Raw genomic sequence first — 72,089 nt, 5'->3', positions numbered from 1 at the left:
TTTGGGACTTGTTCTATTAGTCCATCTATACTGACCTCCATCAGGTTGCAAACTGAATATAATTTTTTTCTGCATCTAGCTCTGAAAAAATATTTGGCCTTCTAGCAGTGTGTGGGACTTGTTCTATTAGTCCACCTATACTGACCTCCATCAGGTTGCAAATTCAAAATAATTTTTTGTCTGCATCTAGCTCTGAAAAAATATTTGGCCTTCTAGCAGTGTGTGGGACTTTCTCTATTAGTCCATCTATACTGACCTCCATCAGGTTGCAATTTGGATATAATTTTTTTCTGCATCTAGCTCTGAAAAAATATTTGGCCTTCTAGCAGTGTGTGGGACTTGTTCTATTAGTCCATCTATACTGACCTCCATCAGGTTGCAAACTGAATATAATTTTTTTCTGCATCTAGCTCTGAAAAAATATTTGGCCTTCTAGCAGTGTGTGGGACTTGTTCTATTAGTCCACCTATACTGACCTCCATCACGTTGCAAATGAAAAACAATTTTTTGTCTGCATCTAGCTCTGAAAAAATATTTGGCTTTCTAGCAGTGTGTGGGACTTTCTCTATTAGTCCATCTATACTGACCTCCATCAGGTTGCAAACTGAAAATATTTTTTTTCTGCATCTACCTCTGAAAAAATATTTGGGCTTCTAGCTGTGTGTGGGACTTGTTCTATTAGTCCATCTATACTGACTTCCATCAGGTTGCAAACTGAATATAATTTTTTTCTGCATCTACCTCTGAAAAAATATTTGGGCTTCTAGCTGTGTGTGGGACTTGTTCTATTAGTCCATCTATACTGACCTCCATCAGGTTGCAAACTGAATATAATTTTTTTCTGCATCTAGCTCTGAAAAAATATTTGGCCTTCTAGCAGTGTGTGGGACTTGTTCTATTAGTCCACCTATACTGAGCTCCATCAGGTTGCAAATTCAAAATAATTTTTTGTCTGCATCTAGCTCTGAAAAAATATTTGTCCTTCTAGCAGTGTGTGGGACTTTCTCTATTAGTCCATCTATACTGACCTCCATCAGGTTGCAAATTGAATATAATTTTTTTCTGCATCTAGCTCTGAAAAAATATTTGTGCTTCAAGCAGTGTATGGGACTTGTTCTATTAGTCCATCTATACTGACCTCCATCAGGTTGCAAACTGAATATAATTTTTTTCTGCATCTAGCTCTGAAAAAATATTTGGGCTTCTAGCAGTGTGTGGGACTTGTTCTATTAGTACATCTATACTGACCTCCATCAGGTTGCAAACTGAATATAATTTTTTTCTGCATCTAGCTCTGAAAAAATATTTGGCCTTCTAGCAGTGTGTGGGACTTGTTCTATTAGTCCATCTATACTGACCTCCATCAGGTTGCAAACTGAATATAATTTTTTTCTGCATCTAGCTCTGAAAAAATATTTGGCCTTCTAGCAGTGTGTGGGACATGTTCTATTAGTCCATCTATACTGACCTCCATCACGTTGCAAATTCAAAATAATTTTTTGTCGACATCTAGCTCTGAAAAAATATTTGGCCTTCTAGCAGTGTGTGGGACTTTCTCTATTAGTCCATCTATACTGACCTCCATCAGGTTGCAAACTGAATATATTTTTTTTCTGCATCTACCTCTGAAAAAATATTTGGGCTTCTAGCTGTGTGTGGGACTTGTTCTATTAGTCCATCTATACTGACCTCCATCAGGTTGCAAACTGAATATAATTTTTTTCTGCATCTAACCCAGCCAATAGTTTTGGCCTAATACCACAGTTTGGCCACTCAGCTCTGCTCGGTTCCCATCCATTGTTTTTTTGTGCAAACAACTCCAGAGTTGTGAATTAGTTAACCACCAAAATGAGTGGAAAAAGGCCTGCTGCTGTTGGAAAGGGGAATAGGCATGTTGGGAAGGGGAAAAGGTTGTGTTCGTGGGGTAGGTGTTAAAGCAACAGTAACATCTGCAGAAGAAAGACCATCTTCCTGCCAAACTAAAATGTCTACTTCTTTTAGCGGACAATGTGATAAGATCCCTTTCTTACGGCCACGCCAATCGCTACAAATTCCAGATGACGCACAAAAACAGCAGGTGCTTCTACGGTTATCAAGTGTTCCTTTAAGTGGACTCTCCTCCACATCAACTTCAACATCACAAATACTCCAGTCCTCAAAGGTGTCACCCCAATCGCACTTGCTTCCTCACAGCTCCCAAATCTCCAGCTGCCCGTCTGAGTATGAGGTAGAACAGATTGTTGAGTCTGCAGAGCTGTTTACTCATACTATAGCCTGGGAATCAGAGGTCGACTTCAGCGCTTCTGTGAATCCAGACGAGGAAATGATCTGCACTGATGCCCAGAATCTTTATGAGTCGGATCCAGGACCAGACGCAGAAGGTTCTGACCATAATGTAGACCCTCATTCCCAAACTGTAACTCCTGTTGGTGGAGACAATGAGGAAGACGATGATGAGACTCAAATACCTGATTGGAGCGACAACTTTAGTTTTTTGTCAGGGCAGGAACAGGTTGGCTCTGAGGACGACGGGTGTGATAACGCACAGGGTGATGATGCTGAGGTTGGAGATCCCACTTACTGTCAACCCACAGTCAGCCAAGAGATAAGGTCAGCAGAGGAGGTGGAGGAGGATGCTAGTGACAACGAGGTCAGGTTGCGCCTTCCTTGGCAGAGACGTAGTACTGGAAGCACGTCAACAACTGCATCCTCAAACACAACTCTGCCTCTCACCACAAGTCGTGGTGGCTCTTCAGGTCGCATGGGTGCTAAGCCTTGCATAGCCTGGGCATTTTTTCAGATCGATAAAGATGACCCAACTCGTGTTATCTGTAACATTTGTCAGCAAAAGCTAAGTAGAGGCCAAAAAATACATAGTTTGAGTACTTCATGCATGAACCGGCACATGGACATGAAGCATAAGTTGCAGTGGGAAGCTCAGTGTGCTACAATGCGGCCTAGCCGGCCGGGCCAACCGCCGTCTGCCATATCTTGTGCATCCGCGGCCTCTTCATCCTCTGTGACTGGGGGGACAGCAGTCACACCTGTTTTGGGGCGCAGACCTGCCACCTCTTTACCCGCAACAGCCAGCGTGATTGGCAGGTCATCATTTTCTTTGGAGGTGGTAACACCAGCTGGTGTTGAGCGCTGTCCGACATCGATAGCACCACCTTTAGATCAAGGCAACCTAACATGTCCGCCTGCATCTTCCTCACAGACCGGCAGTTTGCCGGGGACACCCTTATCAACCCCGTCTAAGCACAATAGCCAGCCCTCGGTCCCTCAGATGTGGATAAGTAAAAGACCATTTGCTCCTAGCCATGAGAAAGCTAAGAGGTTGAATTTCACCATCTGCAAGCTCTTGGCTACAGAAATGCTGCCTTTCCGACTGGTGGACACAGAGGATTTTCTAGACCTTATGTCCGTCGCAGTGCCCCAGTACCAGATGCCCAGTCGGCACTACTTCTCAAAGAAAGGTGTGCCTGCACTCCACCAGCATGTCGCACACAACATCACCGCTTTGAGAAACTCTGTGTGTGACAGGGTGCATTTCACCACAGACACTTGGACGAGTAGGCATGGACAGGGGCGTTACATGTCGCTGACTGGGCACTGGGTAACTATGGTGACAGCAGGACAAGGGGCTGCTGTCCAAGTCTTGCCGTCCCCACGAGTTGTGCATCAATCCTCTTTATCTCAAAGTTCCTCCACTGCTTCTGCCTCCTCACCCTCCTCTCGGTCCTCCACCTGCACCCAAAGCCTGTCTGGTCATGCCACAAGCTTTCTAACTGCGCAGAAGGGATCCTGCACACCTCCTTACTATGCTGGCAGTAGGGCTCAACGTCATCAGGCGGTTTTTACTTTGAAATGTCTGGGAAATGTGAGTCACACAGCTGAGGAGTTGTGGTCAGCTCTGGAGAACCAATTTCATGAATGGTTGTCTCCACTGGACCTGAAACCAGGGAAGGCCGTGTGCGACAATGCTGCAAACCTGGGTGCGGCCCTTCGCCGGAGCAATGTCACACACGTGCCTTGTATGGCTCACGTGTTGAACCTGGTTGTCCAGCAATTTTTAGCCCACTATCCCGGACTAGATGGCCTTCTGCAGAGGGCATGGTCGCTGTGTGCTCACTTCCGCCGTTCGCATCCCGCAGCTCAGCGACTTACATCTCTACAGAAGTCGTTGGGCCTGCCACTTCACCGGCTAAAATGCAATGTGCCTACCCGGTGGAATTCAACTCTGCACATGTTGCAGCGACTGTGGCAGCACCGACAAGCCCTGGTGCAATACGTTCTGACGTACAGCCTGGGCCAAAGAGATCCAGAGGTGAGGCAAATCACGCTGAAAGAGTGGTCTCAGATCAGGGACCTATGCACCCTTCTGCACAGTTTTGTAATGGCGACGAAGATGTTTAGTGCTGACGATGGCATTATCAGCATGACTATTCCGGTGAATTACATGCTGGAGCACATGTTAAACAGAATTCGGAGTCAGGTGGTGGCACAAGAGGAGGTGGAGGAAGTAGAGGAGGAGGAGTTGTATGCGGAAGGGCTAACATCTGCAAGGTCCAGACGGTCGGCAGCACCAAGGCGGCAGGCATGTGAGGGTGGGGGAGATGGTTTTACCAGGGCGCATGGTAGCAGCCAAACTAGTGAGGAAGGTGCAGGAGCCCAGGAAGTAGTGCAGGACGAACTGATGGAAGACTCATCAGATGAGGGAGACCTTGATCACATTTCTGTTGTGCGAGGTTGGGGGGAGAGGACAGAGGAAGGAAGCATGATTGTTACCTCGCCACCAACACAACAGGGACTTGGTGCTCCTGGATGCGCAACACACATGAGTGCCTTCTTGCTGCACTACCTGCAACATGACCCTCGAATTGGGAGAATTAGAAATAATCCTGACTACTGGGTTGCCACACTGTTAGATCCCCGGTACAAAAGTAAATTTGCAGAAATTATTCCTGCCATAGAAAGGGATGCACGCATGCAGGAGTATCAGCAGAGACTGTTGCAGAATCTTACATGTGCTTTTCCACAAAACACCAGTGGTGCACGTAGTGAATCTCACAGTTCCAACTTGCCAACCGTGGGACCGTCGAGTGTTCAGCACTCAAACCGTAACAGAACCACATTATCTGCTGGTAACATCAATTTTGCGGAATCATTTCACCACTTTTTTAGCCCATCCTTTGCAAGGCCACAGGAGACAAGAAGTCTGACACATAGTCAACGCCTAGAGACGATGGTACAGGAGTATCTCCAAGTAAACATTGAAGCCATGACTGTGTCACTGGACCCTTGCTCTTTTTGGGCTTCCAATCTGGATAAATGGCCGGAGCTAGCCACTTACGCCTTGGAGATCTTGTCATGCCCCGCAGCCAGCGTTCTGTCTGAACGTGTGTTCAGCGCTGCTGGTGGTGTGCTGACAGATAAGCGAACGCGGCTCTCCACTGATAATGTAGACAGACTCACGTTCATAAAGATGAACAAATCATGGATCCAAAACGACTTTTCTACCCCTGTGTCATCCTGGGGAGAGTAAAAGCTTGATGATTGGTTAAAATCACCTCACCAACCATTTTAAGCTTTCAAATTACTAATCATGTTTATCTGTATCTTGGCTGGAAACTAATTTGTGCTTTGTAGCAGTGTGCAGCACTGATTCTATTAGGCCATCTATAATAAGCTCCACCAGATTTAAAATTACTAATCATGTTTATCTGTATCTTGGCTGGAAAATAATTTGGGCTTTGAAGCAGTGTGTAGTACTGATTCTATTAGGCCATCTATACTAAGCTCCACCAGATTTAAAGTTACTAATCATGTTTATCTGTACCTTGGCTGGAAAATAATTTGGGCTTTGTAGCAGTGTGCAGCACTGATTCTATTAGGCCATCTATACTAAGCTCCACCAGATTTAAAATTAATAATAATTTTTAGCTGCATCTAGCCCGGAACATAATTTTGGGGCTCCGAGATGCGCAAGACACATAAGTGCCTTCTTGCTGCACTACCTGCAACATGACCCTCATATTGTCAGAATTCGAAGTAATCATGACTACTGGGTTGCCACACTCTTAGATCCCCCAAACTTTTCGTTCAACCTTTTCATTTTAATAAAGACCAAAAAAATGGTCATTTTTGAAATTATAAGCATTAGCAGGTTATTAGAAACTGAAATCAAACAGTTTTCAACTCAAAACTTTATTCTAGGTGATGTTACATTTTCACATAGGACCCCTTGTTCGAAAGGAGCTTCTGAACTCTCTCGTCCTTTGAATTTGTCAGGTTTTGGATAGTTTCTGCTTCAATTGTTTTGCATGAGGACAGAATACCCTCCCAGAGCTGTTGCTTAGATGTGAACTGCCTCCCACCATCATAGACACTCCTTTTGATGATGCTCCAGAGGTTCTGAATGGGGTAGAGGTCAGGGGAGCATGGGGGTCACACCGTAAGTTTGTCCCCTTTTATGCCCATATCAGCCAGAGATGCAGATGTCTTATGTGCAGCATGAGATGGTGCATTATCATGCATAAAAATGATCTTGCTGTGGAATACACAGTTCTTCTTCTTGAACCATGGCAGGAAGTGCTGTTTGAGAAACTCCACATACATTATGGAGTTCATCTTTACCCCTTCAGGGATCCTAAAGGGGCCGACAATCTCTCTCCCCATGATTCCAGCCCAAAACATTACTCCACCTCCTCCTTGTTGGCGCTGTAGCCATGTTTGCGTGGGGTGTCCATCAACCAGCCATCCTACACTCCATCCATCTGGACCATCGAGCGTTGCACGGCACTCATCCGTGAACAAAACAGTTTTGAAATCAGTCTTCATGTAATGTTTGGCCCACTGGAGCCGTTTCTGCTTGTGTGAAGTGGATAGAGGAGGACGACAGGATGGCGTATGCACAGCTGCAAACCTCTGAAGGACCCTGCATCTTGTTGTTCGGGGGACGTTGGAGGCACCAGTAGCTTCAAAAACTTGTCTGCTGCTATGACAAGGCTTTTTTGCCGCTGCTCTTTTAACCTGACGTAATTGCCTGTAGGAAAGAGTCCTCAATTTGCCCTTATCAGCACTAGAGATGAGCGTTGTTCTACTCGAACTGTTCGCCAATCTCAAATTCGAGCTGTTTTGGGCGGTGTTCGAGCCGTTCGGCGAACACGAACGATTTGAGAAAAATTCGGCTGTTCGAGGTTATGTTCGATAACTGTTCGTGCACCAAAATCATAACTGGATTTTTTCTCAGTAATGATGAAAATTAATGTTAATACGCAGTTTGAGTGTACAGCGTGGTGGGGGGAGGGGCAGGGGATGGATCTCTGCAGGAATAATGAAGATCTCCATTTTTTTTTCTCTTTCCCGCATTTACAGTGGGGAGGTGCAATCTGTCAGCCTATCAGCAGCGCACACACGGAGCGAAGTGCTTTTTTTCACACAAGCAAGGGCATGTGTCTTTGGCAGTGTATGTCACATGTCCTTGCCCTATAAGACCAAGCCATTTTCCCCGTCGCCACCATTTTCTCACTGCTGCAGCTGCGTGTTAGACGGCACCGCTGTTGCTGTGTGTGCTATACCTTGTTAATTTCAAGCCAATTTTCGCACAAATCTACAGATAGCTTGGGAGTAGGGAATAGTTGTGATTGCAGTCCTTTTAAGGACTAGGTTACAGCATTTCCTACGACTTTTATCAGGCAGGTCTGTGCTCTTAAATAGATAGGTTGTGGGAGTAAAGACTAATTGTAATTGTAGTCCTTTTCAGGACTAGGTTACATCAGTTCCTATCAGTTTTTGCAAGGCAGGTCTGTGCCAGTGCTGTGCAAGTTTTTTTCACAGCATTTGGCTGAATCTAGGAAAGCTAATCCTTTTTGGCCTATTGCAGAGTGTGTTAGTCAGTGGAGTAGCCTATCTGTGTTGCAAGATATACCACCTGTGTATAGAATACCAATTTTTTTACTGCACCTAGTGAAGTAAAATCTTTTGGGCATAGCATCATTCTATTAGTCCATCTATACTGACCTCCATCAGGTTGCAAATTGAATATAATTTTTTTCTGCATCTAGTTCTGAAAAAATATTTGGCCTTCTAGCAGTGTGAGGGACTTTCTCTATTAGTCCATCTATACTGACCTCCATCAGGTTGCAAATTAAAAATAATTTTTTGTCTGCATCTAGCTCTGAAAAAATATTTGGCCTTCTAGCAGTGTGTGGGACTTTCTCTATTAGTCCATCTATACTGACCTCCATCAGGTTGCAAACTGAATATAATTTTTTTCTGCATCTAGCTCTGAAAAAATATTTGGCCTTCTAGCTGTGTGTGGGACTTTCTCTATTAGTCCATCTATACTGACCTCCATCAGGCTGCAAATTAAAAATAATTTTTATCTGCATCTAGCTCTGAAAAAATATTTGGGCTTCTAGCTGTGTGTGGGACTTGTTCTATTACTCCATCTATACTGACCTCCATCAGGTTGCAAATTGAATATAATTTTTTTCTGCATCTAGCTCTGAAAAAATATTGGGCTCCTAGCTGTGTGTGGGACTTGTTGTATTAGTCCATCTATACTGACCTCCATCAGGTTGCAAACTGAATATATTTTTTTCTGCATCTACCTCTGAAAAAATATTGTGCTTCTAGCTGTGTGTGGGACTTGTTCTATTAATCCATCTATACAGACCTCCATCAGGTTGCAAACTGAATATAATTTTTTTCTCCATCTAGCTCTGAAAAAATATTTGGCCTTCTAGCAGTGTGTGGGACTTTCTCTATTAGTCCATCTATACAGACCTCCATCAGGTTGCAAACTGAATATAATTTTTTTCTGCATCTAGCTCTGAAAAAATATTTGGCTTTCTAGCAGTGTGTGGGACTTTCTCTATTAGTCCATCTATACTGACCTCCATCAGGTTACAAACTGAATATAATTTTTTGTCTGCATCTAGCTCTGAAAAAATATTTGGCCTTCTAGCAGTGTGTGGGACTTTCTCTATTAGTCCATCTATACTGACCTCCATCAGGTTGCAAATTGAATATAATTTTTTTCTGCATCTAACCCAGCCAATAGTTTTGGCCTAATACCACAGTTTGGCCACTCAGCTCTGCTCCGTTCCCATCCATTGTTTTTTTGTGCAAACAACTCCAGAGTTGTGAATTAGTTAACCACCAAAATGAGTGGAAAAAGGCCTGCTGCTGGTGGAAAGGGGAATAGGCGTGTTGGGATGGGGAAAAAAGGTTGTGTCCGTGGGGTAGGTGTTAAAGCAACAGTAACATCTGCAGAAGAAAGACCATCTTCCAGCCAAACTAAAATGTCTACTTCTTTTAGCGGACAATGTGATAAGATCCCTTTTTTTACGGCCACGCCAATCGCTACAAATTCCAGATGAGGCACAAAAACAGCAGGTGCTTCAACGGATATCAAGTGCTCCTTTAAGTGGGCTCTCCTCCACATCAACTTCAACATCACAAATACTCCAGTCCTCAAAGGTGTCACCCCAATCGCCCTTGCTTCCTCACAGCTCCCAAATCTCCAGCTGCCCGTCTGAGTATGAGGTAGAACAGATGGTTGAGTCTGCAGAGCTGTTTACTCATACTATAGCCTGGGAATCAGAGGTCGACTCCAGCTCTTCTGTGAATCCAGACGAGGAAATGATCTGCACTGATGCCCAGAATCTTTATGAGTCGGATCCAGGACCAGACGCAGAAGGTTCTGACCATAATGTAGACCCTCATTCCCAAACTGTAACTCCTGTTGGTGGAGACAATGAGGAAGATGATGATGAGACTCAAATACCTGATTGGAGCGACAACTTTAGTTTTTTGTCAGGGCAGGAACAGGTTAGCTCTGAGGATGACGGGTGTGATAACGCACAGGGTGATGATGATGAGGTTGGAGATCCCACTTACTGTCAACCCACAGTCAGCCAAGAGATGAGGTCAGCAGAGGAGGTGGAGAAAGATGCTAGTGACGATGAGGTCAGGTTGCGCCTTCCTGGACCGAGACGTAGTACTGGAAGCACGTCAACAACTGCATCCTCAAACACAACTCTGCCTCTCACCACAAGTCGTGGTGGCTCTTCAGGTCGCATGGGTGCTAAGCCTTGCATAGCCTGGGCATTTTTTCAGATCGATAAAGATGACCCAACTCGTGTTATCTGTAACATTTGTCAGCAAAAGCTAAGTAGAGGCCAAAAAATACATAGTTTGAGTACTTCATGCATGAACCGGCACATGGACATGAAGCATAAGTTGCAGTGGGAAGCTCAGTGTGCTACAATGCGGCCTAGCCGGCCGGGCCAACCACCGTCTGCCATATCTTGTGCATCCGCAGCCTCTTCATCCTCTGTGACTGGGGGGACAGCAGTCACACCTGTTTTGGGGCGCAGACCTGCCACCTCTTTACCCGCAACAGCCAGCGTATTTGGCAGGTCATCATTTTCTTTGGAGGTGGTAACACCAGCTGGTGTTGAGCGCTGTCCGACATCGATAGCACCACCTTTGGATCAAGGCAACCTAACATGTCCGCCTGCATCTTCCTCACAGACCGGCAGTTTGCCGAGGACACCCTTATCAACCCCGTCTAAGCACAATAGCTAGCCCTCGGTCCTTCAGATGTGGACAAGTAAAAGACCATTTCCTCCTAGCCATGAGAAAGCTAAGAGGTTGAATTTCACCATTTGCAAGCTCTTGGCTACAGAAATGCTGCCTTTCCGCCTGGTGGACACAGAGGATTTTCGAGACCTTATGTCCGTCGCAGTGCCCCAGTACCAGATGCCCAGTCGGCACTACTTCTCAAAGAAAGGTGTGCCTGCGCTCCACCAGCATGTCGCACACAACATCACCGCTTCTTTGAGAAACTCTGTGTGTGACAGGGTGCATTTCACCACAGACACTTGGACTAGTAGGCATAGACAGGGGCGTTACATGTCGCTGACTGGGCACTGGGTAACTATGGTGACAGCAGGACAAGGGGCTGCTGTCCAAGTCTTGCCGTCCCCACGAGTTGTGCGTCAATCCTCTTTATGTCAAGAGTTCCTCCACTGCTTCTGCCTCCTCAACCTCCTCTCGGTCTTCCACCTGCACCCAAAGCCTGTCTGGTCATGCCACAAGCTTTCTAACTGCGCAGAAGGGATCCTGCACACCTCCTTACTATGCTGGCAGTAGGGCTCAACGTCATCAGGCGGTTTTTACTTTGAAATGTCTGGAAATGTGAGTCACACAGCTGAGGAGTTGTGGTCAGCTCTGGAGAACCAATTTCATGAATGGTTGTCTCCACTGGACCTGAAACCAGGGAAGGCCGTGTGTGACAATGCTGCAAACCTGGGTGCGGCCCTTCGCCGGGGCAATGTCACACACGTGCCTTGTATGGCTCACGTGTTGAACCTGGTTGTCCAGCAATTTTTAGCCCACTATCCCAGACTAGATGGCCTTCTGCAGAGGGCACGGTCGCTGTGTGCTCACTTCCGCCATTTGCATCCCGCAGCTCAGCGACTTACATCTCTACAGAAGGCGTTGGGCCTGCCACTTCACCGGCTAAAATGCGATGTGCCTACCCGGTGGAATTCAACTCTGCACATGTTGCAGCGACTGTGGCAGCACCGACAAGCCCTGGTGCAATACGTTCTGACGTATAGCCTGGGCCAACGAGATCCAGACGTGGGGCAAATCACGCTGGAGGAGTGGTCTCAGATCAGGGACCTATGCACCCTTCTGCACAGTTTTGAAATGGCGACGAAGATGTTTAGTGCTGACGATGCCATTATCAGCATGACTATTCCGGTGATTTACATGCTGGAGCACATGTTAAACAGAATTCGGAGTCAGGTGGTGGCACAAGAGGAGGTGGAGGAAGTAGAGGAGGAGGAGTTGTATGCGGAAGGGCTAACATCTGCAAGGTCCAGACGGTCAGCAGCACCAAGGCGGCAGGCATGTGAGGGTGGGGGAGATGGTTTTACCAGGGCGCATGGTAGCAGCCAAACTAGTGAGGAAGGTGCAGGAGCCCAGGAAGAAGTGGAGGACGAACTGATGGAAGACTCATCAGATGAGGGAGACCTTGATTACATTTCTGTTGTGCGAGGTTGGGGGGAGAGGACAGAGGAAGGAAGCATGATTGTTACCTCGCCACCAACACAACAGGGACTTGGTGCTCCTGGATGCTCAACACACATGGGTGCCTTCTTGCTGCACTACCTGCAACATGACCCTCGAATTGGGAGAATTAGAAATAATCCTGACTACTGGGTTGCCACACTGTTAGATCCCCGGTACAAGAGTAAATTTGCAGAAATTATTCCTGCCATAGAAAGGGATGCACGCATGCAGGAGTATCAGCAGAGACTGTTGCAGAATCTTACATGTGCTTTTCCACAAAACACCAGTGGTGCACGTAGTGAATCTCACAGTTCCAACTTGCCAACCGTGGGACCGTCAAGTGTTCAGCACTCAAACCATAACAGAACCACAGTATCTGCTGGTAACATCAATTTTGCGCAATCATTTCACCACTTTTTTAGCCCATCCTTTACAAGGCCACAGGAGACAAGCAGTCTGACACATAGTCAACGCCTAGAGACGATGGTACAGGAGTATCTCCAAGTAAACATTGAAGCCATGACTGTGTCACTGGACCCTTGCTCTTTTTGGGCTTCCAATCTGGATAAATGGCCGGAGCTAGCCACTTACGCCTTGGAGATCTTGTCATGCCCCGCAGCCAGCGTTCTGTCTGAACGTGTGTTCAGCGCTGCTGGTGGTGTGCTGACAGATAAGCGAACGCGGCTCTCTACTGATAATGTAGACAGACTCACGTTCATAAAGATGAACAAATCATGGATCCGAAACGACTTTTCTACCCCTGTGTCATCCTGGGGAGAGTAAAAGATGGATGATTGGTTAAAATCACCCTACCAACCGTTTTAAGCTTTCAAATTACTAATCATGTTTATCTGTATCTTGGCTGGAAAATAATTTGGGCTTTGTAGCAGTGTGCAGCACTGATTCTATTAGGCTATCTATATTAAGCTCCACCAGATTTAAAATTACTAATCATGTTTATCTGTATCTTGGCTGGAAAATAATTTGGGCTTTGTAGCAGTGTGCAGCACTGATCCTATTAGGCCATCTATACTAAGCTCCACCAGATTTAAAATTAATAATAATTTTTAGCTGCATCTAGCCCGGAAAATAATTTTGGGGCTCCGAGATGCGCAAGACACATAAGTGCGTTCTTGCTGCACTACCTGCAACATGACCCTCATATTGTCAGAATTCGAAGTAATCATGACTACTGGGTTGCCACACTCTTAGATCCCCCAAACTTTTCGATCAACCTTTTCATTTTAATAAAGACCAAAAAAATGGTCATTTTTGAAATTATAAGCATTAGCAGGTTATTAGAAACTGAAATCAAACAGTTTTCAACTCAAAACTTTATTCTAGGTGATGTTACATTTTCACATAGGACCCCTTGTTCGAAAGGAGCTTCTGAACTCTCTCGTCCATTGAATTTGTCAGGTTTTGGATGGTTTCTGCTTCAATTGTTTTGCATGAGGACAGAATACCCTCCCAGAGCTGTTGCTTAGATGTGAACTGCCTCCCGCCATCATAGACACTCCTTTTGATGATGCTCCAGAGGTTCTGAATGGGGTAGAGGTCAGGGGAGCATGGGGGTCACACCATAAGTTTGTCCCCTTTTATGCCCATATCAGCCAGAGATGCAGATGTTTTATGTGCAGCATGAGATGGTGCATTATCATGCAAAAAAATGATCTTGCTGTGAAATACACGGTTCTTCTTCTTGAACCATGGCAGGAAGTGCTGTTTGAGAAAATCCACATACATTATGGAGTTCATCTTTAGCGCCTTCAGGGATCCTAAAGGGGCCGACAATCTCTCTCCCCATGATTCCAGCCCAAAACATTACTCCACCTCCTCCTTGTTGGCGCTGTAGCCGTGTTTGCGTGGGGTGTCCATCAACCAGCCATCCTCCACTCCATCCATCTGGACCATCGAGCGCTGCACGGCACTCATCCGTGAACAAAACAGTTTTGAAATCAGTCTTCATGTAATGTTTGGCCCACTGGAGCCGTTTCTGCTTGTGTGAAGTGGATAGAGGAGGTCGACAGGATGGCGTATGCACAGCTGCAAACCTCTGAAGGACCCTGCATCTTGTTGTTCGGGGGACGTTGGAGGCACCAGCAGCTTCAAAAACTTGTCTGCTGCTATGACAAGGCTTTTTTGCTGCTGCTCTTTTAACCTGTCGTAATTGCCTGTAGGAAAGAGTCCTCAATTTGCCCTTATCAGCACACACACGTGTGTACTGTGAATCAGCTACATACTTCTTGATTGCCAAGACACTTCATCCTGATCATCACACAATTTTGATTGCAGTCATGCCTTGACCTAAACACTCCACAATTTGTTGCTTCTCAGCAGCCGACACATCCTTTTTCTTTCCCATTTTGGCAGAAAATGTAGGCTGCTTAATAATGTGAGACAGCCTTCTTAAGTAGTCTTGCCTTTCATTGAACACACCTGCCAAACTAATTAGCAAAGGTGTCTGCAATTGCTTACAGTGATATAAAGAGCCCTGACACACATCACCATCAATGAGTTTAACTGACAAACAAACAAATTCTTCCCTTATCACTCCTAAACACTTTTTGCATAATAATTTGGAACACAGTGTACATGTGCTTTTCCACAAAACACCAGTGGTTCACGTAGTGAATCTTACAGTTCTAACTTGCCAACCGTGGTCTGTATGGAGTTGTTCAATAAAGGGCCCAAAATTAAGATAACATAGATGGGAGAGGTCTCTATGAATAGGAATTCCTAAGTATTTGATACCCTGTGAGGGCCAGGCAAAGGGAAAGTTGGACTGCATGGAATCCTATATGGATTTGGGGAGGGAGACATCGAGGGCCTCAGACTTCGCTGCATTGATTTTAAAATTTGACCATGTAACAAAGTGATCTATTTCAGCCATAACAGCATGGATGGATATATGTGATTGAGTGATGTATACTAGGACATCATCAGCAAATAGAGAGCACTTGTACTCGGTGCCTCCCACCTCAATCCACCTAATATTGGGGTTATGGCGAATTGATGAGAGCAGGTGCTCCATCACTAGGATGTATAAGAGAGGGGACAGAGAACATCCCTGCCTTGTCCAATTGGTGATTGTGAAAGGTGATGAAAATGTTCTGACGCGCCCCCTGGGCCTTGGGACACCCGGAGCCGGACCCTTTTTGGTGGATGCTGGTGGTTGTAGTCTCCGTGGCGGCGACCCGGTTCCGTGGCTCAGGGCGGTCAAACCAGTGGCGGAACTATTTATGTGGTTTTGATGTTTAAATGTCCGACTACGCCACCCGTGGATTGCGGTCAGAGTGAACCGCCGCTCCAGGGCAGACCGCTGAGGCTGGTGTTGTGGGTGCAGCAGAGCGTAGCATAACTCCCCACGGGAGGAGTATAGCCTCAGGGCAGTGTATGCGGAGGATGGGGGTGATGGTGCAGGGCAGCAGCAGTAACGACACGGAGTCAGTGATGCAGTCCAGGGCCTTTACTCACAGTTCTTATTATCCAGACCACGTCTGCAGGTAATGGCTGCCCACGTTTTACTGTGCTCACCAGGTGAGGGGCTCAGACAACTCCCAGATAACTTTGGAGCGCTTCACAGGACCCCCTTTGTGTGTCCTTTGTCTGGCCTTTCTTACCAACCCTTCTGTCCGGCTGCCTCGGGCCTCCTCTTGGTAAACTTGGCGCCAGTTTCCCTGACCCTATGTGGTGCCTTCCTAGCGGGTGTAGCGAGGGGCTGCGCCACATAAAATGTCACAGCCTCCGGTTTCTAGCTGAGGGTCGTTTCCCGCCTCCACTAGTTTCGGGGACCGGTCTCCCCCTTTGGCCTGACCCCTCCACGCAGGTGGATTCGGGCGTGCGGTAGCGACTCGCCCGTCCGCACCCCTGGGATCCCTTCGTTCCTCATTCCTGGAGTCTTCTCCGCTCCTCTTCCTTCCTTCTCCCTCTTCCAGGCCTGGGCCTCTGTTACTAGGCCCGCCTCCGGAGCAGAGCTCATGCAGAGCCCCTGCTCCCTGTCACTTCTGCTCAGACTTCTCTGCACTGAACTAAGATGGTGCCCACCTTTTATACTCCCTTCTCAATGCACCCAGGAACTGCTTCCTCCCTGCTCCTGCACTACAGGGTTCCCCTTCCTCAGTGTTCCCTACCCCCACTCCAGCCAGGGACAGGGACTGTCGTGCCCATCTCAGGGGCATATTGGTCGCCCTGCCCCATGGCAATGTGGTGTAATGCATGCAGGTGTCGGGTCCTGATCCACACTCCATCCTTACCTGAGAGTGAGATATCACACCTCCGGGTGAGGTGCAATACCTCTGTAGCAACCGAGCCCTCAGGGTGCTACAGTTCCATTTATCTTCAGCCTAGGTGACGTATTGCGATACAGGGCCATGATTTTGGCTATAAAAGGGTCCCCTAGACCCCTACCCCAAGCTTTTTAAGACAATCATATATGGCGTGCCAGGAGACTCTGTGGAATGCTTTCTCAGCATCCAACGAGAGTATCTAATTACAAATTTTTAACTGCATCTAGCTCAGGAAATACTTTGTGCCTAGTAGTAGTGTCTGCTAGTCAGCGGATTATCACGGCTGTTAAGCAAGCTACACCACCTGTAGTTTGGACACTTAATTTTTTCAAAGGAAATGCTTCGGGACCACGGGATACTCAGTGAGGAGCATCAGGAGGCACCCCAAGGCATAGGGGCTGGGACTGGCAGTATGATGCCTTGCGGTGGACAGCCGAGCTCGATCCTTATAAAAGCTTTTTAACTGCAGCAGCTTTAGTGGACGCTACTGGAGCTGGAATTACGCGGCTGCTGGCATGAGACTTGCCCTCCAATAGATCCTTGTAAATGGATTTAAAGTGTATTCATTCAAATTAGAGAGACAATTTAAATTAAAAAGCTTAGAGCTGCCTCCACCACAGGGGGGCTCGCTCGACCCACCAGCGGACAGGCACCAGTATTGGGAGAGGGGGGCTGGCCGTCAGGGTTCACCGCGGCTCTGGCACAAACCCGGCGACACGGAGGTGGCACGGGCAGGAGCGGACTGGCCGTGTCGGCTTTTCACTTTTTGGATTTTAGAAGGGCATGACATGCCTATATCTGTGTCTCCCCCTCCTTTTACTCCTCCACCTCTTTTCTTTTCGCATGACTATATGTACTTGTCACTTTTCCATGTGTTAGTTGTGTCTTCTGAGCAGTTTGTCAGCTTTTGGACACCTTTGAAGGTGTTTTCTATGTGTTTCTATGTGTTTTTGTTTGCCTGCCATTGGTTTTAACAGTGTTCGAAGGTGTTCGACGAACAGTTCGACGAACAGTTCGGCGATCACACGGGTGTTCAACGAACCGAACCGAACTCGAACACTACGGGGGTGGCTCAACACTACAGATGAGGTCTGACCAAAGAGGAGTAAAGTCCGATAATGACTTCACGTGATCTAGACTGTATGCTTCTGTTAATACATCCCAGAATTGTATTTGCCTTTTTTGCTGCTGCATCACACTGTTGACTCATGTTCAGTCTATGATCTATTAGTATACCTAAGTCTTTTTCACATGTACTGTTGCTTAGCTCCATTCCTCCCATTTTGTATATGCTTTTTTCATTTTTATTGCCCAGATGTAGTACTTTGCATTTTTCCCTGTTAAAAACAATTCTGTTAGTTACTGCCCACTGCCCCAGTTTATTTAGGTATTTTTGAATCCTCTCTCTCTCTTCTCTAGTATTAGCTATCCCTCCTAGCTTTGTATCATCAGCAAATGTAATCACTTTACCCTCAATTCCTTCATCTAAATCATTGATAAAGATGTTGAACAATACAGGTCCCAGGACAGAGCCCTGTGGTATCCCACTTGAGATATTCATCCAACTGGATGTGAAGCCATTTACGACCACTGTTTGAGTCCGATCACTAAGCCAGTTATGAATCCACCTAACAGTTGCCTTGTCCATTTCATACTTTGTAATTGTTTCAATAAGGATGGTGTGAGATACTTTGTCAAATGCTTTGCTGAAGTCAAGATATACTATATCTACAGCATTTCCCTGATCCACCCAGTCAGTGATTCTGTCATAGAAGGAAATTAAGTTAGTCTGACATGACTTGTTAGTTATAAACCCATGCTGACTCTGGTTAATCACTTCATTCTTATCCAGGTACTTACATACATGTTGCTTAATAATTTGTTCAAAGATTTTTCCTGGTATAGAAGTCAGACTCACCGGCCTATAGTTCCCTGGGTCTACCTTCTTCCCCTTTTTGAAGATGGGAACAACATTTGCTCTTCTCCAGTCTTCTGGGACGTGTCCTGTTCTCCAAGAATTTTCAAAGATTATGGAGAGTGGTTCTAAAATATCTTCTACGATCTCCTTCATTACTCTGGGGTGTAATTCATCTGGACCTGGAGACTTGAACTCATTTATGTTAGCTAAATATTCCCTCATAATCTCTCTGTTTACAGATAACTTGGATTCTTCTATTCCTTTAATAGGACAGGGAAGATCAGTTGATGTTACATTTTCTTTCTGAGAGAAAACAGATGCAAAATAAGAATTAAAACTTCAGCCTTCTCAAAATCCTTTCTTACCATTTCACCATTTTCATCCTGTAAAAATCCTATAGCATCTTTGACCAGAGATGACACTGGAGAAGGAACGAGGGCAGCGGATGAACGGGTGACCTAGATCACCACACAGGTGACACCTAATGTCACCACAGGATGCAGCGAGATGGCCTACCCTGCCACACAAGACACATTTCTGTACCGTGCATCCCACGCTGAAGTGGCAGAGGTCTCCGCACATGTGGCAGACCTTTGGTTGCCCCTCGTAGAAGACCAGGATCCTGTCCCTCCCTAGGAATGCCGAGTAAGGGATGTGGGTGATAGTACCTCCTGAACATTTCAACCTCATCATGAAGGTCCAGCTCCCCTAACCAGCTGCCGAACATCTTTTCTGGGACTGCCGTAACCTCCCCAAAATGGCTTAGCCACATCATAATGTCAACTCCAGAAAGTGACTCTTTACTTGTGAGCACAGTCACTTTCTTTATGTAGTTTTGGCGAGACACTACCTGCATGGCAAAGCTTCGCCAGCTGGGCTCTTCATTCACCAGCTCATAATTTGACCAGAAAAGTTCTAGCATCTCTGCTCGAATAAAACTGATGTCAAAGATAGAGGTCCCAAAAGAATGTATCAGGGCAAAGATGTCAGTTGACCTGAAATCCACCTTCAAGAGAAGCTCCACTACTTTAGCCTTTGGTGGACACGCTTCATCGCCTCTCTAACAAAGATGGACCACATTTCTCCTGGTGACCACTGGCCGAATTGTTGGGATGGATCATACAATTTCCCCCCTCTTTTATCTTGGAAGGCAGCTAGCCCATGCCTCTGTATCCAGAAAGACAAGTACATCTCTCTTCCTCTGACTGTCCGCTCTCACTTTTTGAGAGCCTCCAGGAAACAGTGGTGCAAAACGCCATCCCCAGAGTCAAGACATGAGGAAGCCCCCCAAGGCACCCTTGGAACTCCAGCTGCAGCACTTGTATAACTGTGAGGACTCACCGCTGAGAGTGCAAATGGACCAGCCCCCACTACTACTGACCCCGACACTGGTTCCACACATTCACCTGCCACCACCTCTCTCACTCCACCATTCACACTATCTATTACAGCAGCAGAATCCACATTCTCGGCCACACCCATGCCATCCACACCAGATCCACCATTCATACTAAGACCACCACCAACTACTTTCCCCATACCACTTGCATCATTACCACCATTAACACCACTCACACCCGTGACAGGCATTTTAACCTCACCATCACTTTTACCATTTTTTTCTCCACCATTATCATTTACACTTTTGGCTTTATTAGTATGGCTGCCATTCTACAAATATTTGTCCTTCACTTTTTCTGTGGTTTTAACTGAAGTGAGCACTGCCTCAGCTGTGGCCCCTTTAAGAACAATACTGCAAGGTTTAAGCAGCGTGCTCTGAGCAGGGCAGAGGTAAATACTCGCAGCTGAAGCAGACTTCACTCTGGCACTCTCCATGGACTTCTTTACTACCTGGGAACCTGCTGCCCTGACCACCACAGGTGTTATCACAAGTAATGTCATTGGTACAGGGGACCCCAACACAGCAGCACACGGTGGCGGAGATGTGGCCCCAGCTGCTTTCACGGTGACCATGACAGACGTTGCTGGCCTCTCAGCTGTCACTGTGCTTCTGACTTTTAATGGTGCAGGGGTCCCTGACTTTAATCCTGTAGTGGATCAGCATGTGGGAGACCCCGACACCTCAGCACACACCACTAGAGATATGGCCCCGGCTGTCAGCACACTGCTGACATTGTGGGAGATGCCTAAGGCATTTGCTCCTGCTCCCTGCTGCTTGATGGATGCAGGAGCTATACTGCATGCCTCCCCTTTTACTGGAGTCCAGACCTGAGCACCATCAATACCTTGGGCAATGCCCTACACCAGTCCACTCTCCACATTGTGTACATTGTCCTGCTTTGCAGCCGTAAGCCCAATGCTGACTCCCTGCTACTGTCAGTAAGGACTGAATCCCACACCAGGTGGACTGTACTTTCCCTGCTCCATTGCTGTGGACCCACAATAGTGTCGGGGTGTTTAGCGAGTTCCACACAGCGGGACCAGGGTAACCCAGACAGGGGGACATACTTAAACGTCGACATTTTTCTTTGCTTTTTTCTGGCCCCCTTCTTTCCCCTCTGGGTCACCTCATCACCCCAGACCTCGTCCCCAAAAGCAAAGTTAAAGCTTATTGGGGACTCCAGCTTATGGATCTGCTGTATGATGCGGCAACCCTCCCTCACTGCTACTGCCGCCTTCCTCACTGTCATCACTCCCTTCATCCTCCGATGAACTGGAGTCCTATGGGAGCGCGACTTGTTCAGGAGCTATTCCGCTGTGCGTTGCTTGGATCACTTACCAAGCCCCCAGGTGGATTCAGCTCCTCCTCCACATCTTCCTCCTTTTCCTCCACCTGGGGTGGACAATAAGACCCCCCGGTTCCTGGATGGCCGCCATTTTGTGGAACCCTCACCATTCTCCAAATTTTTTCGAAACCTCCCGCTATTAGCCAGGATATCCAACCTTCTCCCATCCAGGATGCTGATGTCTGCTTTCAGACCAATTATCGCGGCAGGCAATTCTGGTCTCTTGTTGTGGGAGGCTCTGTTGGCCTTGAGAGTCACCGCCGGCAACTCCTCCCGGAGTCTCTTCAGCATCTTCCCTGCCTCCTCGTACTCACTGAGGTAGGCATGGATACGGGAGCCATAGATAGTCACAGGCTCCAGCTTCACCCTACTGCCCCACTACCTGTGCTGGGCCACCATACTTCCACTGGTACTTCGCTCACTTCCGGAAGTAAGATGAAAAACACATCATGCTTACTCTCCGGTGTCATCAGCTCAGATATGGCAGAAACCAGTGGTACTCAGCTACACCTATTTAATGCTTGAAGAAGGCTGAGGAAAAGTATTCTTCATGTACATCGAAGAGACCGAACTAAGCACAAAAACATTAGAAACGGGGTGGAGAACAACGGCAGCAAGTGCCCTGGACTGATGAGTCAAAATTTTTATATTTGGCTATAACAGAATGCAATTTGTTTGCTGAAGGGCTAGAGAGTGGTACAGTAATGAGTGTCTGCAGGCAACAGTGAAGAATGGTGGAGGTTCCTGGCAAGTTTGTTGGTGTATTTTAGCAAATAAAGTTGGGGACTTTGTCAGGATTATTGGTGTTAATTGGTGTTCCATCATGGAGGCATGTAATTGGCTACAAATGCATTCTGTAGCAGAACAACAACCCAAAATATATAGCAATGTCATTAAGAACTATCTTCGGTGTAAAAAAGAAAGCAGAGTCCAGAATTTATACAGCTTGGATTTGGAAAATATACATAAAAATTGATGATATGGTCAAAATACTCACTTCCCTAGCAATTATGCACACAGCATATACTATATATATATATATATATATATATATATATATACAGTACAGACCAAAAGTTTGGACACACCTTCTCATTTAAAGATTTTTCTGTATTTTCATGACTGTGAAAATTGTACATTCACACTGAAGGCATCAAAACTATGAATTAACACATGTGGAATTATATACTTAACAAAAAAGTGTGAAACAACTGAAAATATGTCTTATATTCTAGGTTCTTCAAAGTAGCCACATTTTGCTTTGATGACTGCTTTGCACACTCTTGGCATTCTCTTGATGAGCTTCAAGAGATAGTCACCGGAAATGGTTTTCACTTCACAGGTGTGCCTTGTCAGGTTTGATAAGTGGGATTTCTTGCCTTATAAATGGGGTTGGGACCATCAGTTATGTTGTGCAGAAGTCAGGTGGATACACAGCTGATAGTCCTAATGAATAGACTGTTAGAATTTGTATTATGGCAAGAAAAAAAGCAGCTAAGTAAAGAAAAATGAGTGGCCATCATTACTTTAAGAAATGAAGGTCAGTCAGTGCGAAAAATTGGGCAAACTTTGAAAGTGTCCCCAAGTGCAGTTTCAAAAACCATCAAGCGCTACAAAGAAACTGGCTCACATGAGGACCGCCCCAGGAAAGGAAGACCAAGAGTCACCTCTGCTTCCGAGGATAAGTTTATCTGAGTCACCAGCCTCAGAAATCACAGGTGAACAGCAGCTCAGATTAGAGACCAGTTCAATGCCACACAGAGCTCTAGCAGCAGACACATCTCTACAACAACTGTTAAGAGGAGACTTTGTGCAGCAGGCTTTCATGGTAAAATAGCTGCTAGGAAACCACTGCTAAGGACAGGCAACAAACAGAAAAGACTTGTTTGGGCTAAAGAACACAAGGAATGGACATTAGACAAGTGGAAATCAGTGCTTTGGTCTGATGAGTCCAAATTTGAGATCTTTGGTTCCAAACACCGTGTCTTTGTGTGACGCAGAAAAGGTGAACGGATGGACTCTACATGCCTGGTTCCCACCGTGAAGCATGGAGGAGGAGGTGTGATGGTGTGGGGGTGCTTTGCTGGTGACACTGTTGAGGATTTATTCAAAATTGAAGGCATACTGAACCAGCATGGCTACCACAGCATCTTGCAGCGGCATGCTATTCCATCCGGTTTGCGTTTAGTTGGACCATCATTTATTTTTCAACAGGACAATGACCCCAAGCACACCTCCAGGCTGTGTAAGGGCTACTTGACCAAAAAGTAGAGTGATGGGGTGCTAAGCCAGATGACCTGGCCTCCACAGTCACCAGACCTGAACCCAATCGAGATGGTTTGGGGTGAGCTGGACCACAGAGTGAAGGCAAAAGGGCCAACAAGTGCTAAGCATCTCAGGGAACTCCTTCAAGATTGTTGGAAGACCATTTCCGGTGACTACCTCTTGAAGCTCATCAAGAGAATGCCAAGAGTGTGCAAAGCAGTCATCAAAGCAAAGGGTACTGAATCACAAAATATAATCGCTGCACTGCTGGAAAAGAAAGGTGCTCGAGTAGGGTCCGAACCCGTTTAACATATCTAAATAACCTCGGGATTCAAATTCTCGTCAGAAAGTGAAAATTGTAATAGTCCATTCATTTACAAAATAAACGTTTCGGTCTCAAAGACCTTCGTCAGTAAACAGACTATCTATGGTACTTATAATGGGGCAGCAATGGGCTGTGTGAGAGCCTGGTATAAGGTCCCCTGTGGGTATAGAAAAGAAGAGCTGATCCGTAGAATGAGTGTGTGCGGCGCTTGCACGCGGTATCCACAAGCGTATAGTCAAGAAAATACAGAAAAATCTTTAGAGATATATACTGTATGTATAGTTTACTATATATACAGTGGAGGAAATAAGTATTTGATTCCTTGCTGTTTTTGTAAGTTTGCCCACTGACAAAGACTTGAACAGTGTATAATTTTAAGGGTAGGTTAATTTTAACATTGAGAGATAGAACATAAAAAAATCAAGAAAATCACATTGTATAAATTAGATACATTTTTTTGCATTTTACAGTGAGAAGTAAGTATTTGATCCCTCTGGCAAAGAACGCTTAATACTTGGTGGCAAAACTCTTGTTGGCAAGCACAGAAGTCAGAGGTCTTTTGTAATTGATGATGAGGTTTGCACACATGTCGGGACAAAATTTGGTCCACTCCTCTTTGCAGATCATCTCTAAATCATTAAGATTTTGAGGCTGTCGCTTGGCAACTTGGAGCTTCAACTCCCTTCATAAGTTTTCTATGAGATTAAGGTCTGGAGACTGGCTAGGCCACTCCATGACCTTACTGTGCTTCTTTTTGAGTCACTCCTTTGTTGCCTTGGCTGTATGTTTTGGGTCATTGTCTTGCTGGAAGACCGAGCCATGACCCATCTTTAATGCTCTTACTGAGGGAAGGAGGTTGTTGGCCAAAATCTCGCTATGTATGACCCCATCCATATTCCCTTAAGTACGGTGCAGTCATCATGTTCCCTTTGCAGAAATGCACCCCCAAGGTATAATGTTTCCCCCACCATGGTTCACGGTTGGGACGATGTTCTTAGGGTTGTATTCATCCTTATTCTTCCTCCAAACCCAGAGAGTTGAGTTAATGCCAAAGTGCTCAATTTTTGTTTCATCTGACTACAGCACCTTCTCCAAATAACTCACAGAATCATCCAGGTGTTCATTCGCAAACTTCAGACCTGCCTACACATGAGCCTTCTTGAGCAGGGGAACCTTGCGGCCACTGCAGGATTTTAAACGTTTAATGCGTAATGTGTTACCTATGGTTGTCTTGGTGACTGTGGTTCCAGCTGGTTTGAGGTTATTAACAAGTTCCCCCCGTGCAGTTTTAGGCTGATCTCTCACCTTCCTCATGATCAAGGATACCCCACGAGGTGGGATTTTGCATGGTGCCCCTGATCGACGTCGATTGACAGTTATTTTGTATTTCTTCCACTTTCTTACTATTGAACCAACAGTTGTCTCCTTCTCACCCAGCATCTTACTTATGGTTTTGTAGCCCATTCCAGCTTTGTGCAGGTCTATGAACTTGTCTCTGACATCCTTAGAAAGCTCTTTGGTCATGCCCATGTTGTAGAGGTTAGAGTCTGACTGAATGAGTCTGTGGACAGGAGTCTTTTATACAGGTGACTGCGTAAAACAGCTGTCTTTAATGAAGGTAACGAGTCTAACTGGTCTACAGGAGCCAGAACTCATAATGGTTTGTAGGGGATAAAATACTTATATCTCACTGCAAAATGCAAAACAATTTATACAAAGTGATTTTCTTGATTTTTTTTTTATATCCTATCTCTCAAATTATAGATTGATAATGTCTTTACTTACAAAAACAACAAGGGATCAAATACTTATTTCCCCCACTGTACATACATATATACATACTATATATACAGTATATATATTTATATATATATTTATATATATATATATATATATATATATATATATATATATATTGTAAGGCAGCGCTAGTCATCATACTGGGGGTTACTCGCTTCGCTGCGTCAATCAATGCACACGTGCAATGTCTTTACGCTTTTCTCACAATGTTGCAGTTTATTACATCATAAGCCACAGTTCACCGGGTCCAACTCCGTGGCACGCCGACACACATATCTACAATATTCATGAGACAAGTGGCACACAGGCCCACTTGCTCCAGGTTACAGCCTACGGCAAGGTAATAAATTATCAATGTCCATAACACAGTCCATGTAACAAAGTGTATTACCTTTGCCGGGTTTAGTTGCTGCAGTCCATTTAATCTGCCACCACTGTGGCTTTGTGGCTTCCCAGGGGTCGGGGTCTCCAGCCGTCGTACCTTCGAAGGCTACTGGTATGTTTTCACTCACATCCAGTCTGCGCCTTTCAGGACTCTTGTATGCCAAGCCGGCTCTCCCTCAAAGGTCACTGGCATCCACGCACAGGATCCAGGCTCGACCTTTCAGGCTGCCAGGCTTCACTCGGCCTCACTAGGCCTCACACAAACGGTGTCCCACACACATGGGGAACAGGCCTCATGCCTCTCACAGAACACACCTGTCTCAAATTACCAGGGTTTATATATCCTGTGCACACACACACAAACTGACAGGACCTTGCTGATGTCACAGTCATGTGATCAATCAGCTGTGTGTATAGGTCCTGTATGCTGTCACAGTCATGTGACCAGTCACCTGAGGGGAAAGGTATATGGTCAGGTAAAACACATCCTAGACCATTACCGTAATGCAAGCACGTCGCTGCATTACAATATATATATACACTACCGTTCAAAAGTTTGGGGTCATTTAGAAATTTCATTATTTTTGAAAGAAAAGCACATTTTTTTTCAATGAAGCTAACATTAAATGAATCAGAAATACACTGTATACATTGTTAATGTGGTAAATGACTATTCTAGCTGCAAACGTCTTGTTTTTATTGCAATATCTACATAGGTGTATAGAGGCCCATTTCCAACAACCACCACTCCAGTGTTTTAATGGTACATTGTGTTCGCTAACTGTGTAAGAAGGCTAATTGATGTTTAGAAAACTCTAGAAAACCCTTGCACAAGTATGTTAGCCCAGCTGAAAACGGTTTGGCTGATTTGAGAAGCTATAAATTTGACCTTCCTTTGAGTTAGTTGAGAATCTGGAGCATTACATTTTTTTGTCCTATGAAACTCTCAAAATGGCCAGAAAATAGAACTTTCATGTGAAACTCGACAGTCTATTCTTAATCTTAGAAATTAAGGCTATTCCATGCGAGTAATTGCCAAGAAACTGAAGATTTCCTACAACGGTGTGTACTACTCCCTTCAGGGGAGAGCACAAACAGGCTGTAACCAGAGTAGAAAGAGAAGTGGGAGGCCACGCTGCACAACTGAGCAACAAGACAAGTACATTAGAGTCTCTAGTTTGAGAAATTGATGCCTCTCAGCTCCTCAACTGGCAGCTTCATTAAATAGTACACGCAAAACGCCAGTGTCAACATCTACAGTGAAGAGACGACTCCGGGATGCTGGCCTTCAGGGCAAAGTAGCAAAGAAAAAGCCATATCTGAGACTGGCTAATAAAATGAAAAAAATTATATGGGCAAAAAATCACAGACATTTGACAGAGGAAGATTGGAAAAAAGTTTTATGGACAGACGAATCAAAGTTTGAGGTGTTTGGATCACACAGAAGAACATTTGTGAGACGCAGAACAACTGAAAAGATGATGGAAGAGTGTCTGATGCCATCTGTCAAGCATGGTGGAGGTAATGTGATGGTCTGGGGTTGCATTGGTGCTGGTAAAGTAGGAGATTTGTACAAGGCAAATGGGATTTTGAATAAGGAAGGGTATCACTCCATTTTGCAATGCCATGCCATACCCTGTGGACAACGCTTGATTGGAGCCAATTTCATCCTACAACAGGACAATGACCCAAAGCACACCTCCAAATTATGCGTGAACTATTTAGGGAAGAAGCAGGCAGCTGGTATTCTGTCTGTAATGGAGTCACCAGATCTCAACCCCATTGAGCTGTTGTGGGAGCAGCTTGACCGTATGGTACGCAAAAAGTGCCCATCAAGCCAATCCAACTTGTGGGAGAGGCTTCCGGAAGCATGGGGTGAAATTTCTCAAGATTACCTCAGCAAATTAACAGCTAGAATGCCAAAGGTCTGCAATGCTGTAATTGCTGCAAAGGGAGCATTCTTTGACAAAAGCAAAGTTTGAAGGAGAAAATTATTCTTTCAAATAAAAATCATTGTTTCTAACCTTGTCTGGACTATATTTTCTATTCATTTTGCAACTCATTTGATAAATAAAAGTATGAGTTTTCAAGGAAAACACAAAATTGTCTGGGTGACCCCAAACTTTTGAACGGTAGTGTATATATATATATATTGTGTTAGAGTCGATCGCTCTGCTGCACTCAGAAGTAGATACAGGACACTGTCTCTTTAAATGACTTAGAGGTTTATTTGTAGGAAGCAGCATAAACCACGGTCAAGTACATGACATAAACATAGTCTTTCTGGCATAACAGGAAACAAAAAGGGAAAAGGTACAGAATAGTCCTTACTTCGGCCAGAGTCCAGACACTCAGGGTTAGCAAGAGCATGTGGTGCAGTCTTAGCACAAACACAAGCTCCTCTCTCTCAGGAGCTAACTTCCACACACTGAACAGTACCTGAGTGAAAAAGCTGGCTATGTAAATCCAAGACTAGCCCTGGGGTGGAGATATGGTGGATGGCGTCCCGCCTGCACTACAGAAATCCACCTATAAAACATGCCCTTTTTAAATGGTTGTTTAACCCACTCTGCACCTACTATGCAGGAGAAACTTCCATGTTTCACATCACTGAAGCTAACAGCCTTAGTGAAACATAGCTTCCCTCTAGTATTCTGCCAGTGACTTAGTCACAATGTATATATATATGCAGTACATATATATACATATTCACATACAGTGGTGGCCAAAAGTATTGGCACCCCTGCAATTCTGTCAGATAATACTCAGTTTCTTCCTGAAAATGATTGCAATCACAAATTCTTTGGTATTATTATCTTCATTTAATTTGTCTTCAATGACAAAACACCAAAATAATTGTCCTAAAGCCAAATTGGATACAATTCCACACCAAACCTAAAAAGGGGGTGAACAAAAGTATTGGCACTGTTTGAAAAATCATGTGATGCTTCTCTAATTCGTGTAATTAACAGCACCTGTAACTTACCTGTGGCACCTAACAGGTGTTGGCAATAACTAAATCACACTTGCCACCAGTTAACATGGATTAAAGTTGACTCAACCTCTGTCCTGTGTCCTTGTGTGTACCACATTGAGCAAGGAGAAAAGAAACAAGACCAAAGAACTGTCTAAGGACTTGAGAAACCAAATTGTGAGGAAGCATGAGCAATCTCAAGGCTACAAGTCCATCTCCAAAGACCTGAATATTCCTGTGTCTTCCGTGCGCAGTGTCATCAAGAAGTTTAAAGCCCATGGCACTGTGGCTAACCTCCCTACATGTGGACGGAAAAGAAAAATTGACGAGAGATTTCAACGCAAGATTGTGTGGATGGTGGATAAAGAACCTCGACTAACATCCAAACAAGTTCAAGCTGCTCTGCAGTCCGAGGGTACAATAGTGTCAACCCGTACTATCCGTCAGCGTCTGAATGAAAAGGGACTGTATGGTAGGATACCCAGGAAGACCCCACTTCTTACCCCGAGACATAAAAAAGCCAGGCTGGAGTTTGCCAAAACTTACCTGAAAAAGCCTATAACGTTTTGGAAGAATGTTCTCTGGTCAGATGAGACAAAAGTAGAGCTTTTTGGGAAAAAGCATCAACATAGAGTGTACAGGAAAAAAAAAGAGGCATTCAAAGAAAAGAACACGGTCCCTACAGGCAAACATGGCGAAGGTTCCCTGATGTTTTGGGGTTGCTTTGCTGCCTCTGGCACTGGACTGCTTGACCGTGTGCATGGCATTATGAAGTCTGAAGACTACTAACAAATTTTGCAGCATAATGTGGGGCCCAGTGTGAGAAAGCTGGGTCTCCCTCAAAGGTCATGGGTCTACCAGCAGGACAATGACCCAAAACACACTTCCAAAAGCACTATAAAATGGTTTGAGAGAAAGCACTGGAGACTTCTAAGGTGGCCAGCAATGAGTCCAGACCTGAATCTCATAGAACACATGTGGAGAGATCTCAAAATGGCAGTTTGGAGAAGGCACCCTTCAAATATCAGGGACCTGGAGCAGTTTGCCAAAGAAGAATGGTCTACAATTCCAGCAGAGCATTGTAAGAAACTCATTGATGGTTACCGGAAGCGGTTGTTCGCAGTTATTTTGGCTAAAGGTTGTGCAACCAAGTATTAGGCTGAGGGTGCCAATACTTTTGTCTGGCCCATTTTTGGAGTTTTGTGTGAAATGATCAATGATTTGATTTTTGCTTCATGCTCTTTTGTGTTTTTTCCTTGCAAGCAAATTAAATGAAGATAATAATACCAAAGAATTTGTGATTGCAATCATTTTCAGGAAGAAACTGAGTATTATCTGACAGAATTTCAGGGGTGCCAATACTTTTGGCCACCACTGTATATATATATTTATATATACACGATGGTCAGTCAATAAGTAATGCCTCCTATTTTTTCTCTCCTTTTAATTGGCAAGAAATTCAAATGCAATTACATAGGTTGAAAACCACAACATTAACGATTAATTTGTCACTTTTCAATATAATCTCCATCCATTTCCACAGTCTTGGTCCACCGTTTAACAAGGGCATGTATTCCAGCATGGTAAAAAGCATTCTTGGGACCCACAAACCTTTCTGTATCCCAGTTGTCCAATAATTTTCAGCACACTGCCTTTACTGAGGCAGATAATGTGTTACGCTCGCGCCCGGACTGACTGGCGTGAGCGTGATTAGTGATCCCACTGTACCATGAACCGAGGAGTGCCTGGAGGGGTGTAACTAAGTATCAACCCGAAGGTCGCACGGCGGCTTAGTCGACTCCGTGGACCAAGGAGGAACCGAGCAGAGGGACCAGGTGCGACTCCAGGTCAGACCCTGGTCACAGTTGTTGACCCACACCGGGGAATGCAGGAACAGGCAGATTAGACTGGCATACAGGCAGGTGGGTATTGGCAAGTATGGCTGGTATGCAGACAGGTGGGCACTGGCAAGCACGGCTGGTATGCTGACAGGGAGATACTGGTAAGCACGGCGGGAGTGCAGACAAGGAGGTACTAGCAGGTTGGAGCGCAGGCTGGATATTGTCCAGTACAGACTGGGAGACAGGTACAGAGCCGCAGACGTGGTAGACAAGCAGAGTAAAGCGAAACCGCCGGAGCGGAGGACAAGGCAGAGCAGAGAGGAACTGCTGGTGCGGTGAGCAAGCAGAGCGGAGCGAAAACCGCATGTGCGGTGGGCAAGGCAGAGCAGAGCGGAACTGCCGGAGCGGTGGACAAGGCAGAGCAGAGAGAAACCGCAGGTGCGGTGGACAAGGCAGAGCAGAGCGGACCCGCCGGAGCGGTGGGCAAGACAGAGCAGAGAGAAGCCGCTGGAGCGGTGGGCAAGGCAGAGCAGAGAGAAGCCGCCGGAGCGGTGGGCAAGTCAGAGCAGAGAGAAACCGTTGGTGTGGTGAGCAAGGCAGAGCAGAGAGAAGCCGCCAGAGCGGTGGGCAAGTCAGAGCAGAGAGAAGCCGCTGGAGTGGTGGGTAAGGCAGAGCAGAGAGAAACCGCTGGTGCGGTGAGCAAGGCAAAGCAGGGGGAAGCCACCAGAGCGGTGGGTAAGTCAGAGCAGAGAGAAACCGCCGGAGCGGTGGGTAAGGCAGAGCAGAGGGAAGCCGCCGGAGCGGTGGGCAAGTCAGAGCGGAGAGAAACCGATGGAGCATTTGGCAAGACAGAGCAGAGAGAAACCACCGGAGCGGTGGGTAAGGCAAAGCAGAGGGAAGCCGCCGGAGTGGTGGGCAAGACAGAGCGGAGCGAAACCGACAAGGCAGAGAGGACAGGGCTCTGTTCACATGGAACAGACAGGAAAATGCAGGAAGATGGCTAGAACACAAGAGGAAGATATGGAGGAAGGGAAAAGGGACAAGCAGAACCAGATACACACAAGGTACTTCACATGAAGTAGCGAGTGGACACAAAACTCACAAACAGAAGTAAAGAGAGAACGAGTTGGAGTTAGGTGCAGGTTCAGATACTGCAGGAAAAGGGAAGATACGGATATAGAGACAAACAGGTAACAGGCTAGGATACAGTTCAGACAGGAACTGCTACTGAAATGAGATACAAGAACGAGCCTGGGTATACATCCCCCAGAGTGGCGGAAACAGACTAAAAGTCACAGGTAACAGGCCTGGGTATACAGCCCCCAGAATGGCGGGAACAGACTAGAAACAGGACAGGACAGGACCTGGCAATTCAGTAGCAAAGACTAACTGAGTGAAGGTGTTGCTCAGGCACCTCCTACTGGGTGGAGGGGGTTTAAATATCCAGTGACTCACAGCTATAGGCTGCAGACGCATTAGGGGTGTGCCCACAGCAGCTATAAGAATCAGGAAGTAACCGGGTCGCCGCCCTAAACAGTCAGTCAAGAGACATGCACACAGCATGAACTGGAGCAAGGTTTGTAGGCTGGACTGACAGGTAAGATTGCGGTCTTGCATAGTGGGAGGTGGTGCACTATGCAAGCACGCTGCCAGGGATGTTACATAATGCCACACAATTCATCTGCAGTCACCCGGTGGTCACCACGAATGATGTCATCGACTCGCTGAACGTTGCTTGGAGTCACTGCGTTTACTGTCCTGCCACTCCGCATTTTGTCAGCCAACGGTGATGGCCCTTCAGCTGTGTTACAGCGACCAACCCATCGTCTAACAGTACTGACATCCACTGTTGCATCACCGTACACATTTTTCAGTCTCTCATGAATTCGAATGGGCGTTTCACCTTCTGCATGCAAGAATTCAATCACAGAACGTTGTCTAATATGAACATCGATGTCAGCCATTTTGCAAATGGATACAGTCCTGCCACCTGTTGGTGCAGGAAGTTGCAATTGCTGTGGATTGGAGAAGAAGGTTTGAGGAATTGTGCCAAATTGGAATATTTAACATAACTACCTTATTTAAGGAGAAAAAATATAGGAGGCATTACTTATTGAGTGACCCTCGTATATATATATATATATATATATATATATATATATGTATATATGCACTGCTCCAAATAAATAAAGGGAACACTTAAACAACACAATGTAACTCCAAGTCAATAACACTTCTGTGGAATCTATCTGTCCAGTTACGAAGTTGTGAATCAATTTCTCCTGCTGTTGTGCAAATGGAGCAAACAACTGGTAGAAATGATAGGCAATTAGCAAGATACCCCCTATAAAGGAGTGGTTCTGCAGGTGGTGACCATAGACCATTTTTCTGTTCTCATCCTTTTTGGCTGTTGTTTTGGTCACTTTTTCATTTTTCTATTGCTCTCACCCCTAGAGGTACAGTAGCATGAGGCGGTATCTACAGTACAACCCACAGAAGTTGCTCAGGTAGTGCAGTTCATCCAGAATGGCACATCAGTGCGAGCTGTGGCAAGAAGGGTAGCTGTGTCTGTCAGCTCAGTGTCCAGAGCATGGAGCAGATACCAGGAGATGTGGAGGGAGCCATAGGAGGGCAACAACCCAGCAGCAGGACTGCTACCTCTGCCTTTGTGCAAGGTGGAACAGGAGGAGCACTGCCAGAGCCCTGCAAAATGACCTCCAGAAGGCCACAAATGTGCATGTGTCTGCACAAACGGTTAGAAACCGACTCCATGAGGGTGGTATGATGGCCCGATGTCCACAGATGGGGATTGTGCTCACAGCCCAACACCGTGCAGGACGCTTGGCATTTGCCACAGAACACAAGGTTTGGCACAGTCGCCACTGGCACCCTGTGCTCTTCACAGATGAAAGCAGGTTCACACTGAGCACATGTGACAAACGTGACAGAGTCTGGAGACGCCGTGGAGAGCAATCAGCTGCCTGAAACATCCTTCAGCATGACCGGTTTGGCAGTGGGTCAGTAATGGTATGGGGTGGCATTTCTTTGGAGGGCTGCACAGCCCTCCATGTGCTCACCAGAGGTAGCCTGACTGCAATTAGGTACCGAGATGAGATCCTCAGACCCCTTGTGAGACCATATGCTGGTGCGGTTGGCCCTGGGTTCCTCCTAATGCAGCACAATGCCAGACCTCATGTGGCTGGAGTGTGTCAGAAGTTCCTGCAAGATGAAGGCATTAAAGCTATGGACTGGCCTGCCCGTTCCCCAGACCTGAATCTGATTGAGCACATCTGGGACATCATGTCTCGCTCCATCCACCAACGTCACATTACACCACAGACTGTCCAGGAGTTGGCGGATGCTTTAGTCCAGGTCTGGGAAGAGATCCCACAGGAGACCATCCGCAACCTCATCAGGAGCATGCCCACGCATTGTAGGGAGATCATACAGGCACGCGGAGGCCACACTCAATACTGAGCCTCATTTTGACTTGTTTTAAGGACATTACATCAAAGTTGGATCAGCCTGTAGTGTGTATTTCCACTTTAATTTTGGGGGTGACTCCAAATCCAGGCCTCCATTGGTTAATAAATTTGATTTCCATTGATGATTTTTGTGTGATTTTGTTGTCAGCACATTCAACTTTGTACAGAACAAAGTATTCAATGAGAATATTTCATTCATTCAGATCTAGGACGTGTTATTTGAGTGTTCCCTTTATTTTTTTGAGCAGTGTATATATATATATTGGGGAACGGGCAGGCCAGTCCATAGCTTCAATGCCTTCAGTTTGATTTCACAGAAGTTTGATTTACTTGGAGTTATATTCTGTTGTTTAAGTGTTCCCTTTATTTTTTTGAGCAGTGTATATATATGTATATATACACACAACACACAAACACAGTATTTTTTAAGAGTTTGAAATTTTGAAAATAATATACATTTATTTGCCTGTGGTAATGTTTTAGGGACCTATAGATTATCTCTCTCACCTCTATCTGAATCGTAGTAGCACCTCTGCTGCATGTATTTTCCTGGCCTAGAAAGTCATCAAGTAAATTGGTGTCATTTGTCAACAACTTTGAAGTCAACCACAAATTATTTTGTCATATTTCAAAAAGTATTTTTATCTAACTTGCTTTCTCTTCTCGTATTAAGGACAGACTTCAGTAAAGATGACATCTCGAAAATAGGAGAAAGCCTTTTATGCAAATCTCCCTGAAACCATTCACAATACAAAGCATGTTAAGCACAGAATACAAAATGTTAGCAAAAAAGAATAGTAAATGTTACAAAATCACATTGAATAAAACAAAATTACATTGAAATAAGTGTGGATTAATTTTCACAAATACTGTATGATCTTCTTTCTTAACACCACGAGATCTGTGCAATCAAAAACACACATAAAAGTGACGGTATGTGCATAAAAAGGCTTCTACTTTTATTCTGGCACTTACCAATTTCTATTTTAGTTAGTTTTTGCATTGATGTTGCATTGATAAATTATACTTAGAGAAAAATACAACATTTGATACATATCTTAGGATTTAATCTTTGTTAAATTATTTAGTGAAATTACAAAAGAAGTAATCTATTATAAAAACAACAATGTCTATCTATCAATATCTATACTAGCTATTGAACCCATTCTACGCATGGGTGGTGAGCATTTTTATTGGTATATGGTCTTCCATCCTGTTATGTGCTTCCCCCATCCTGTTATGTGCTCCTACATTCTGCTATATGCTGCCCCCATCCTGTTCCCTCATCCTGTTATGTCCTCTCCCATCCTGCGCCCCCATCCTGTTATGTGCTGCCCCCATCCTGGTATTTGTGGCCCCCCATCCTGGTATTTGTTCTGCCCCCATCTTGTTATGTGCTGCCCCCATCCTGCGCCCCCATCCTGTTATGTGCTGCCCCTATCTTGTGCCCCCTTCCAGTTACGTGCTGCCCCTATCTTGTCCCCCATCCTGCGCCCCCATCCTGTTATGTGCTGACTCCATCCTGCGCCCTCATCCTGTGCCCCCATCCTGTTATGTGCTGCCCTCATCTTGTGCCCCCATCCTGCGCCCCCATCCAGCTATATTCTGCCCCCATCCTGTTATGTGCACCCCCATCCCGCTATGTGCTGCCCCCATCCTGCTTCCCAATCCTGTTATTTGCGGCCCTATCCCATTATGTGCGCCCCCATCCTGCTTCCCAATCCTGTTATGTGTGCCCCTATACCATTATGTGCTGCCCCATCCAGCGCCCCAACCCATTATGTGTTCCCCCATCCTGCTATGTCCTGCCCCCATCCAGCACCCCCATCCCGTTATGTGCACCCACATCCTGTTATGTGTGCCTCCCATCCTGCTCCCCCATCCCGTTATGTGCGCCCCCCATCCCGTTATGTGCTGCCCCCATCCTTTTATGTGCTGCCCCATCCTGGTATTTGTGCTGCTCCTATCTTGTTATATGTTGTCCCCATCCTGCATCCCCATCCTGTTACGTACTGCCCTTATCTTGTGCCCCCACCATGTTTCTTGCTGCCCCTATCTTGTGCCCCCATTCTGCACCCCCACCCTGTTACATGCTGCCCCTTTCTTGTGCCCCCATCCTGCGCCCCCATCCTGTTATATGCTGCCCCATCCTGTGCCCCATCCTGTTATATGCTGCCCCCATCCAGCTATGTGCTGCCCCCATCCTGTTATGTGCGCCGCCATCCTGCTCCCCCATCCTTTTATGCGCTGCCCTCATTCTGCGCCCCTATCCTGTTATGTGCTGCCCCCATCCTGCTATGTGCTGCCCCATCCCGTTATGTGTGCCCCCATCCTGCGCCCCCATCCTGTTATGTGCTGCCCTCATCCTGTTATGTGCACCCCATCCCATTTTGTATGCCCCCATCCTGTTATGTGCGCCCCCATCCTGCTTCCCAATCCTGTTATGTGCTGCCCCCATCCTGCTACGTTCTGCCCCATCCTGTTATGTGCTGCCCCCATCCCATTATGTGTGCCCCCATCCTGCTCCCCCATCCTGTTATATGCTGCCCCCATCCGGTTATGTGCTGCCCCCATCCTGCTTCCCAATCCTGTTATGTGCGCCCCCATCCCTTTATGTGCGTCCCGCATCCTGCTTCCCAATCCTCCTATGTGCGCCCCCCATCCTTCTTCCCAATCCTGTTATGTACGCCCCCATCCCGTTATGTGCGCCCCCCATCCTACTTCCTAATCCTGTTATGTGCTCCCCCGTCCTCCTCCAGACTCGCCGGAGAGCAGGGTATGTAGCCTAATGGCGCTGGAGATAGCAGTATGCAGTGGGGGCTTCCACATACCGCACCACAGTCCTCCTCCCTCTCACCTGTACCAGCAGATGTTTTCTTCTGTCTGGAGCCAGACTGTGCAGGCATGTTGCGCTTGCGCAGTCTATAGAGGCTTCGGACAGAGGGATGCATTTACGGTTATATTATAGATATCTATCTATCGATCAACCTATCTATCTATCTACAAAGAATACAAAGAAACAAAAACTGACCAGCACCTCTTAACAGACTGAAGCAAGTACGAACAGGTGCAAGTTGTAGTTACATTCCTCAACAGTGGAATTGAGGAAAAGTTGTGTAATTATGGCAATCAACGGATCAACAAACATGTTGATAATTTGTAAATGGTGAAAAAATGGAAACAACATCTTCGAGTATGTTTATCACAGACAGAAATAAATGCATTAATATGCTATCAATGAGGTTATTAATAGTTATCTGAGGCATGTGATACCATGTAAAATGCAATTGGGCACGTAAATCATCAAGATGCGCTGTTGAAAGCACCCTTTGATGTCCCCGATTTGCTTGACAGGAGACAAGTTTGGAGACGCAGTAGGCCATTGTAGCATATTTAGTCTATTAGACAAAGAATCACCTGGTGTATGGCGTCACCGTGGTGAAAAATAGAAGTGACAAGAGAAAGATTTTTACTCATAAAACATAATTGCTTTATTGAAAAAACTGTAAAAACATGATTTAAAAACAGGAATAAGTACTGGAAAAAATTAAATGACTAGAGCTCCAAATTTGTAACAATAGCATTACAGATAAGTAAAAACCCATGGTTTTGTTAATTTGTTAATGTTGGTGCAATAACCTATGGTTTTGTTGATTTTGGGAGAATAACAGCTGGGGCCAGAGGCCTATACCTTATTTCTGGCGTTTTATTTATCAGGTGAATTCAACTTCTGGTTACTTACTTACTTGTTTGTTAGCATTATGCCATGGGCCACTTATTGGATGACTATGTCTGACATGCACAAATACACTTTATAGTAGGCATCTAATTAGGGAAATCTTGCCCCTATGTTCACTTCATTGGTTTGTATGTGAATGCATCTCACACTTTATATGCACTAAGGCACTTTGACAAGATTCACATTAGATACTGCATAGTCAGTGTGTGGTACCATATACAATAAATCTCTGTCTTGACATTGCACTAATGGTTTATAAGCATATTTTTTGAGTGTTTTTATAAGTATGTACAATTTATAACAGTTATGGCTGAAAGTCATCTGTGGGTTAGATGAAATTACCTCCTGTTTTTCTTGATCTTTTTCATAGTAAGGATAAGACACTAAAATAGTATGAGTATGTAGCTAACTGCAGTATTTGCTATAAACTCCTTACCAAAAGTTAATCATGCATAATTATTTTCTTTTGATTAATTATTTGAATCACTGTATCTATAAGCCAACAGTTGTTATTGTACCAAAATCAACAAAACCATAGGTTATGGCACCAAAATTAACAAAACCATAGGTTTTTATTGATCTGTAATGCTATTATGACAAATTTGGAGCGCTAAACCTTTAATTTTTTCCAGTACCTATTTCTGGCTTTTAATCATGTTTTTACTTTTATTTTTCAATAAAGCAATTATGTTTTATGAGTAAAATCTTTTTCTTGTCACTTCTATTTTTCACCCAGTGACACTATATACCAGATGATTCTTTCTCTAATTATTAATGTTCATATGAAGTGCTGCCCAGGAATTAAGGGCTTGTGTGTATAGAGGACAATTTGTGTTATAAATACTGTATTTAGGCTTTGTTGACTTCTCACAATAGGATTAGCAACATGCTACCCAGCATTGTCTTGTTGAAAAATGGCTCTTTGTACACTTTGTAGAAATGGTTGTACCACTGGTTTTAAGAACAAATCAATGTAAGACTAAGCTGTCGATGTACCTGGAATGAAGACTAAAGAGTAATACTGTACAATTTGCCACCACAAACCATAATCCCAAGAACAGGATGCCCCTGTGGTCTCCAGACTAGAGATGAGCGTTGTTCGACTCGAACTGTTCGCCAATCTCAAATTCGAGCTGTTTTGGGCGGTGTTCGAGCCGTTCGGCGAACACGAACGATTTGAGAAAAATTCGGCTGTTCGAGGTTATGTTCGATAACTGTTTGTGCACCAAAATCATAACTGGATTTTTTCTCAGTAATGATGAAAATTATTGTTAATACGCAGTTTGAGTGTACAGCGGGGTGGGGGGAGGGGCAGGGGATGGATCTCTGCAGGAATAATGAAGATCTCCATTTTTTTTTCTCTTTCCCGCATTTACAGTGGGGAGGTGCAATCTGTCAGCCTATCAGCAGCGCACACACGGAGCGAAGTGCTTTTTTTCACACAAGCAAGGGCATGTGTCATTGGCAGTATACGTCACATGTCCTTGCCCTATAAGACCAAGCCATTTTCCCCGTCGCCACCATTTTCTCACTGCTGCAGCTGCGTGTTAGACGGCACCGCTGTTGCTGTGTGCGCTATACCTTGTTAATTTCAAGCCAATTTTCGCACAAATCTACAGATAGCTTGGGAGTAGGGAATAGTTGTGATTGCAGTCCTTTTAAGGACTAGGTTACAGCATTTCCTACGACTTTTATCAGGCTGGTCTGTGCTCTTAAATAGATAGATTGTGGGAGTAAAGACTAATTGTAATTGCAGTCCTTTTCAGGACTAGGTTACATCAGTTCCTATCAGTTTTTGCCAGGCAGGTCTGAGCCAGTGCTGTGCAAGTTTTATTCACAGCATTTGGCTGAATCTAGCAAAGCTAATCCTTTTTGGCCTATTGCAGAGTGTGTTAGTCAGTGGAGTAGCCTATCTGTGTTGCAAGATATACCACCTGTGTATAGAATACCAATTTTTTTACTGCACCTAGTGAAGTAAAATCTTTTGGGCATAGCATCATTCTATTAGTCCATCTATACTGACCTCCATCAGGTTGCAAATTGAATATAATTTTTTTCTGCATCTAGCTCTGAAAAAATATTTGGGCTTCTAGCAGTGTGTGGGACTTGTTCTATTAGTCCAACTATACTGACCTCCATCAGGTTGCAAACTGAATATAATTTTTTTCTGCATCTAGCTCTGAAAAAATATTTGGCCTTCTAGCAGTGTGTGGGACTTGTTCTATTAGTCCATCTATACTGACCTCCATCACGCTGCAAATTCAAAATAATTTTTTGTCTGCATCTAGCTCTGAAAAAATATTTGGCCTTCTAGCAGTGTGTGGGACTTTCTCTATTAGTCCATCTATACTGACCTCCATCAGGTTGCAAATTAAAAATAATTTTTATCTGCATCTACCTCTGAAAAAATATTTGGGCTTCTAGCTGTGTGTGGGACTTGTTCTATTAGTCCATCTATACTGACCTCCATCAGGTTGCAAACTGAATATAATTTTTTTCTGCATCTAGCTCTGAAAAAATATTTGGCCTTCTAGCAGTGTGTGGAACTTTCTCTATTAGTCCATCTATACTGACCTCCATCAGGTTGCAAATTAAAAATAATTTTTTTCTGCATCTAGCTCTGAAAAAATATTTGGGCTTCTAGCAGTGAGTGGGACTTGTTCTATTAGTCCATCTATACTGACCTCCATCAGGTTGCAAATTCAAAATAATTTTTTGTCTGCATCTAGCTCTGAAAAAATATTTGGCCTTCTAGCAGTGTGTGGGACTTTCTCTATTAGTCCATCTATACTGACCTCCATCAGGCTGCAAATTAAAAATAATTTTTATCTGCATCTACCTCTGAAAAAATATTTGGCCTTCTAGCTGTGTGTGGGACTTGTTCTATTAGTCCATCTATACTGACCTCCATCAGGTTGCAAACTGAATATAATTTTTTTCTGCATCTAGCTCTGAAAAAATATTTGGCCTTCTAGCAGTGTGTGGGACTTCCTCTATTAGTCCATCTATACTGACCTCCATCAGGTTGCAAATTAAAAATAATTTTTATCTGCATTTAGCTCTGAAAAAATATTTGGCCTTCTAGCAGTGTGTGGGACTTTCTCTATTAGTCCATCTATACTGACCTCCATCAGGTTGCAAATTAAAAATAATTTTTTGTCTGCATCTAGCTCTGAAAAAATATTTGGCCTTCTAGCAGTATGTGGGACTTTCTCTATTAGTCCATCTATACTGACCTCCATCAGGTTGCAAACTGAATATATTTTTTTTCTGCATCTACCTCTGAAAAAATATTGGGCTTCTAGCTGTGTGTGGGACTTGTTCTATTAATCCATCTATACACACCTCCATCAGGTTGCAAACTGAATATAATTTTTTTCTGCATCTACTTCTGAAAAAATATTTGGGCTTCTAGCAGTGTGTGGGACTTGTTCTATTAGTCCATCTATACTGACCTCCATCAGGTTGCAAACTGAAAAGAATTTTTTTCTGCATCTAGCTCTGAAAAAATATTTGGGCTTCTAGCAGTGTGTGGGACTTGTTCTATTAGTCCACCTATACTGACCTCCATCAGGTTGCAAATTCAAAATAATTTTTTGTCTGCATCTAGCTCTGAAAAAATATTTGGCCTTCTAGCAGTGTGTGGGACTTTCTCTATTAGTCCATCTATACTGACCTCCATCAGGTTGCAAACTGAATATATTTTTTTTCTGCATCTACCTCTGAAAAAATATTTGGGCTTCTAGCTGTGTGTGGGACTTGTTCTATTAGTCCATCTATACTGACCTCCATCAGGTTGCAAACTGAATATAATTTTTTTCTGCATCTACCTCTGAAAAAATATTTGGGCTTCTAGCTGTGTGTAGGACTTGTTCTATTAGTCCATCTATACTGACCTCCAACAGGTTGCAAATTGAATACAATTTTTTTCTGCATCTACCTCTGAAAAAATATTTGGGCTTCTAGCTGTGTGTGGGACTTGTTCTATTAGTCCATCTATACTGACCTCCATCAGGTTGCAAATTGAATATCATTTTTTTCTGCATCTAACCCAGCCAATAGTTTTGGCCTAATACCACAGTTTGGCCACTCAGCTCTGCTCGGTTCCCATCCATTGTTTTTTTGTGCAAACAACTCCAGAGTTGTGAATTAGTTAACCACCAAAATGAGTGGAAAAAGGCCTGCTGCTGGTGGAAAGGGGAATAGGCATGTTGGGAAGGGGAAAAAAGGTTGTGTCCGTGGGGTAGGTGTTAAAGCAACAGTAACATCTGCAGAAGAAAGACCATCTTCCAGCCAAACTAAAATGTCTACTTCTTTTAGCGGACAATGTGATAAGATCCCTTTCTTACTGCCACGCCAATCGCTACAAATTCCAGATGAGGCACAAAAACAGCAGGTGCTTCAACGGATATCAAGTGCTCCTTTAAGAGGGCACTCCTCCACATCAACTTCAACATCACAAATACTCCAGTCCTCAAAGGTGTCACCCCAATCGCATTTGCTTCCTCACAGCTCCCAAATCTCCAGCTGCCCGTCTGAGTATGAGGTAGAACAGATGGTTGAGTCTGCAGAGCTGTTTACTTATACTATAGCCTGGGAATCAGAGGTCGACTCCAGCGCTTCTGTGAATCCAGACGAGGAAATGATCTGCACTGATGCCCAGAATCTTTATGAGTCGGATCCAGGACCAGACGCAGAAGGTTCTGACCATAATGTAGACCCTCATTCCCAAACTGTAACTCCTGTTGGTGGAGACAATGAGGAAGACGATGATGAGACTCAAATACCTGATTGGAGCGACAACTTTAGTTTTTTGTCAGGGCAGGAACAGGTTGGCTCTGAGGACGACGGGTGTGATAACGCACAGGGTGATGATGATGAGGTTGGAGATCCCACTTACTGTCAACCCACAGTCAGCCAAGAGATGAGGTCAGCAGAGGAGGTGGAGGAAGATGCTAGTGACTACGAGGTCAGGTTGCGCCTTCCTGGACAGAGACGTAGTAGTGGAAGCACGTCAACAACTGCATCCTCAAACACAACTCTGCCTCTCACCACAAGTCGTGGTGGCTCTTCAGGTCGCATGGGTGCTAAGCCTTGCATAGCCTGGGCATTTTTTCAGATCGATAAAGATGACCCAACTCGTGATATCTATAACATTTGTCAGCAAAAGCTAAGTAGAGGCCAAAAAATACATAGTTTGAGTACTTCATGCATGAACCGGCACATGGACATGAAGCATAAGTTGCAGTGGGAAGCTCAGTGTGCTACAATGCGGCCTAGCCGGCTGGGCCAACCACCGTCTGCCATGTCTTGTGCATCCACGGCCTCTTCATCCTCTGTGACTGGGGGGACAGCAGTCACACCTGTTTTGGGGCGCAGACCTGCCACCTCTTTACCCGCAACAGCCAGCGTGATTGGCAGGTCATCATTTTCTTTGGAGGTGGTAACACCAGCTGGTGTTGAGCGCTGTCCGACATCGATAGCACCACCTTTGGATCAAGGCAACTTAACATGTCCGCCTGCATCTTCCTCACAGACCGGCAGTTTGCCGGGGACACCCTTATCAACCCCGTCTAAGCACAATAGCCAGCCCTTGGTCCCTCAGATGTGGACAAGTAAAAGACCATTTCCTCCTAGCCATGAGAAAGCTAAGAGGTTGAATTTCACCATCTGCAAGCTCTTGGCTACAGAAATGCTGCCTTTCCGCCTGGTGGACACAGAGGATTTTCGAGACCTTATGTCCATCGCAGTGCCCCAGTACCAGATGCCCAGTCGGCACTACTTCTCAAAGAAAGGTGTGCCTGCGCTCCACTAGCATGTCGCACACAACATCACCGCTTCTTTCAGAAACTCTGTGTGTGACAGGGTGCATTTCACCACAGACACTTGGACGAGTAGGCATGGTCAGGGGTGCTACATGTCGCTGACTGGGCACTGGGTAACTATGGTGACAGCAGGACAAGGGGCTGCTGTCCAAGTCTTGCCGTCCCCACGAATTGTGCGTCAATCCTCTTTATGTCAAAGTTCCTCCACTGCTTCTGCCTTCTCAACCTCCTCTCGGTCTTCCACCTGCACCCAAAGCCTGTCTGGTCATGCCACAAGCTTTCTAACTGCGCAGAAGGGATCCTGCACACCTCCTTACTATGCTGGCAGTAGGGCTCAACGTCATCAGGCGGTTTTTACTTTGAAATGTCTGGGAAATGTGAGTCACACAGCTGAGGAGTTGTGGTCAGCTCTGGAGAACCAATTTCATGAATGGTTGTCTCCACTGGACCTGAAACCAGGGAAGGCCGTGTGCGACAATGCTGCAAACCTGGGTGCGGCCCTTCGCCGGGGCAATGTCACACACGTGCCTTGTATGGCTCACGTGTTGAATCTGGTTGTCCAGCAATTTTTAGCCCACTATCCCAGACTAGATGGCCTTCTGCAGAGGGCACGGTCGCTGTGTGCTCACTTCCGCCGTTCGCATCCCGCAGCTCAGCGACTTACATCTCTGCAGAAGTCGTTGGGCCTGCCACTTCACCGGCTAAAATGCAATGTGCCTACCCGGTGGAATTCAACTCTGCACATGTTGCAGCGACTGTGGCAGCACCGACAAGCCCTGGTGCAATACGTTCTGACGTATAGCCTGGGCCAACGAGATCCAGACGTGGGGCAAATCACGCTGGAGGAGTGGTCTCAGATCAGGGACCTATGCACCCTTCTGCACAGTTTTGAAATGGCGACGAAGATGCTTAGTGCTGACGATGCCATTATCAGCATGACTATTCCGGTGATTTACATGCTGGAGCACATGTTAAACAGAATTCGGAGTCAGGTGGTGGCACAAGAGGAGGTGGAGGAAGTAGAGGAGGAGGAGTTGTATGCGGAAGGGCTAACATCTGCAAGGTCCAGACGGTCGGCAGCACCAAGGCAGCAGGCATGTGAGGGTGGGGGAGATGGTTTTACCAGGGCGCATGGTAGCAGCCAAACTAGTGAGGAAGGTGCAGGAGCCCAGGAAGAAGTGGAGGACGAACTGATGGAAGACTCATCAGATGAGGGAGACCTTGATCACATTTCTGTTGTGCGAGGTTGGGGGGAGAGGACAGAGGAAGGAAGCATGATTGTTACCTCGCCACCAACACAACAGGGACTTGGTGCTCCTGGATGCGCAACACACTTGAGTGCCTTCTTGCTGCACTACCTGCAACATGACCCTCGAATTGTGAGAATTAGAAATAATCCTGACTACTGGGTTGCCACACTGTTAGATCCCCGGTACAAAAGTAAATTTGCAGAAATTATTCCTGCCATAGAAAGGGATGCACGCATGAAGGAGTATCAGCAGAGACTGTTGCAGAATCTTACATGTGCTTTTCCACAAAACACCAGTGGTGCACGTAGTGAATCTCACAGTTCCAACTTGCCAACCGTGGGACCGTCAAGTGTTCAGCACTCAAACCGTAACAGAACCACAGTATCTGCTGGTAACATCAATTTTGCGGAATCATTTCACCACTTTTTTAGCCCATCCTTTGCAAGGCCACAGGAGACAAGAAGTCTGACACATAGTCAACGCCTAGAGACGATGGTACAGCAGTATCTCCAAGTAAACATTGAAGCCATGACTGTGTCACTGGACCCTTGCTCTTTTGGGGCTTCCAATCTGGATAAATGGCCAGAGCTAGCCACTTACGCCTTGGAGATCTTGTCATGCCCCGCAGCCAGCATTCTGTCTGAACGTGTGTTCAGCGCTGCTGGTGGTGTGCTGACAGATAAGCGCACGTGGCTCTCCACTGATAATGTAGACAGACTCACGTTCATAAAGATGAACAAATCATGGATCTGAAACGACTTTTCTACCCGTGTCATCCTGGGGAGAGTAAAAGCTTGATTATTGGTTAAAATCACCCTACCAACCGTTTTAAGCTTTCAAATTACTAATCATGTTTATCTGTATCTTGGCTGGAAAATAATTTGGGCTTTGTAGCAGTGTGCAGCACTGATTCTATTAGGCCATCTATAATAAGCTCCACCAGATTTAAAATTACTAATCATGTTTATCTGTATCTTGACTGGAAAATAATTTGGGCTTTGTAGCAGTGTGCAGCACTGATCCTATTAGGCCATCTATACTAAGCTCCACCAGATTTAAAATTAATAATAATTTTTAGCTGCATCTAGCCCGGAAAATAATTTTGGGGCTCCGAGATGTGCAAGACACATAAGTGCCTTCTTGCTGCACTACCTGCAACATGACCCTCATATTGTCAGAATTCGAAGTAATCATGACTACTGGGTTGCCACCCTCTTAGATCCCCCAAACTTTTCGATCAACCTTTTCATTTTAATAAAGACCAAAAAAATGGTCATTTTTGAAATTATAAGCATTAGCAGGTTATTAGAAACTGAAATCAAACAGTTTTCAACTCAAAACTTTATTCTAGGTGATGTTACATTTTCACATAGGACCCCTTGTTCGAAAGGAGCTTCTGAACTCTCTCGTCCATTGAATTTGTCAGGTTTTGGATGGTTTCTGCTTCAATTGTTTTGCATGAGGACAGAATACCCTCCCAGAGCTGTTGCTTAGATGTGAACTGCCTCCCGCCATCATAGACACTCCTTTTGATGATGCTCCAGAGGTTCTGAATGGGGTAGAGGTCAGGGGAGCATGGGGGTCACACCATAAGTTTGTCCCCTTTTATGCCCATATCAGCCAGAGATGCAGATGTTTTATGTGCAGCATGAGATGGTGCATTATCATGCAAAAAAATGATCTTGCTGTGAAATACACAGTTCTTCTTCTTGAACCATGGCAGGAAGTGCTGTTTGAGAAAATCCACATACATTATGGAGTTCATCTTTAGCGCCTTCAGGGATCCTAAAGGGGCCGACAATCTCTCTCCCCATGATTCCAGCCCAAAACATTACTCCACCTCCTCCTTGTTGGCGCTGTAGCCGTGTTTGTGTGGGGTGTCCATCAACCAGCCATCCTCCACTCCATCCATCTGGACCATCGAGCGCTGCACGGCACTCATCCGTGAACAAAACAGTTTTGAAATCAGTCTTCATGTAATGTTTGACCCACTGGAGCCGTTTCTGCTTGTGTGAAGTGAATAGAGGAGGTCGACAGGATGGCGTATGCACAGCTGCAAACCTCTGAAGGACCCTGCATCTTGTTGTTCGGGGGACGTTGGAGGCACCAGCAGCTTCAAAAACTTGTCTGCTGCTATGACAAGGCTTTTTTGCCGCTGCTCTTTTAACCTGACGTAATTGCCTGTAGGAAAGATTCCTCAATTTGCCCTTATCAGCACGCACACGTGTGTACTGTGAATCAGCTACATAATTCTTGATTGCCAAGACACTTCATCCTGATCATCGCACAATGTTGATTGTAGTCATGCCTTGACCTAAACACTCCACAATTTGTTGCTTCTCAGCAGCCGACACATCCTTTTTCTTTCCCATTTTGGCAGAAAATGTAGGCTGCTTAATAATGTGAGACAGCCTTCTTAAGTAGTCTTGCCTTTCATTGGACACACCTGCCAAACTAATTAGCACAGGTGTCTGCAATTGCTTACAGTGATATAAAGAGCCCTGACACACATCACCATCAATGAGTTTAACTGACAAACAAACAAATTCTTCCCTTATCACTCCTAAACACTTTTTGCATAATAATTTGGAACACAGTGTACATGTGCTTTTCCACAAAACACCAGTGGTTCACGTAGTGAATCTTACAGTTCTAACTTGCCAACCGTGGTCTGTATGGAGTTGTTCAATAAAGGGCCCAAAATTAAGATAACATAGATGGGAGAGGTCTCTATGAATAGGAATTCCTAAGTATTTGATACCCTGTGAGGGCCAGGCAAAGGGAAAGTTGGACTGGATGGAATCCTATATGGATTTGGGGAGGGAGACATCGAGGGCCTCAGACTTCACTGCATTGATTTTAAAATTTGACCATGTAACAAAGTGATCTATTTCAGCCATAACAGCATGGATGGATATATGTGATTGAGTGATATATACTAGGACATCATCAGCAAATAGAGAGCACTTGTACTCGGTGCCTCCCACCTCAATCCACCTAATATTGGGGTTATGGCGAATTAATGAGAGCAGGTGCTCCGTCACTAGGATGTATAAGAGAGGGGACAGAGGACATCCCTGCCTTGTCCCATTGGTGATTGTGAAAGGTGATGAAAATGTTCTGATGCACCCGCTGGGCCTTGGGACACCCAGAGTCGGACCCTTTTTGGTGGATGCTGGTGGTTGTAGTCTCCGTGGCGGCGACCCGGTTCCGTGGCTCAGGGTGGTCAAACCAGTGCCGGAACTATTTATATTGTTTTGATGTTTAAATGTCCAACTACGCCACCCGTGGATTGCGGTCAGAGTGAACCGCCGCTGCAGGGCAGACCGCTGAGACTGGTGTTGTGGGTGCAGCAGAGCGTAGCATAACTCCCCACGGGAGGAGTATAGCCTCAGGGCAGTGTATGCGGAGGATGGGGGTGATGGTGCAGGGCAGCAGCAGTAGCGACACGGAGTCAGTGATGCAGTCCAGGGCCTTTACTCACAGTTCTTATTATCCAGACCAAGTCTGCAGGTAACGGCTGCCCACGTTGTACTGTGCTCACCAGGTGAGGGGCTCAGACAACTCCCAGATAACTTTGGAGCGCTTCACAGGACCCCCTTTGTGTGTCCTTTGTCTGGCCTTTCTTACCAACCCTTCTGTCCGGCTGCCTCGGGCCTCCTCTTGGTAAACTTGGCGCCAGTTTCCCTGACCCTATGTGGTGCCTTCCTAGCGGGTGTAGCGAGGGGCTGCGCCACATAAAATGTCACAGCCTCCGGTTTTTAGCTGAGGGTCGTTTCCTGCCTCCACTAGTTTCGGGGACCGGTCTCCCCCTTTGGCCTGACCCCTCCACGCAGGTGGATTCGGGCGTGCGGTGGCGACTCGCCCGTCCGCACCCCTGGGATCTTTTCATTCCTCGTTCCTGGAGCCTTCTCCGCTCCTCTTCCTTCCTTCTCCCTCTTCCAGGCCTGGGCCTTTGTTACTAGGCCCGCCTCCGGAGCAGAGCTCATGCAGAGCCCCTGCTCCCTGCCACTTCTGCTCAGACTTCTCTGCACTGAACTAAGATGGTGCCCACCTTTTATACTCCCTTCTCAATGCACCCAGGAACTGCTTCCTCCCTGCTCCTGCACTACAGGGTTCCCCTTCCTCAGTGTTCCCTCCCCCCACTCCAGCCAGGGACAGGGACTGTCGTGCCCATCTCAGAGGCATATTGGTCGCCCTGCCCCACGGCAATGTGGTGTAATGCATGCAGGTGTCGGGTCCTGATCCACACTCCATCCTTACCTGAGAGTTAGATATCACACCTCTGGGTGAGGTGCAATACCTCTGTAGCAACCGAGCCCTCAGGGTGCTACAGTTCCATTTATCTTCAGCCTAGGTGACGTATTGTGATACAGGGCCGTGATTTTGGCTATAAAAGGGTCCCCTAGACCCCTACCCCAAGCTTTTTAAGAGAATCATATATGGCGTGCCAGGAGACTCTATGAAATGCTTTCTCAGCATCCAACGAGAGTATCTAATTACAAATTTTTAACTGCATCTAGCCCAGGAAATACTTTGTGCCTAGTAGCAGTGTCTGCTAGTCAGCTGATTATCCCGGCTGTTAAGCAAGCTACACCACCTGTTGTTTGGACACTTAATTTTTTCAAAGGAAATGCTTCGGGACCACGGGATACTCAGTGAAGAGCATCAGGAGGCACCCCAAGGCATAGGGGCTGGGACTGGCAGTAGGATGCCTTGCGGTGGACAGCCGAGCTCGATCCTTATAAAAGCTTTTTAACTGCAGCAGCTTTAGTGGACGCTACTGGAGCTGGAATTACGCGGCTGCTGGCATGAGACTTGCCCTCCAATAGATCCTTGTAAATGGATTTAAAGTGTATTCATTCAAATTAGAGAGACAATTTAAATTAAAAAGCTTAGAGCTGCCTCCACCACAGGGGGGCTCGCTCGACCCACCAGCGGACAGGCACCAGTATTGGGAGAGGGGGGCTGGCCGTCAGGGTTCACCGCGGCTCTGGCACAAACCCGGCGACACGGAGGTGGCATGGGCAGGAGCGGACTGAACGTGTCGGCTTCTCACTTTTTGGATTTTAGAAGGGCATGACATGCCTATATCTGTGTCTCCCCCTCCTTTTACTCCTCCACCTCTTTTCTTTTCGCATGACTATATGTACTTGTCACTTTTCCATGTGTTAGTTGTGTCTTCTGAGCACTTTGTCAGCTTTTGGACACCTTTGAAGGTGTTTTCTATGTGTTTCTATGTGTTTTTGTTTGCCTGCCATTGGTTTTAACGGTGTTCGAAGGTGTTCGACGAACAGTTCGGCGAACACACGAGTGTTCGACGAACCGAACCGAACTCGAACACTACGGGTGTGGCTCAACACTACTCCAGACCAATCTCTGACTCTCATTGCATCTAAGACAAAAGGGGGACTCATTACTGAAGGGGATACATTGTTATTCCAGGCTGCATTGTCACCTTGCTCTGCACTATGATAGCCTTTTAGAACAGAGGTGAGAGGTCAGTGGAACACCTGTAGCTGGAGGTCTGGTTAGTAGTCCAATGTCAAGCAAACACTTTCTGATGGTTTGTATAGACACTGCTTGAAACTTTAGTTCATTGTTTCCCAAATCCAGTCCTCATGGCCCCCAACAGATAATGAATTGCAGGGTTTCCTTAGTATTGCAAGGATGAGAGAACCTGTGGCAATTTTTGCTGCCTTGATAATAAATTCATAATTTGTGAAGTACCAACAAAATTCTGAAAACATAATCTGTTGGGGGCTGTGAGGACTGGATTTGGGAAACACTGCTCTCTGCTTAGTATGTGATATCTAATATCACTTGCAGAACAGAATGCATCAGTTGTGAAACTAATGGTGCCAATTCTCAAAACTGTCCCAGTAGCCCTTTTTCAACAAAAAAATCTCAGGCCAAATGTTATCCATGGTACTGTTAGCTGCATGCATGCCCTAAATATGCTACCACAGCCTGCAGCTAGAGATGAGCGGATCTGACAAAATTAGAATTCTCCAAACTGCATGGATTTTACCTGGAAATTTGATTTGCGGTGAAGCTATTCTCCTCATGTTAAACACAGATCATAGTAAGTAAAAGAAAGAAAAATAAACACTATTGTGACGCTGAGTCACTTTTCACGGCCAGGCCTTCAGACGGGATGGTCATGGAGTCCGAAACCAAAACCAGGAGGGTAAGTCATAAACAGAGGGAAGAGGCAAAGGCGTAGTCAGGTAACGTTCCGTAGATAAGAATACCAGGAGGAAAGCAGATCAGCGCAGAAGGGGTTAAACAGACGGATGGTTAGAACAAGGTCCAAGGTCAGGCAACAGAAGATCAATAAACAGAACTCAAGGCACAGAGAACAAACCACGCACTAGCTGAATGTAGGTCTGGCAGAGATCTGGGGGAACAGCTCAATTAAGTATTCAGGCATTCAACTGGGATAATGAACACCTGATCCTGAAGATAGCCACTGCCTCCCAGTCTCAGATTGGACAGCCGAGCTGTCAATTTCCAGACTGGCAACTATTGCATGCCTCTGTACCACATTGGATGGTCAAGCTGTCAATCACAGTACTGACAGCTCCAGCACGCCCCTGTACAATATTGCATGGCTGAGCTGTCAGTATCTGCATCCCAGACACAGTGTGGGGTGGAACCGTGACAGTACTCCCTCTTCTACGTGGGGCCACTGAACCCCCAGGCTTCCCAGGAAACTTTATATGGAAGGCCCTGACTAACCGATCAGCCTTCACATCTCGAGCAGGACCCATGATGTCTCCTCTGGTCTGTATCCCCTCCAGTGGATGAGATATTGGAGGGAATTATGGACCCTACGAGAATCCACCACTCTCTGAACATCATACTCTAAGCCACCGTCGACTGACACTGGAGGAGGCGGGGATAAGGGAGACAATACCGAGGGAACAAACTCCTTTAATAAGGATTTATGGAAGACGTTAGGGATGCAAAGAGATGGAGGAAGTTTTAATCTGAATGCCACTGGATTGACCACCTCAAGGATCTCATAAGGACTAATAAACTTTGGACTCAACTTTGCCGAAGGCACTTTAAGTTTAATGTTCCTGGATGACAACCAAACCTTATCCCCAATCTTAAAAACAGGACCCACCAAACATCTTCTATCGGCCTTCAGTTTTTGGCGAGTCTGAGCATTCCCAATATTCTTTTGAACCTCCTTCCAAACATCCCCAAGTCTTTGTACGGTGACCTCCACCCCAGGACATTCAGAACAAATCCTAGAAAATTCACCAAAATGGGGATGAAACCTATAATTACAGAAACTGGGATAATGAACACCTGAAGATAGCCAGTGCTTCCCAGTCTAAGATTGGACAGCAGAGCTGTCAATCACCACACTGACAGCTATTGCACGTCCCTGTACCAGATTCGATGGTAGAGCTGTCAATCACAGTACTGACAGCTCCAGCACGCCCCTGTACAAGATTGGACGGCTGAGCTGTCAGTAACTGCATCCTAGACACAGTGAGGGGTGGAACCGTGACAGTACTCCCTCTTCTACGTGGGGCCACTGAACCCCCAGGCTTCCCAGGAAACTTTATATGGAAGGCCCTGACTAACCAATCAGCCTTCACATCTCGAGCAGGACCCATGATGTCTCCTCTGGTCTGTATCCCCTCCAGTGGATGAGATATTGGAGGGAATTATGGACCCTACGAGAATCCACCACTCTCTGAACATCATACTCTAAGCCACCGTCGACTGACACTGGAGGAGGCGGGGATAAGGGAGACAATACCGAGGGAACAAACTCCTTTAATAAGGATTTATGGAAGACGTTAGGGATGCAAAGAGATGGAGGAAGTTTTAATCTGAATGCCACTGGATTGACCACCTCAAGGATCTCATAAGGACTAATAAACTTTGGACTCAACTTTGCCGAAGGCACTTTAAGTTTAATGTTCCTGGATGACAACCAAACCTTATCCCCAATCTTAAAAACAGGACCCACCAAACATCTTCTATCGGCCTTCAGTTTTTGGCGAGTCTGAGCATTCCCAATATTCTTTTGAACCTCCTTCCAAACATCCCCAAGTCTTTGTACGGTGACCTCCACCCCAGGACATTCAGAACAAATCCTAGAAAATTCACCAAAATGGGGATGAAACCTATAATTACAGAAACTGGGATAATGAACACCTGAAGATAGCCAGTGCTTCCCAGTCTAAGATTGGACAGCAGAGCTGTCAATCACCACACTGACAGCTATTGCACGTCCCTGTACCAGATTCGATGGTAGAGCTGTCAATCACAGTACTGACAGCTCCAGCACGCCCCTGTACAAGATTGGACGGCTGAGCTGTCAGTAACTGCATCCTAGACACAGTGAGGGGTGGAACCGTGACAGCTGCCCAGTTCTCTGTGCTTCTGTTAGGCCAGATCTCTGGCCCAGCATTCACTCTAAGGCTATGTGCCCACGATGCAGAAATGCTCAGGATTTTTTCCTGAGCGTTTCTGCATCTCCCTGGCAGAAAAAAACGCATGCGGATTGTACATGCGTTTTCCTGCCAGGGACATGCGGAAGTGAAGCGTTCTTCACTTGAATTTCCGCATGCGGGTTGACAAGCGCTTTCCAAGTGATTTTAGCATCACTTGGAAAGTGCTTGTCAGCTTGGTCACACTACATAAATCCATGCAAACGGCATGGATTTATATAGTGTGACCCGAGAGAATATCAAAAAATTAAAAATAAATATATACTTACCTTCCAATGGCCCCCGCAGTCTTGCTTCCCTCTGTTATCCCTTGCCAGCAGCGGTACACTGAAGGACCTGCCGACGTCAGCGTCGCGTGACCCATCACATGACTATGACGTCAGCCCAGGTCCTTCAGTCCATTGCAAACTGCCAGCATGCGAGGAGGAGCGCATCGGGGGCCGCCAGAAGGTAAGTACTGTATATATTTATTTTTTATTTTATTCTTTTTTTTACAGTTTTCTATGGTACCCGGGTCCGGAGGAGAGTCTCTTCTCCTCTAGACCTGGGTACCATCCACACATTAGAACGCATGGAATGCGCATCTAGATATACAGTGATGCGTAATCCATGCGATCTAATGCAAGTCAATGGCGGCGAAAACGCAGCACTTCCGCAAAATAATTGGTAGTGCTGCGTTTTTATCCACAATGATAATCCGCAGAGGAAAATTCCACATCATGTACACAGCACATGCTGATTATCATTGGGGAACATGACAGGCCTTCTACCATGCATTTTTTTAAGCGTTTCTGCAGCATTTTTGCCACTGCGGAAACTCTTAAAAAATGCACCGTGGGCACAAAGCCTAAGGCTAAGTGCCCACGATGCAGAAATGCTCAGGATTTTTCCAAAAACCAGGGATTGAAGCTTGAAGAGGACAATTTGCATATTCCAGGTGCCTTCTGGGAAAAGCGAAGAGTCTCCCTCAGTTAGAAGATCGTTGGGTACAGCCGGGATCAGCTGCTTGGAAAGCATCACCAAACCAGGGATTGAAGCTTGAAGAGGACAATTTGCATATTCCAGGTGCCTTCTGGGAAAAGCGAAGAGTCTCCTTCAGCTAGAAGATCGTTGGGTACAGCCGGGATCAGCAATTTGTTTATCCTAGGGTATCACAAGAAAGAAGACAGACATCAAGTCAGCAGGGACAAGGAGCAGCATGGCAGATGTGACAACCTACATGGTGAGCTGCAACATGTGCTACATGTTCACAGATCGACCAGAAGCTGAAACCAACTTCACCTGCCAGAAGTGTAGACTACTGGCTCTTTTAGAAGAAAAGGTGCGGGGACTGGAAGAAAGAATTGCGACATTAAAACTCATCAAGGAAAATGAAGACTTCCTGGACAGAACAGAAGCGTCACTACTGGTCACGGAAAGTGAAGGAAGCGTCAGAGAACCTCCAGAGGCAGACAAGTGGAGGCAAGTGACCAAAAGAAGCAAGAAGACCATGGAGACACCACCAACCACACAACTGAGAAACAGATTCCAAGGACTTGTGGAGGACGAAGATGGCACACCTAAGGATGAGGAACTACCAGCAAGCAAAAAAGAAAAGAGCACCCAGAAACACCCAGAAGCGACAAGAAAAAGGACAGCCAAGAAGGGAAAAGAGTGGTGGTGGTGGGAGACTCACTACTGAGAGGAACAGAAGCAGCTATCTGCAGACCGGACATAACCGCAAGAGAAGTATGCTGCCTCCCAGGGGCGAAGATCAAGGATGTTACTGATAGGATACCGAAGCTCATCAGTTCCAAGGATGTCCACCCATTTCTTCTGATACATGTTGGCACCAATGACACGGCAAAGAAGGACCTACCGACAATCTGCAAGGACTTTGAAGCATTGGGGAAGAAAGTAAAAGAACTGGATGCGCAGGTAGTTTTTTGTTCTATCCTTCCAGTAGACTGGCATGGCGTCAGGAGATGGAACAGGATCCTTGATGTGAACAACTGGCTGAGACGATGGTGCAGACAACAAGGATTTGGATTCCTGGACCACGGTGTGAATTACCTCTATGACAGACTCCTTGCCAGAGACGGACTACACCTCAACAAACCCGGGAAACACACATTCGCCAGGAGACTCGCAACACTCATCAGGAGGGCGTTAAACTAGAAGAAGAGGGGATGGGAAGAAAAATGCCGGACACGAACATGCAACCAGAGAACATACTAATGAAAGATATGAAGTGCGACAAAGAAGGTCCAAGACAAGATACTTGGAAGGGAGGTAAGAAAATTTCTAATACAATCCACAGGGAGAAGATTGGAACAAAACAAAATCGTGTAAACTGCATGCTAGCAAATGCCAGGAGCCTGACAAACAAGATGGATGAACTGGAAGCAGAAATATCTACAGGTAACTATGACATAGTGGGAATAACCGAGACATGGTTAGATGAAAGCTATGACTGGGCAGTTAACTTACAGGGTTACAGTCTGTTTAGAAGGGATCGAAGAAGTCGGAAAGGGGGTGGAGTCTGTCTATATGTAAAGACGTGTCTAAAGCCTACAATACGGGAGGATGTATGGGAGGGAAATGAGGAGGTCGAGTCCTTATGGGTGGAGATACATGGGGAAAAAAACAATAGTAAAATTATCATAGGAGTCTGTTATAAACCACCAAATATAGCAGAAGCCATGGAAAGTCTATTAATGAGACAAATAGACGAAGTAGCAAAAAATAACGAGGTGATTATTATGGGGGACTTCAACTACCCCGATATAGACTGGGAAACCGAAAGCTGTAGATCTCAGAAAGGAAACAGGTTTCTGTCAATTATCAAAGACAATTATTTGTCACAACTTGTGCAGGAACCAACTAGAGGGACGGCCCTTTTAGACTTAATATTAACTAACAGGCCAGACAGAATAACTGAGGTGCAGGTCGGGGGGCACCTGGGAAATAGAGACCACAACATTATACAATTCCACATGTGCTTCAGTAGGGTGCCCAGCAAGGGAGTCACAAAAACACTGAACTTCAGGAGGGCAAAGTTTGATCAGCTAAGAGATGCCCTTCACCTTATAGACTGGGATAGTATCTTTAGTAATAGGAGCACGGATAGAAAATGGGAAATTTTCAAAACAGTCCTACATAGTCACTGTAGAAGGTACATACCTTATGGGAATAAAAGGGCTAGGAATAGGAGGAAGCCAATGTGGCTAAATAAGGAAGTCAAGAGGGCAATGAAAAACAAAAAAAGGGCTTTCGGTAAACTTAAACAAGAAGGCAGCGAGGAAGCGCTAATATCTTATAGGGAAAAAAACAAAATCTGTAAGAAACAAATAAGAATAGCAAAAGAGGAGACAGAGAGACTAATTGCCAAGGAAAGTAAAAAGAATACCAAACTGTTCTTTAACTATATAAACAGTAAAAGGATTAAAACTGATGTAGTTGGCCCATTGAAAAATAACCTGGGTAAAATCATAGAGGGCGATGAGGGTAAAGCAAACCTACTCAATAGCTTCTTCTCCACTGTTTTCACAAAAGAAAATAATTTATCGGAGGAAATGCAGAGTGATAAAGTAAACCCTCCGCTAAATATCACCCACCTAACCCAGGAGGAAGTTCAGAAACGCCTAAATAATATCAAAATAGACAAGTCACCAGGCCCAGATGGCATACACCCCCGGGTACTAAAAGAATTAAGTAATGTGATAGACAGACCACTGTATCTTATATTCAAGCACTCTTTACGGACAGGGACTGTCCCATTAGACTGGCGCCAAGCAAATGTGGTACCAATATTCAAAAAGGGGTCTAAAAGTGACCCTGGGAACTATAGACCAGTCAGCTTAACGTCTGTTGTGGGTAAATTGTTTGAAGGATTTCTTAGAGATGCTATTGTAGAATATCTTAATGATAATAACTGTCTAACTCCATATCAACATGGATTCATGAGGGATCGCTCCTGCCAAACAAACCTGATCGCCTTCTACGAGGAGGTGAGCTCACAGCTGGACCGGGGAGAGTCAGTGGATGTTGTATACCTTGACTTCTCCAAAGCGTTTGATACCGTGCCACACAAAAGGTTGGTTTATAAAATGAGAATGCTTGGTCTGGGGATAATGTGTGCAAGTGGGTAAATAGCTGGCTGAGTAATAGAAAGCAGAGGGTGGTTATCAATGGAGTAAGCTCAGGGTGTGTCAGGGTTACTAGCGGGGTGCCTCAAGGGTCTGTCTTGGGCCCTATATTATTTAATATATTTATTAATGATCTAGTGGAAGGGTTGCATAGTAAAATAGCAATATTTGCAGATGATACTAAACTTTGTAAAGTAGTTAATACCGATGAGGATAGGGCACAGCTACAGGAGGATTTAGAAAAATTGGGGAGTTGGGCCAAAAAATGGCAAATGGGGTTCAATGCCGATAAATGTAAGGTCATGCACATGGGAAAGAAAAACAGCAGTCACCCATACATATTAAATGGGAAACCTTTGGGGAAATCTGACATGGAGAAGGACCTGGGCGTCTTGGTTAATAGCAAATTAAATTGGAGTGCGCAGTGTCAGGCAGCAGCTGCGAAGGCAAATAGAGTCATGGCATGCATCAGAAGAGGAATAGGGGCATATGATGAGAACATTGTTCTTCCTCTGTATAAAGCGCTGGTAAGGCCGCACTTAGAATATTGTGCACAGTTCTGGGCTCCGGTGCTCAGGAAAGACATATTGGAGCTAGAGAGGGCACAAAGGAGGGCGACTAAGGTAATAAAGGGAATGGAGGGACTAGAATACCCAGAGAGGTTGTCAAAATTAGGCCTATTTACGTTGGAAAAGAGAAGGCTTAGGGGAGACCTCATAAACATGTATAAATACATCAGGGGGCAGTACAGAGATCTCTCCCATGACCTGTTTATACCAAGGATGGTGACAAACACGAGGGGGCACACTATGCGTCTGGAGGAAAGGAGGTCCCTGCACCAGCATAGAAGGGGATTCTTTACGGTCAGAGCCGTGAGACTCTTGAACTCTCTGGGAGAGGAAGTGGTGATGTCCAACTCACTTAATGAGTTCAAGAGAGGCCTGGACGCCTTTCTTGAGAACAATAAAATTACATCTTATGCTTAGGGATAGTTAATTAATCCAGGGATTTAATCTGACTGCCAGATTGGTGTCGGGAAGTGAATTTTTCCTAAATGATGTAAATTGGCCTATACCGCATGGTTTTTTGTTGCCTTCCCCTGGATCAACGCTGCGGAATAGCTGCAGTGCACAAGAAATAGGCTGAACTGGATGGACGCTTGTCTTTTTTCGGCCTTATAAACTATGTAACTATGTAACTATGCATCTCCCTGGCAGAAAAAATGAATGCGGGATTTACATGCGTTTTTCCTGCTAGGGACAAGCGTAATTGAAACGTTTTGCACATGCGATTTTGCATGCGGGTTGTCAAGCGCTTTACAAGCGATTTTAGCATCACTTGGAAAGTGCTTGACAACTTGGTCACACTATATAAATCCATGCAACCGGCATGGATTTATATTGTGTGACCGTAAAAGAATGGTAAAAAAATAAAAAATAAATATCATACTTACCTTCTGATGGCCCCCGGTGTCCTTATCCGATGCGTCCAGTCTCCCTTGGTGTCTCGCAGTTATGTAAAAGGACCTGCCATGACATCATTTAGTCATGTGACGGGTCACGTGAACGCCGACATCAGCGGTCGCATGACCCGTCGCATGACTAAATGACGAGATGGCAGGTCCTTTTAGACCATCGCGAGCTGCCGGGAAGCCAGGATGGATCACTGAGAAGACCGGGGGCCATCAGAAGGTAAGTATAATGTATTTTTTATTTTAATTCTTTTTGTTTACAGGTACTATGGTACTTGGGTCTGGAGGAGAGTCTCCTCTTCTCCAAACCCAGGTACCATTCGCACATTGAATCGCTTAATATCCGCATGTGCACATGTAGTGATGCGGATATTATGCGAATCAATGCAAGTCAATGGTGGCGAAAACGCTGCAATTCCACAAAATAATTGGTAGTGCTGTGGATTTTTCTGCAATGATAATCCGCAGCGGAAATTTCCCCAACATGTGCACAGCACATGCGGATTATCATTGGGGGACATGGCAGACCTTCTACCAAGCATTTTTTAAGCGTTTCTGCAGCGGAATTGCCGCTGCGGAAATTCTTAAAAAACACATAGTGGGCACACAGCCTAAGTGGGGATTTCGGGCTGTGAGTAGGCCTCAGTGGCAATTTTTTTCTTTTTTTTGCCAGCCATATACAGTTAAGCAAGATGGAAGCCATTTTGTGGAGTATGAGCAGAACAAATTATAAAAAAATCCATATACTCCAGAATGTGTGTTTTATAAAATTTGAGTAGAATTCAATTCTATTCAAATAAATTTGTACATCTCTACCAGAAGCGTCTCCACATTTGTCTCCCATCGATCACATTTGGTCCATCATTGGCTGCAATTGCAAAGGGAGCTATCAACAGCGGATATTAATGAATTGCATGCTTAAATGCATACAACAGAACATTTCTCAGATGACCAATAATAACCTCGCTTTTAGGTTGCCAAGGTGTGTGCACAGGTATTTTTTGTGAGTGGAAGTCATACTCAGCACAGAATAAATCTAAACGTTTTGAAAATTTTGGAAGCAATTCATTAATTGGGTTGTTAAGGCTCTTTTACTATTCTGTGTGTGTACCTAGGCTGCAGTATGCTGAAAGTTTGTAATATACTCCATGTCAGCATTTTGCATTGTTGCTTAGATACCACACTTCGTCATGTGACCAGCTCTCTCCTGATTCTGGAGGAGCTGGTAACACCCAGTCTATTATTTTCCTATCTGGCAGAGAATGGATGTAATGTCACAACAGACAACACGCCCCCAGTTTCTGCCAGACCCTCCCCCTGCCTCCTTCTTCAGCCTCCGATGCCTGCAGACATACAGTGCAAAGCAGAAGTGGAATTACTTTGATGATTGGACAAACCCTCTGCTCTCCAAGAACCCCAGGAAATAAAAGGCTTCTACATAGGTGAGTCTAATGGGCTATGTGTGTCTGTCTATGTATCATTTATCTATGTATCTATGTAGCTATCAATCTATCTAGTATCTATATATTATCAATCTATTATCTATCTATTGTCCTATCTATCATCTATAATATACTTACCTTGTAATGTCTTCACTAGTGTTGAGCCACCCCCGTAGTGTTCGAGTTCGGTTCGGTTCGTCGAACACCCGTGTGTTCGCCGAACTGTTCGTCGAACTGTTCGTCGAACACCTTCGAACACCATTAAAACCAATGGCAGGCAAACAAAAACACATAGAAACACATAGAAAACACCTTCAAAGGTGTCCAAAAGCTGACAAACTGCTCAGAAGACACAACTAACACATGGAAAAGTGACAAGTACATATAGTCATGCGAAAAGAAAAGAGGTGGAGGAGTAAAAGGAGGGGGAGACACAGATATAGGCATGTCATGCCCTTCTAAAATCCAAAAAGTGAGAAGCCGAGACGGCCAGTCCGCTCCTGCCCGTGCCACCTCCGTGTCGCCGGGTTTGTGCCAGAGCCGCGGTGAACCCTGACGGCCAGCCCCCCTCTCCCAATACTGGTGCCTGTCCGCTGGTGGGTCGAGAGAGCCCCCCTGTGGTGGAGGCAGCTCTAAGCTTTTCAATTTAAATTGTCCCTCTAATTTGAATGAATACACTTTAAATCCATTTACAAGGATCTATTGGAGGGCAAGTCTCATGCCAGCAGCCGCGTAATTCCAGCTCCAGTAGCGTCCACTAAAGCTGCTGCAGTTAAAAAGCTTTTATAAGGATCGAGCTCGGCTGTCCACCGCAAGGCATCCTAGTGCCAGTCCCAGCCCCTATGCCTTGGGGTGCCTCCTGATGCTCTTCACTAAGTATCCCGTGGTCCCGAAGCATTTCCTTTGAAAAAATTAAGTGTCCAAACTACAGGTGGTGTAGCTTGCTTAACAGCCGGGATAATCCGCTGACTAGCAGACACTGCTACTAGGCACAAAGTATTTCCTGGGCTAGATGCAGTTAAAAATTTGTAAGTAGATACTCTCGTTGGATGCTGAGAAAGCATTCCATAGAGTCTCCTGGCACGCCATATATGATTCTCTTAAAAAGCTTGGGGTAGGGGTCTAGGGGACCCTTTTATAGCCAAAATCACGGCCCTGTATCACAATACGTCACCTAGGTTGAAGATAAATGGAACTGTAGCACCGAGGGCTCGGTTGCTACAGACGTATTGCACCTCACCCAGAGGTGTGATATCTCACTCTCAGATAAGGATGGAGTGTGGATCAGGACCCGACACCGGCATGCATTACACCACATTGCCGTGGGGCAGGGCGACCAATATGCCCCTGAGATGGGCACGACAGTCCCTGGCTGGAGTGGGGGGAGGGAACACTGAGGAAGGGGAACCCTGCAGTGCAGGAGCAGGGAGGAAGCAGTTCCTGGGTGCATTGAGAAGGGAGTATAAAAGGTGGGCACCATCTTAGTTCAGTGCAGAGAAGTCTGAGCAGAAGTGGCAGGGAGCAGGGGCTCTGCATGAGCTCTGCTCCGGAGGCGGGCCTAGTAACAGAGGCCCAGGCCTGCAAGAGGGAGAAGGAAGGAAGAGGAGCGGAGAAGGCTCCAGGAACGAGGAATGAAGGGATCCCAGGGGTGCGGACGGGCGAGTCGCCACCGCACGCCCGAATCCACCTGCGTGGAGGGGTCAGGCCAAAGGGGGAGACCGGTCCCCGAACTAGTGGAGGCAGGAAACGACCCTCAGCTAGAAACCGGAGGCTCTGACATTTTATGTGGCGCAGCCCCTTGCTCCACCCGCTAGGAAGGCACCACATAGGGTCAGGGAAACTGGCGCCAAGTTTACCAAGAGGAGGCCCGAGGCAGCCGGACAGAAGTGTTGGTAAGAAAGGCCAGACAAAGGACACACAAAGGGGGTCCTGTGAAGCGCTCCAAAGTTATCTGGGAGTTGTCTGAGCCCCTCACCTGGTGAGCACAGTACGACGTGGGCAGCCGTTACCTGCAGACGTGGTCTGGATAATAAGAACTGTGAGTAAAGGCCCTGAACTGCATCACTGACTCCGTGTCGTTACTGCTGCTGCCCTGCACCATCACCCCCATCCTCCGCATACACTGCCCTGAGGCTATACTCCTCCCGTGGGGAGTTATGCTACTCTCTGCTGCACCCACAACACCAGCCTTAGCGGTCTGCCCTGTAGCGGCGGTTCTCTATTTGCTGATGATGTCCTAGTATATATCACTCAATCACATATATCCATCCCTGCTGTTATGGCTGAAATAGATCACTTTGTTACATGGTAAAATTTTAAAATCAATGCAGCGAAGTCTGAGGCCCTCGATGTCTCCCTCCCTAAATCCATATAGGATTCCATCCAGTCCAACTTTCCCTTTGCCTGGCCCTCACAGGGTATCAAATACTTAGGAATTCCTATTCATAGAGACCTCTCCCATCTATGTTATCTTAATTTTGGGCCCTTTATTGAACAATTCCATACAGACCACGGTTGGCAAGTTGGAACTGTGAGATTCACTACGTGCACCACTGGTATTTTGTGGAAAAGCACATGTAAGATTCTGCAACAGTCTCTGCTGATACTCCTGCATGCGTGCATCCCTTTCTATGGCAGGAATAATTTCTGCAAATTTACTTTTGTACCGGGGATCTAACAGTGTGGCAACCCAGTAGTCAGGATTATTTCTAATTCTCACAATTCGAGGGTCATGTTGCAGGTAGTGCAGCAAGAAGGCACTCATGTGTGTTGCGCATCCAGGAGCACCAAGTCCCTGTTGTGTTGGTGGCGAGGTAACAATCATGCTTCCTTCCTCTGTCCTCTCCCCCCAACCTCGCACAACAGAAATGTGATCAAGGTCTCCCTCATCTGATGAGTCTTCCATCAGTTCGTCCTCCACTTCTTCCTGGGCTCCTGCACCTTCCTCAGTAGTTTGGCTGCTACCATGCGCCCTGGTAAAATCATCTCCCCCACCCTCACATGCCTGCCGCCCTGGTGCTGCCGACCGTCTGGACCTTGCAGATGTTAGCCCTTCCGCATACAACTCCTCCTCCTCTACTTCCTCCACCTCCTCTTGTGCCACCACCTGACTCCGAATTCTGTTTAACATGTGCTCCAGCATGTAAATCACCGGAATAGTCATGCTGATAATGGCATCGTCAGCACTAAACATCTTCGTCGCCATTTCAAAACTGTGCAGAAGGGTGCATAGGTCCCTGATCTGAGACCACTCCTCCAGCGTGATTTGCCCCACCTCTGAATCTCGTTGGCCCAGGCTATACGTCAGAACGTATTGCAGCAGGGCTTGTCGGTGCTGCCACAGTCGCTGCAACATGTGCAGTGTTGAATTCCACCGGGTAGGCACATCGCATTTTAGCCGGTGAAGTGGCAGGCCCAACGACTTCTGTAGAGATGTAAGTCGCTGAGCTGCGGGATGCGAACGGCGGAAGTGAGCACACAGCGACCGTGCCCTCTGCAGAAGGTCATCTAGTCTGGGATAGTGGGCTAAAAATTGCTGGACAACCAGGTTCAACACGTGAGCCATACAAGGCACGTGTGTGACATTGCCCCGGCGAAGGGCCGCACCCAGGTTTGCAGCATTGTCGCACACGGCCTTCCCTGGTTTCAGGTCCAGTGGAGACAACCATTCATGAAATTGGTTCTCCAGAGCTGACCACAACTCCTCAGCTGTGTGACTCACATTTCCCAGACATTTCAATGTAAAAACCGTCTGATGACGTTGAGCCCTACTGCCAGCATAGTAAGGAGGTGTGCAGGATCCCTTCTGCGCAGTTAGAAAGCTTGTGGCATGACCAGACAGGCTTTGGGTGCAGGTGGAAGACCGAGAGGAGGTTGAGGAGGCAGAAGCAGTGGAGGAAAAATGACATAAAGAGGATTGACGCACAACTCGTGGGGACGGCAAGACTTGGACAGCAGCCCCTTGTCCTGCTGTCACCATAGTTACCCAGTGCCCAGTCAGCGACATGTAACGCCCCTGTCCATGCCTACTCGTCCAAGTGTCTGTGGTGAAAAGCACCCTGTCACACACAGAGTTTCTCAAAGAAGCGGTGATGTTGTGTGCGACATGCTGGTGGAGCGCAGGCACACCTTTCTTTGAGAAGTAGTGCCGACTGGGCATCTGGTACTGGGGCACTGCGACGGACATAAGGTCTCGAAAATCCTCTGTGTCCACCAGGCGGAAAGGCAGCATTTCTGTAGCCAAGAGCTTGCAGATGGTGAAATTCAACCTCTTAGCTTTCTCATGGCTAGGAGGAAATGGTCTTTTACTTGTCCACATCTGAGGGACCGAGGGCTGGCTATTGTGCTTAGACGGGGTTGATAAGGGTGTCCCCGGCAAACTGCCGGTCTGTGAGGAAGATGCAGGTGGACATGTTAGGTTGCCTTGATCCAAAGGTGGTGCTATCGATGTCGGACAGCGCTCAAGACCAGCTGGTGTTACCACCTCCAAAGAAAATGATGACCTGCCAATCACGCTGGCTGTTGCGGGTAAAGAGGTGGCAGGTCTGCGCCCCAAAACAGGTGTGACTGCTGTCCCCCCAGTCACAGAGGATGAAGAGGCCGCGGATGCACAAGATATGGCAGACGGTGGTTGGCCCGGCCGGCTAGACCGCATTGTAGCACACTGAGCTTCCCACTGCAACTTATGCTTCATGTCCATGTGCCGGTTCATGCATGAAGTACTCAAACTATGTATTTTTTGGCCTCTACTTAGCTTTTGCTGACAAATGTTACAGATAACACGAGTTGGGTCATCTTTATCGATCTGAAAAAATGCCCAGGCTATGCAAGGCTTAGCACCCATGCGACCTGAAGAGCCACCACGACTTGTGGTGAGAGGCAGAGTTGTGTTTGAGGATGCAGTTGTTGACGTGCTTCCAGTACTACGTCTCTGTCCAGGAAGGCGCAACCTGACCTCGTCGTCACTAGCATCTTCCTCCACCTCCTCTGCTGACCTCATCTCTTGGCTGACTGTGGGTTGACAGTAAGTGGGATCTCCGACCTCATCATCATCACCCTGTGCGTTATCACACCCGTCGTCCTCAGAGCCAACCTGTTCCTGCCCTGACAAAAAACTAAAGTTGTCGCTCCAATCAGGTATTTGAGTCTTATCATCGTCTTCCTCATTGTCTCCACCAACAGGAGTTACAGTTTGGGAATGAGGGTCTACATTATGGTCAGAACCTTCTGTGTCTGGTCCTGGATCCGACTCATAAAGATTCTGGGCATCAGTGCAGATCATTTCCTCGTCTGGATTCACAGAAGCGCTGGAGTCGACCTCTGATTCCCAGGCTATAGTATGATTAAACAGCTCTGCAGACTCAACCATCTGTTCTACCTCATACTCAGACGGGCAGCTGGAGATTTGGGAGCTGTGAGGAAGCAAGTGCGATTTGGGTGACACCTTTGAGGACTGGAGTATTTGTGATGTTGAAGTTGATGTGGAGGAGAGCCGACTTAAAGGAGCACTTGATATCCGTTGAAGCACCTGCTGTTTTTGTGCCTCATCTGGAATTTGTAGCGATTGGCGTGGCCGTAAGAAAGGGATCTTATCACATTGTCCGCTAAAAGAAGTAGACATTTTAGTTTGGCTGGAAGATGGTCTTTCTTCTGCACCTACCCCACGGACACAACCTTTTTTCCCCTTCCCAACACGCCTATTCCCCTTTCCACCAGCAGCAGGCCTTTTTCCACTCATTTTGGTGGTTAACTAATTCACAACTCTGGAGTTGTTTGCACAAAAAAACAATGGATGGTAACCGAGCAGAGCTGAGTGGCCAAACTGTGGTATTAGGCCAAAACTATTGGCTGGGTTAGATGCAGAAAAAAATTATTTTTAATTTGCAACCTGATGGAGGTCAGTATAGATGGACTAATAGACCAAGTCCCACACACCGCTAGAAGCCCAAATATTTTTTCAGAGCTAGATGCAGAAAATTTTTTTATTCAATTTGCAACATGATGGAGGTCAGTATAGATGGACTAATAGACCAAGTCCCACACACTGCTAGAAGCCCAAATATTTTTTCAGAGCTAGATGCAGAAAAAAATTATTTTTAATTTGCAACCTGATGGAGGTCAGTATAGATGGACTAATAGACCAAGTCCCACACACTGCTAGAAGCCCAAATATTTTTTCAGAGCTAGATGCAGAAAAAAATTATTTTTAATTTGCAACCTGATGGAGGTCAGTATAGATGGACTAATAGAACAAGTCCCACACGCTGCTAGAAGCCCAAATATTTTTTCAGAGATAAATGAAGAAAAAAATTATTTTTAATTTGCAACCTGATGGAGGTCAGTATAGATGGACTAATAGACCAAGTCCCACACACTGCTAGAAGCCCAAATATTTTTTCAGAGCTAGATGCAGAAAAAAATTATTTTTAATTTGCAACCTGATGGAGGTCAGTATAGATGGACTAATAGACCAAGTCCCACACACCGCTAGAAGCCCAAATATTTTTTCAGAGCTAGATGCAGAAAAAAATTATATTCAATTTGCAACCTGCTGGAGGTCAGTATAGAAGGACTAATAGAACAAGTCCCACACACTGCTAGAAGCCCAAATATTTTTTCAGAGCTAAATGAAGAAAAAAATTATTTTTAATTTGCAACCTGATGGAGGTCAGTATAGATGGACTAATAGACCAAGTCCCACACACTGCTAGAAGCCCAAATATTTTTTCAGAGCTAGATGCAGAAAAAAATTATATTCAGTTTGCAACCTGATGGAGGTCAGTATAGATGGACTAATAGAATGATGCTATGCCCAAAAGATTTTACTTCACTTGGTGCAGTAAAAAAATTGGTATTCTATACACAGGTGGTATATCTTGCAACACAGATAGGCTACTCCACTGACTAACACACTCTGCAATAGGCCAAAAAGGATTAGCTTTGCTAGATTCAGCCAAATGCTGTGAAAAAAACTTGCACAGCACTGGCACAGACCTGCCTGGCAAAAACTGATAGGAACTCATGTAACCTAGTCCTGAAAAGGACTCCAATTACAATTAGTCTTTACTCCCACAATCTATCTATTTAAGAGCACAGACCTGCCTGATAAAAGTCGTAGGAAATGCTGTAACCTAGTCCTTAAAAGGACTGCAATCACAACTATTCCCTACTCCCAAGCTATCTGTATATTTGTGCGAAAATTGGCTTGAAATTAACAAGGTATAGCGCACACAGCAACAGCGGTGCCGTCTAACACGCAGCTGCAGCAGTGAGAAAATGGTGGCGACGGGGAAAATGGCTTGGTCTTATAGGGCAAGGACATGTGACATACACTGCCAATCACACATGCCCTTGCTTGTGTGAAAAAAAGCACTTCGCTCCGTGTGTGCGCTGCTGATAGGCTGACAGATTGCACCTCCCCACTGCAAATGCGGGAAAGAGAAAAAAAAATGGAGATCTTCATTGTTCCTGCAGAGATCCATCCCCTGCCCCTCCCCCCGCCCCGCTGTACACTCAAACTGCGTATTAACATTAATTTTCATCATTACTGAGAAAAAATCCAGTTATGATTTTGGTGCACGAACAGTTATCGAACATAACCTCGAACAGCCGAATTTTTCTCAAATTGTTCGTGTTCGCCGACCGGCTCGAACACCGCCCAAAACAGCTCGAATTTGAGATTGGCGAACAGTTCGAGTAGAACAACGCTCATCTCTAGTCTTCACATCCTGTTCTGTCCAGATGTGTCCGGATCCCAGAATTCCAAGCGGAGGAAGTTCGTCGACCGCCATATTGGGACACCCAAGTGATGGGTGTCTCAATATGGAAACCTCTGGTGGTACTAGCCTCTGGCGCGGTACCACCAGCGGAACACCGTCGTGAACACACCGCACACGCCGCCGCCGGGATCAGCCGAATGATTCACTGACCACCGCCATCTTTGTACAGGAGGAGCACAAGCGCAGTTTTAATTTGGCCGCCACTATCTACCTGCACAAAGATGGCGGCGGTCTGATTTGCTGCATGGGGAAACAGCGCAAACGAGAGAACACATGATGGAAGAAGACAGCACAGGGGTGGAGAGAGAGAGCAGATAAGGGGGAGAGCACATGGAGTACACAGGTCAAAGAAGAGATCACATGAGAGGAGAAGACACCAGATGGGGGAGAGGGAAAGCACACAGGGAGAGAGACAGTGCACAGGGGGGAGACAGCTCAAACAGGACAGTACATGAGGGGAGAACACAGCACAGGAAGGAGAGAGACAGCAGACATGGGGGATAGCATATGGGGTAGACAGGTCAAAGAAGAGAGCACCGACGGGAGAAGTCAGCACATGGTAGAAAGAGAGAGTGGATAGGTGGGTGAGCACATGGGGGGGAGAGATTCTCAACACTGTAAAGCCTGCCTCCATGACATTACCACCCTCCATCTAGTCTATTATATATTTATCTATCTAGCTATCTGTTATCTATTTATAATATTTATTCATGTATCTGTCTATTATCTATTTATCTATTATCTATTTATCGGTCTGTCTATTTAACTATCTATTATCTATCTATAAATCTATTATCTATCTACTGTATTTATCAATCTATTTATCTATCTACTATCTATCTATTATTGACTTATCTACTGTATCTATTATCTATTTATCAATGTATCTATTTATCTATATTTCTACTTATCTATCTATCTGTTTATCTTTCTATCTGTCTGTCTGTCTATCTATGTTCTGTATATTACAAAGGGTGTAATATTATTTATATGGAGCCAGCCAGTAAAAGAAGAAAGAGGTATGAGCCACTTGGCGTGGGATCAGCGACAGGAGAGAGATTGTTTTTTTTAAATAGTAGTAAAGCACTGTGGAGACTCAATTAGGGCCATAAGGGGGGCATTAAAATAACATTGGAAGCTTCAGCATCATGCCTTACACACTGCTATCTTCAGATTACCATGTAATGGCTCAATGTGTATGTGCAGGTATATAAATGATACTAGATGGTGGCCCGATTCTAATGCATCGAGTATTCTAGAATATGCATGTGGCCGACCGGGCTTGACTAAGCAGCGAAGCAGTGTTTAAATGGGTTGTGCACTACTTCAAATTAACTTCACAATGTATCCCCTCAGTGCCCCTAATGAATTTTGTCATTACGTCATGTTGTCAATGCTGCTTGTGACAACATCGCTGACGGCGCACAGCCAGCACGTAATTCTCCCGGCTGCAGCGGGCTCTTGCTTCCGCTTACATCACGACTATTTGCGGCTGCAGCCAGGGGTCTGCTGTTCCGTGTACCACAGTGAATGACGGGCTGTGGCCGGGCTTATCCTCCATCGTGTCACACCCAGCATCCACCACGCACTCTGTCAATGTATGCTTGTGCGGTGAATGCCGGGTGTGATGGGATGTGGGATAACCCCGGCCACAGCCCATCACTCACCGTGGAACGTGAAACAGGAGACTCCTTGGCTGCAGGTGCAAATAGTCGTGACATAAGCGGAAGCAAGAGCCAGCTTCAGGCGGGGGTACTAATGTCACTTTGAAAAATGAAGGTTTTTTGCGCATAATTTGGCCCATACATTGTAGGTTAAAAGCCCAAGCAGAGACATATTGTCCATACAGGCTTACAGCCCAAGAGTGGCATATCCAGTGGTAGCGTAGCGTAGTTTTCCATCATACGAAGGTGACCTTGTCGTGGTTGATGGGCACACATAAATTGGCCAAATTATGTGCAAAAAAACTTCATTTTTCAAAGTGACATTAGTCTAGATACTATATTTCCTATATATTCATGTATGAAGTGCCGAAGTTCTTTTTGCAATTGAGATTACTCTTTTCTTCAGAGCACCCGAATAGACCAGTGAGCGACCCCTCTCTTTTTTCTATTTATCATTTTTGGGATCCCGCTCCTGGAGCATTGCAGCAGGTACGTGTTCACACTATTAGAAGTTTGACAGCCTTTTTTCTGACCATGTGTTCCTCCCATTCAGTCACAGGTGGTTTTAACTAGCTCTACCAGCCCATACATTGTAGGTTAAAAGCCTAAGCAGAGACATATTGTTCATACAGGCTTACAGCCCAAGAGTGGCATATCCAGTGGTAGCGTAGCGTAGCTTCCCATCATACGAAGGTGACCTTGTCGTGGTTGATGGGCACACATAAATTGGCCAAATTATGCGCAAAAAACCTTCATTTTTCAAGGTGACATTAGTCTAGATACTATATTTCTTATATATTCATGTATGGAGTGCCGAAGTTCTTTTTGCAATTGAGATTACTCTTTTCTTCAGAGCACCCGAATAGACCAGTGAGCGACCCCTCTCTTTTTTCTGTATGTATGGCTTCCTCATTCTGTAATTGTGGCTTGTATGGCTCCGTCATTCCCCTAATCCTGGTTTGTATGGCTGACTTATCTTGGATTGTACGGCTTCCTCATCCTAGCTTGTATGTCCCCCTTATCCTGGTTTTGTATGACCTACTCATTCCCCCATCTCCACAGCACAGTTTAAAAACTAAACACTAATACTCACCTTGTTTCCTTTTCTCTGCTCCAGCGCTGTCTGTTCTGTCTTCAGCAGCTCCTCGCAGGATGTGAGGCACAGCACGCGCTCTCAGATACTGCCCTGAGTTGCTGCTGTGTGTAGATTCGGTCCTTTCCACGCCGGGACTAAGTGCGTGGAGTGGCATAAATCTGCATTCAGTTTATTAGCACATGCTGCAGATGCCGCTATGAAGATTTAAGAATGATACAATGAATACACAGAATTTTCTGTGTAAAATAATACTTTATTATTAAATATTATTGCTTATAGAACTTAATACAACTGAACAAAATTAGTAAACAGATGATCGAAATATATAAACTATTCCATGAATATCTAACTATATTTTAAAATAAATCATCGGACAAAAGAAGTATGACCCTAGAATATATTTCTTAACAATATCAACCTAAAATATTTTTGTACACGAAATTTTTGGTGAATACTTTTGGACTATCTGTAAGCAACTTTCCTTGTAAATGGGTATCCAAAACTTGCACCTTGACATTGGATCTCATTTTAACTCTTGAAAATGCAACATAGAGTTGTCCATGACTAAAAACGGGCTCCGGTAAATATATGCCAACACAGTGTAGAGTTTGACCTTGTGACTTGTTTATTGTCATGGCAAATGCTGGTTTTACTGGAAACTGTCGATGTCGAAGCCGAAATGGAAGACCGGTGTCTGAAGGACATAAATCAATGCGTGGAATGAACACTTCGTCTCCTTTTGCAGATCCAGTGATCACTCTTGATTGAATTATGTGCGAATGGAGTCCAGTAACAATAAGGCGAGTTCCATTACATAGACCATTTCCTGTATTTAGATTCCGCAGCAACATTACGATTGCTCCAACTTTAAGTTGCAGTCTGTGGGATGGCACTCCTGATGGCGTAACACTATTTAAAAATTCAACTGGATAATGCTCTCGTTCATCTTCATTGTCTACATCCACCGAATCATCACTTTTGCACAATTTATACTCTCCAGGCATTCTATCCATCACACGGGAATTTAGCAGAGCTACGTCATCGTTCTTGGGACAGAGAATTGCATAGGAAGAGGCCCTCTCAACACTGCTTTGGTCGTTGA

The sequence above is a fragment of the Phyllobates terribilis genome, unplaced genomic scaffold, assembly GCF_046119375.1.
Source record: "Phyllobates terribilis strain yellow unplaced genomic scaffold, ASM4611937v1 Scaffold_11__3_contigs__length_659146591, whole genome shotgun sequence".
Classification (NCBI taxonomy): domain Eukaryota; kingdom Metazoa; phylum Chordata; class Amphibia; order Anura; family Dendrobatidae; genus Phyllobates; species Phyllobates terribilis.
This window is presented reverse-complemented; position numbering follows the sequence as displayed.